Source organism: Nicotiana tabacum, chromosome 2 (assembly GCF_000715075.1).
Source record: "Nicotiana tabacum cultivar K326 chromosome 2, ASM71507v2, whole genome shotgun sequence".
Taxonomy (NCBI): Eukaryota; Viridiplantae; Streptophyta; class Magnoliopsida; order Solanales; family Solanaceae; genus Nicotiana; species Nicotiana tabacum.
This window is the reverse complement of record NC_134081.1, coordinates 77,959,005-78,019,952: the sequence shown is the minus strand read 5'-3', so window position 1 is coordinate 78,019,952 and position 60,948 is coordinate 77,959,005. Positions and strand designations below refer to the sequence as shown.

At 37.4% G+C, this 60,948-nt stretch overlaps 5 protein-coding genes across 10 annotated transcripts; 2 read left to right on the top strand and 3 right to left on the bottom strand.

Annotated features, from left to right (window-relative positions):
* The first annotated feature begins 5,685 nt into the window (after window positions 1–5,685).
* On the top strand, window positions 5,686–10,579 carry LOC107819861 (syntaxin-51). 6 transcript variants are annotated; one of them, XM_075234836.1, is made up of 8 exons: window positions 5,686–5,854; window positions 6,607–6,752; window positions 6,846–7,009; window positions 7,209–7,429; window positions 8,260–8,465; window positions 8,830–8,930; window positions 9,058–9,102; window positions 10,205–10,579. In XM_075234836.1, exons 4-8 carry the CDS (start codon window positions 7,212–7,214, stop codon window positions 10,334–10,336), a joined length of 702 nt encoding a protein of 233 aa, XP_075090937.1. In that variant the 5' UTR covers window positions 5,686–5,854; window positions 6,607–6,752; window positions 6,846–7,009; window positions 7,209–7,211; the 3' UTR covers window positions 10,337–10,579. The 6 variants fall into 6 exon arrangements, with proteins under 6 accessions (XP_075090937.1, XP_016501507.1, XP_016501506.1 ...); XM_016646021.2 differs by lacking the exon at window positions 6,607–6,752 and having other exon boundaries at window positions 5,694–5,854; XM_016646020.2 differs by lacking the exons at window positions 6,607–6,752; window positions 6,846–7,009 and having other exon boundaries at window positions 5,695–5,854.
* Window positions 10,580–17,714: 7,135 nt separating this feature from the next.
* Window positions 17,715–23,273, top strand: LOC107819860 (transcription initiation factor TFIID subunit 6). Its single transcript, XM_075234855.1, has 12 exons — window positions 17,715–17,979; window positions 18,106–18,192; window positions 18,606–18,707; window positions 18,803–18,911; window positions 19,222–19,325; window positions 19,407–19,544; window positions 19,626–19,721; window positions 20,211–20,335; window positions 21,608–21,740; window positions 21,833–21,958; window positions 22,107–22,218; window positions 22,763–23,273. Exons 1-12 carry the CDS (start codon window positions 17,854–17,856, stop codon window positions 23,146–23,148), a joined length of 1,644 nt encoding a protein of 547 aa, XP_075090956.1. The 5' UTR covers window positions 17,715–17,853; the 3' UTR covers window positions 23,149–23,273.
* A 626-nt stretch (window positions 23,274–23,899) lies between these two features.
* LOC107826864 (cell division protein FtsZ homolog 1, chloroplastic-like) lies at window positions 23,900–29,938 on the bottom strand. The gene is given in 6 exon segments (NM_001326173.1): window positions 23,900–24,399; window positions 24,523–24,756; window positions 25,236–25,403; window positions 26,505–26,734; window positions 27,862–27,961; window positions 29,458–29,938. Coding segments are annotated over 6 exon segments (1,260 nt in total). The 5' UTR covers window positions 29,719–29,938; the 3' UTR covers window positions 23,900–24,132.
* Window positions 29,939–38,645: 8,707 nt separating this feature from the next.
* Window positions 38,646–39,969, bottom strand: LOC107826865 (putative long-chain-alcohol O-fatty-acyltransferase 5). Its single transcript, XM_016653895.2, has one exon. The coding sequence runs from the start codon at window positions 39,843–39,845 to the stop codon at window positions 38,790–38,792; it is 1,056 nt and encodes a 351-aa protein (XP_016509381.1). The 5' UTR covers window positions 39,846–39,969; the 3' UTR covers window positions 38,646–38,789.
* A 1,551-nt stretch (window positions 39,970–41,520) lies between these two features.
* LOC107826862 (fimbrin-1) lies at window positions 41,521–49,221 on the bottom strand. The gene is made up of 14 exons (XM_075234848.1): window positions 48,892–49,221; window positions 48,604–48,774; window positions 47,803–48,041; window positions 47,530–47,701; window positions 47,406–47,444; window positions 47,125–47,193; window positions 46,913–47,029; window positions 45,788–45,999; window positions 45,023–45,178; window positions 44,668–44,867; window positions 43,519–43,676; window positions 43,336–43,432; window positions 42,720–42,811; window positions 41,521–42,304 (listed from the first exon to the last, which is right to left on the bottom strand). Exons 1-14 carry the CDS (start codon window positions 48,973–48,975, stop codon window positions 41,777–41,779), a joined length of 2,334 nt encoding a protein of 777 aa, XP_075090949.1. The 5' UTR covers window positions 48,976–49,221; the 3' UTR covers window positions 41,521–41,776.
* Window positions 49,222–60,948: the final 11,727 nt, after the last annotated feature.

The following is a 60,948-nucleotide window of genomic DNA, read 5'->3' as shown; positions in this document are numbered from 1 at the left end:
TATCAATCATATCTTTTTAAATTCATTCTCTCTAATGGCAAGATTTATTGAATGGTAACAACTGATGCAAATGACCAAAAGTCAATATAAACTGTTGGGAAAGTGCATATCTAACTGATTTGGAGGCCATTATTGAAGCCATATATGTATTACATAAAAATTTACAATTTTACCTACTAAGTAACACACTTTAAATGTATGTGTCTGAAGCTTTAAAATTTGACGTATAAGTTGTTAAAGTGCAAACTTCAGACAATCGGGTCTTAAGTTCTTCTGTCGTAGCACGAATTTTAAATAAATTAGTTCGAGGTTACAAATTTCATTATGGGCCTATCACAGTGTAAACTTAAAAAAAATAGAGTCTAAAGTTAGCCCGTCAAAGTACAAGCTTCAGAAAAACGTTCTGAAGTTCATGGTAGTACAAACTTCAGACAAATTAGTTTGAAATTTGAAAATTACAGATAAACTTTAGACAAATTAGTCTAAAGTGATGCAGTAGATACAAACAGAATACATAACTTGAAATTTAAAAAAGAAAGAGGTATTTTCAATATACTATGACTTTTTTTTTCTCCGGGTGGCTTACACTTACTGGCACGATATTAATCTCTTCTCCAATCCGGTGTTACGTTGCTATCTATTCCAAATATATATTACGAATGTTCAAAGAAAGATATTTGCAATACATGATTGTTGAATAATTCTCATTTATATTGGCGTACTAAGAAGAAGAGAATGATGATGATGAGGAGGAGGAGGAGGAGGAGGAGGACGAAGCATATGAAGTTTGCTTAAATTGGATACTAGTTTAAAAAATATACAAAAGCTGATTAAGGCTAAATAGCAAAGTACAAATAGGGCGTGACATGAATTTTTTACCTAAATAATTCTTATTTATATTTGCGCACTATGAAGAAGAAGAAGAAGGAGAAGGAGAAGAAGGAGAAAGAGAAGGAGAAGAAGGAGAAGGAAGAGGAGGAGGAGGAGGAAAAGGAGGAAAAGGAGAAGAATATAAAGTTTGCTTAAATTGGATACTAATTTAAAAAATATACAAAAAGCTGATTAAGGCTAAATAGCAAAGTGCAAGTAGGGTGTGACATGAAATTTTTACCTAACTTTTTTATTACATAAAAGTAATATTCTACTAAAGATAAAGGTATACTAAATTCTCATTTGTTTGCATTTAATGAGGATCTAAATCTTAATAATTTATATCCCAGACATTAACTACATTTATTTTAAAAGTTTAATTTTAATTATTCAGATATGAATCATTAAGTGAATTTATCTTTTAAAATTTATTTTATGAACACGTAATGGTCCTAAATAATTAAGACTTATAATAAAGTCTTAATTTCATTAAGATATTCGTTTTTATCGCTAACCATTGCCGCCATCACCAAGCATAACCAACAATTAGCACCGTCATCGTTGTCAACCAAAATCAACTACTACCACCGACCATCCAAAAATACTATTCTCTTAAGTTGTTTTTTAACCCACATTTTGAAAAGTTCCATTAGGTTCGTAGTAGCAATCGACAACCTTTTCTTCTTTTACTTCACATAGCTTTTCGTCTCCTTGGTAGTTGGAAGTTCTCCAAAAGTATGAAAAGCTTGAGGACTTTATACTATCCATTTCGGTGTGGGTTGGTTGCCATAATCACTACTGCCAATCACCATAGTCAGCCGTCACTAGTATTATCCAACAACAATAACAACAACAAACCTAGCAAAATTTCACAAGTGAAATATGAGAGGGTAGAATGTACGCAGACCTTACCCCTACCTTGTGATGATAGAGACGCTGCCTCCGGTATACCCTCAGCTCAAGAACATAAAAGGGAGCAATAAACAAACATTAACATCAACAAATTAATAGGACAACAGGAGCAAATGATGTAATATGTAATAACAAATATCTAGGAATAAAAAAAATATACGAATAATGCCAATACTGTCGGTAAAAAATGACACACTGAGTAATAACGATGTAATAGGAATAGGAAAATATAAGACTAGTACTAATATTGTTGGTAAGACTAGGAGAAACTCTCAACCACCTATCAACGCACAACTCTAATTCTCGACCTCCAAACCTTCATATCGAGGGTCATGTCATCGATAAGCTAAAATAGTGTCATGTTCTGCCTAATCACCTCTCCACAATACTTCTTAAGCCTCTATCTATCCCTCATCTGACCGCCATAGTCAACCTTTCACACCTCCTAATTGGGGCATCATTATCTCTCTTCTTCACATGCCCGAATCATCTCAGTCTCAATTCTCGCAACTTATCTTCCATGGGAGCCACACCCACCTTGTCCCTAACAACTTCATTCTTAATCTTATATTTTCTGGTATGCCCACACATCCATCTCAACATCCTCAATTCTGCTACTTTCATCTTCTTGACTGGCCAACACTGGGCTTCATACAATATAGTCGGTCTAACTACCACATAGTAGAACTTTCTCTTGAGTCTTGGCAGTATATTCTTATCACACAAAACACTATATGCGAGCCTCCATTTTATTCACCCGCTCCAATATGATAAGTAATATGCTCATCAATATTCCCATTATCTTGTATTACAGACCCAATATATTTAAAACTATCTCTCTTGGCGATAACTTGTATATCAAGCTTCACGTTCACTTATGCTTTATGTGTCCCAACACTGAACTTGCACTCAAAGTATTCTATTTTTGTCCTACTCAACTTGAAACCTTTATCCTCTAGGGTATGTCTCCACACTTCTAGCCTAGTGTTAATCCCATAACGTGTCTCATCAATCAACACTATGTCATTGATAAATAACATACACCATAATACCTCTCATGCGATGTGTTGTGTCAACATATCCATCGCCATAGAAAAGAAAAAAAAAAAACTAAAAGTTGATCCCTGATGCAACCTCATCACCACTAAAAAATAATTTGAGCCTCCTACCACAGTCATCACCCTAATCTTAGCCCAATCGTATGTATCCTTGATCACCCTAATGTACGCTACCAGAATTCTGCTAACCTCTAAATATCTCCATATAACCTCCCTTATGACTTTGTCCTAGGCTTTTCCTAGGTCTATGAATATCACATGCAAGTCATTATTTCACTCCTTATACTATTCTATCAATCTCCTTACAAGATGAATAGCTTTAGTAGTCAATCGCCCGGCATGAATTCGAACTGATTCTCGAAATTAGACACATTCCTCCCCACCCTGCTCTCCACTACCCTCTCCCATACTTTCATATTTTGGCTCAACATCTTGATATCCCTATAGTTATTGTAATTATATACATCACCCTTGTTCTTGTACAATGAAACCATCGAAATCTACCTCAATTCTTCGAGCATTTTCTTTGTACTAAAAATGATATTAAATAGTCTAGTAAGTCACTCTAAATCTGTTCGGCTAGCGTCCTTCCGAAATTTCATCGGAATCTCATCTGGCCCGGTCGCCCTATCCCTACTCATCTTTTGCATCATCTCATCGACCGTAATACACATACAAAACCCATTTTTCGAGCTCTCCAACTCCCCAGGTACAATGTTCCTATCCCCATTCCCGGTCAAGAGTTTATGAAAGTATGTCTGCCACTTGTGCCTAATACACATCTCTTCCACCAATACCTTGTATTCCTCGTCTTTGATGCACCTCACTTGGACTAGGTCCCAATCCTTCCTCTATCTAACCTTGGCTAGCCTAAACAGTTTCTTGATACCACCTCTGCCCCCAAGTTCCTCATACAAACGTTAAAACGATGCAGTCTTGGCCTCCGTGACCGCTAACTTGGCCTCTTTCTTTGCATTCTTATAATACTCCCTATTCCCCTCTCCTCCTCCTAGTCAACGTTCTCAATTAGCTTGACATATGCCAATTTCTTGGCTTTCACTTTTCCTTGCACCTCACCATTCTACCATGAGTCTCCTTTGTGGCCCCCGAAGTAACCTTTCGTGACCCCTAACACATCTCTAGCAACCTTCCCTAATACACTCTATTGTCATGGTAAACATACTACTCGCGTCCAAGCCAACATCTTCTCCCTCAACTACCATTACCACAACAATCATCAATCACCGTCGATAATCACCACTATCATCTACCATTATGTATCATCAACAACCATTATCAATCACCACCACCGTTAGCTATCATTATCATATACCAAAATTATCTTCCGCCACCATAAATTACAACTATCAAATATTATCTATAGCCACTAGTTTCAGCCACCATCACCAACTAGCACCCCAATCGACACCCACAATCACCACCATTATCGATCACTACCAATATTCGCCATGTAAATTTATAAGAATTCTGTTGATATACTATTAGATTCATTAGTGTTTTATTTGAATATTATATTTATTAATTTCTAAATAAAGATAAGTTTTATATATTCAGATGTTGAGAAATCAAACAGTCTTAATTATTTATTATTCATATATTAATACGATATTTTAATATTCGAATGTGTATCCAGATTTAAATATCTTAATCCTAACGCACATCTTAAAGTTCAGATATATATTTAGATTCATACGTCTTAATCTCGATAAAAATAAACGAGACATGAACAGTCCTAAAGGTTGCAATAAACCTACAACATGCACATTACTTTTATTACTATTTCTTTTCCATTAGTGATTAAACTGTAATTGACTTATTTGATAGAAATAGCCGACGAATGAAGTGCGGGTACTATTTTTAGTTTTCTAAAGCTTAAAACTAAACAATATTTCAATAGCATCAAATCGAGCCCAAGTACTAGCAGTGAAATTCAAAAATAGTTAAATTTACAAGTGTTAATTGAAAAATAGCCACGTTTTTAAAAGTAATTGAAATTTAATCATTTTCATGTAAAGATAAATCTGAACGAAAACACTGTTCAAAATCCGGAAAATATTCCAGCATAATATACTGGAGTTCCAATTTTTTACATGTGAACTTCCAGCATAATATACTGGTCCAGCATAATATGTTGAAAGTTCATACACTTATGCTCCAATCTCCAGTATATTATGCTGGAATTTTCCGTGCGCTGGAGTTCCAGCATAATATGTTGGAAGTTCATACACACGTACACCAATCTCCAGTATATTATGCTGGAACTTTTCGTGTTGCAGCACAATAATAGCTATTTTTCAATGACTTTGTAAACGCTGACTATTTTTTAATTATCAGTCCGAAAACTGACTAGCAGGTGCTATTTTTACGATATTAAGTTGTTTATAACAATAAATATTGATTTTGAGATTTTAACACCTCTCCCTGAAATGTTACTCCTATTATAAATTAAAAACTCATCGATATCTTAGTAAATTTTGTATGAATAATAAGAGGTTTGGTCAATATTTAAGTTGAAGTTGAAAATAAGATTATGAAGGTTAAAACTGTACTGGAGCATAAATTTCACTTTCAAAAAATTGCAGAATATAAAAAATTATTAGTGAAAATACGTGTGTTCTTGAAATATAAATTCAATTCAGTAATATTCAAGGAGAAAAAAAAAAAATGAGGAACGACGTTCATTGTCTGTCGGACTATTGTGAATGTCAAAACGACGACATGCTCTAACGGAAAAGTTGAAGTATCAGTTAATCTTTTTTATTTTTTACTCTCATTTAATTAAAGTGTAAATGTTATTTTCACGGAAAAAGATAAAAGTCGTTTCAATGGAAATTCGTAGTGTATTAGTGACTCCTTGTCATTGTCTCAACGTGACAATAAAGAAGACGACGACGGAGCTGGACAAAACTTTGCCGGTAAAGTGTGTGGCGCCTTTCCTTTAAAGTTATTAACTTATTACACCCATCGCCACCACGAATTCAGATCAAAAAGAGGTAATAATAAAACTCTTTTTCAATTGACGTATGTACGATCATCTGAATTGCTTGCTTTTTTTTTTTCCCCCCTTCAAGTAATTAACTCGAATGTACATCCAATCACCCGTAATTCGGTATTGTTTCTGGTGTTCAACTAAAATTATCCAGCATATTGATTTTTCTCTTTTTCGCAAGTGAAGAATTAGGGTTCTGGACGGCGCGAAACTTAGATTTTTGGCTGTTTTTGGCTGCTATTCAGCTAATTTTTTGTAGTTGAGTTTCATACTTAAGATAAAATACGGGTTTTAACTGTTTCATATAATTGTAGCTATGTTTTTCTTTGTAGAATTGCGTCTATATTTGGTTGCAATTGAGCTAAGTTTCTGCAGTTGAGTTTCATAGTTCATATGATATTTGATTACCTTGGAGAAAGGGAAGAAATTTACTGCTTTCTTCAGATTAAGTTGGTTGCTAGTTTAGTAATTCTTTAATTGATTCAAGTACGAAAGTCTTATGACTTAAAATTAGCTATGGTTTAGTATGTATCACACTATACCACTATCCTATAGGCTATAACTGTCTTTACGTCATTATTGAATATTTGTTTATAAAAAAAGAAGTCGTAATTGAAGATTTATTGTTCTTGCCTCTAGTTGTTTGGGAAGGAAACAAAAATGCATTGTAAGCTTCAATATCACATTCCAACTATTTAGTTTTGTTTTTTTTCTTATTCTTTGTGGTGCTTTTGATTCTTTTTCCTTTGCTGCCAGTGGGGGGAGGAGGTACATTTCTTCTTAGTTGGAAAACCAAGAAAGATCTGATTTCATATCAAACTTAAACTTGATGTTCCTCTAGCTTTCATCATCCTTGGACTAAGTTGTTGGATGTAGATGGTGTTGCACGTCCGCATGAGAAAGTTAGGTTCTGAATTTCGTTGAAAATGGTCTCCCTACCCTTTGTTTTCTGTGGTTTCTTTTGATCCATATTTTTTTTGGTGGATAATCCACAGGTGCAGTTCTGCTTAGTTGGAAAACCATGAAACATTTGATCTCACATCAAACTTAAATCTTGATGATCCTCTAGTTTTTCATCAACTTTGGACTAAGTTGTTGGATGTAGATGGTATTGCACATCACATGAGAGAGTGAACTTACGTTCTGAATTTCGTTTAAAGTATGGTCTCCCTACCCTTTGTTTTCTGTCGTTTCTTTTGATCCATGTTTTTATCTTGGTGGATCTTCCACAAAAGCTCCGAGCACATTGAATGACGGAAAAGAAGCTTAAAGTTGTATTGCTCTTGTTACAGGTGTTTTGATTGATTAAGTTGTAGTCACTGTGCAAATTTATGTATTTTTTTCTGATGTCTCGTCAGGTAATGGCTTCTTCTGGAGACTCATGGATCCGGGAGTATAATGAAGCACTGAAAATTGCGGATGATATCACTAACATGATATCTGAAAAGAGCTCATTGCCCGCTTCAGGCCCAGAAGTGCAACGTCATTCATCCGCTATAAGGAGGAAGATCACAATATTAGGAACTAGACTTGATAACTTACAGTCTCTCCTGTCAAAGCTTCCTGGAAAGCAGCCTTTGTGAGTGTTCTTAGTCTGAGTCTTTCATTGCGTGGCTGTGATGGTTATGTATAAAAGTAGAATTACATGTTAAATTGAGTCTTCTATTGCGTGGGTGCAAATCTATTATATAACAGATAGAGTGCTGATGGGAAAAAACCCGCTCAATTAAAAGAAATGGCCGTTTTTGGTAAATTTTGTATCTGTTTCTAGAACTGCTACTGATTATTGAATGTCATCCGTCTTGCTATGTATTTCTAACATGATTGTGAATGTTTCTTTAGTTGAATGTGTTTCTGATCCTATTTTATTTAGAAATGACATTTCAATTTCAATTCCATTTACCGGGACCTTTGACGCCCATGAATCACATATTTTTCGGCCAAAGTTTCCTAGGGTTTTTGTCTGTATTACTCAATCCGAAGTAAATTCAACTTGGATTTGATACTGCAATTTTGGCCTCACGGCCCTTAAGCGCCAACTGATATATTGTAAAAAGTTAAAATTCTTATTTCTTTTTTTCCTTGAAAATCTTATAAAGTTTTTGAACACATTTAATTTGAAATATTGAGAGTTCCATGGAAATGAACTGCTGAAATAAAGGTTTAGGTTGGTATATACAATAAGTTGTATGTGAATTGTCCTTATGGCAATTCAGAATGCTGAAGAGTCTCTTCTGCAATCTGACTTAACAGTGTGGACAGTTGTGTCTTTCAAAAGTCCCTGTAAATTTTGTGCGCATGCTGCACCATCCATCTCTAGATTTGAATAAACTGACGTATTTCTGTTACTATTGTTATGTTGCCTTCTGGTTCTGGATGTATTTGATGAGCATTCTCTACTGTATGTAGGACTGAGAAAGAGATGAATCGTCGCAAGGATATGCTTGCAAATTTAAAATCGAAAGTAACCCAGATGGCCTCCACATTGAACATGTCAAGCTTCGCCAATAGGGACAGCTTGCTTGGACCAGAAATAAAGCCGGTTGATGCTATGAGCAGAGCAACAGGCCTTGATAATTATGGTGTTGTCGGTCTTCAACGGCAAATTATGAAAGGCAAGTTTTTATCTGCTCCTCCATCCTCAATTTGTATGACACTTTGTTCCTTTGCTTGGCTGCTCAAATTTAAACTTTGATGACATTATATGAAAAATTATTTTAAACAATTTTCACAGGTTTCAAGAATTTTGATTTATGTAGCTAATCAAATTATTACTTTGATAGGACGTTTTTGCTGTCTATCTATTATTACTTAGTAGTTTCTTCATCCTTTACTACTTATACATGGTGTTTATTTAAATTGAGACGCAGGGAGTATTGAGTTTTGTTTATTTGGGAGTATTTAGTTTGAAATGTTTCTAATTTTTTGGCTTTTATTTTCTGTTATTTTGCTTATTTGTTGGCTTTACTCTCAAATCAGAGCAAGATGAGGGCCTTGAGAGTTTGGAGGAGACAGTGATGAGCACCAAACATATAGCACTGGCAGTTAATGAAGAACTTGGCTTGCAAACAAGACTTATTGTATGAGCTCTATTTTCCCGGTTTATATTGAGCTACATTTACTCTTTATTTTCTTACGGAAATACAACCTTTCTGCTACTAAAGTGGATACTGTTTCATTGCACTTTCATTGTCTTACCCAATGCAGGATAACCTGGACGAACATGTTGATGTTACAGACTCAAGACTTCAGGTGAGAAGTTGTTACTTGTAGGACCACTTGCTTGAACCTGATTTTGACTCTAGTTCTCGTGAGCATTGGAGTCTGTGTATTCACTTAGAGTCCGCGACATCTTCTAGCTTCCGCAAAAATTGTTCAGAGGCCACTGGCCAGTCAATTTGGATTGACTAATCATATCATGTTTAATTTGAGAAGAAAGTCTAAAACTGTCATGTGTTGAGGTTCAGTATGGGATAAGTTATAATACTTAGAAGTTAAATTGTTACGCACCGAGTGCGTCTTTGTTATTGGGATGGTACCTAAAGACTGGTTGTGTGTTTTCAAAAAAGGTGAGTTGCTAGCACATTAAGGATATAGGTGAAAGGGAAAGCACTTCTGTCCTAATAACACAGGTAATTGACAGCCATGTGTTTGCGTGTCTCCCTTGTGTCATTAATGTTTTTTTCTTTCTTTTTGGGTTGGTTTTTTTTTGGGGGGGGGAGGGGAGGGGGGGGGGGATACTGAATGCGTTGAATCACAAAAAAAGGTTAAGGAGGAGGAGGAACATTCGTGAAATCTTTTGGAGAAGGGACATTGATAAAAAGGCAAACTAACTGTCTTTATTAAACGAAGTGATCTGTCCACAGAGGGGTGGGCCTAACTTGTTGAAAGAACTGGAGTGACAACCTTGTAAAAAATGTTTGATCCAGAGAGGCGAAAGTGCGAAACTAGGTGAAATTCTTACATCTACCTAAGTCGATGCACGTGTAAGTTTGCCCAGACACCACCTTTATCCAAAAAAGAAGGAAAAAGAAAAAATAACCTAAACAAAGCGTCTGCACCAATAGAGCTCTCTATGGAGTATCTACATGAAATCTGAATGCGTTTTTTACCAGACCACACATAGTTTATCGTATTTGGTCATTGGATGAGATATATTAGTTTTCTGCTAATTCCAACACCTATGCTCATTCATCCAGTTAAAAAAAACACCGTGCTCTAATACAGACACTTGCTCTGTTAGTAAGACAGTTCTTGCCCGTCTCCTTTTCTTCAGTTATTTTATTCTTGGTGAGAATTCTTTACTGTCATTTAATTCATTCTTCTTTCCTGATTCTTCAAAATCATTCAACAGCGAGTGCAGAAAAAGCTTGCAATTTTGAACAAACGCACAAAGGGTGGTTGCTCTTGCATGTGCCTGCTTTTATCGGTGCTTGGGATTGTAGTTCTTGTTGTGGCAATATATATGTTGATCAAGTATCTGTAAATGCAAAAGAACCAGTGCCTTGGGAGTGTGTGTATGAGAAGTGTCTGTGAGTACTTGAACATTTCTTTCTGTTTCCTCCTGTGTAATCGATATTTTTGTGATTGTGATCACATCAGTGTGTTGAGACTTGAGACAGCTTTGAACTCGTTTTCCTACTTGATATGCTTTCTTATGTAGAAAAGACATCGAGAGCAGCTTATAAAGTCTATTAATAGTACTAGGTTTGAGTAGTTTTTCTGATAAGCATCAGTACACTGGAGTTCTCCTTGGTTTTGTTTATTTGTTTCTTTAGGTGTGCAATTGTTTTGAAATAAAAAAAGATGAAGGAAAAAGTTCTTTTTACTTTGGAAACTTGCACCTCGGTATGCTTTATTGTGATTTTGGAAGCTATCAATTGTTTTGTTTACCGAACGGAAGCGTCATATTCGTTTTTCGATCTACTCTTAATTTTCTTCATCTTTTTTCCAAATAAGACAAGGGAATATACATTTATCTGCGTGACTCTAATAACTCATCAAGTTATCGTTTTGCAAGAAATTGGATATTGTTATAAAATAAAGACTGTAAAGTAAATAAACTGAAGACAAGTATAGAGGGAGATTGATATTTTATTCAACTTTCAAAGTTATCTTCATAATGAACTGAAATCTCCTCTATTTATAGAAGAGAGGAAGCAGCTGCGAGGTTTTTCAGGAAGCAGTTGTAAGGTTTTTCAGGAAGCAGCTGCAAGGTTTTTCTTTAGCTGCTTGTAAGCTGTCTGCATGAGCTGCTTGCAACCTGCCTGTTTAATAAAAAGTTGTTGCAAATTATTTTATTGAGTTGCTTGCAACTTGCCTGCATCAGCTGCTTGAAGATAAACTTCAACAGAGTACTAAATGGATAATCTTATTTATAGCGGAGTAATGAATGAACTTCCACAATATAATATTTTCATAACACTCCCCCTTGGATGCTCATTAAAAGATAATGTGCCTCGTTAAAACCTTACTAGGAAAAACTCTGTGGGAAAAAATCCTAGTGAAGGAAAAAGAGTGCACATATTTAGTAATACGCATAACTAGTTGTCTCATTAAAAACCTTATAAGGAAAATCCTGTGGGAAAAATCTTAGTAAGGGAAAAAGAGTACAACGCGTATTTCATTCCCCCTGATGAAAACCTTATTCCAAATATTTGAGTCTCCGCATTCCAATCTTGTATACCATCTTCTCAAAAGTTGTAGTTGGCAAAGTGAACAAATCTGCTGGATTGTCACTTAAACGGATTTGTTGCATATCGATGTCACCATTTTTCTGAAGATCGTGTGTGTAGAATAATTTTGGTGAAATGTTCTTCGTTATATCTCCTTTTATAAATCCTCCCTTCAATTGGGTTATGCATGCAACATTGTCTTCGTATAAAATTTTGGGTCTTTTCTCATATTCCAAACCATATTTTTCTCGAATAAAATAAATTATTGATCCCAACCATACATATTCCCTACTTGCTTCATGAATAGCTATTATCTTAGCATGATTTGAAGAAGTAGCAACAATAGATTGCTTTGTGGAGTGCCATGATATGACAGTACCTCCATATGTAAACATGTATCCGGTTTGAGATCGAGCTTTATGTGGATCAGATAAATAATCTACATCTGCATAACCAATATGATCTGCACCACCTTTGTTAGCATTAACAAGATATATAAGTGCACCAATTGCACTGAGATAGAGTATTTCAGGACCAAAGAGTTCTTCATCCTCTTTTGGAGGTCAGAAAGGATCCTTATTCACTTCAAGTGATCGAACACTCATTTGGTGTACTTAATGGGTGCACTTTGTCCATGTAAAAGCGTTTTAAGAACTTTTCTATATAGACAGATTGATGGATAAAGATCTCGTCTGTTAAATATTCAATTTGCAGACTAAGACAAAGTTTTTTCCTTTGGAGCTCTTATCGAGTTCCTATGATATTTATGCCATTAATGTAAACAACAAGTATAACAAACTATGATGTTGTTTTCTTTGTAAAAATGCATGGACAAATGTCATCATTTACATAACCTTCATTCATCAATTCAGTGAGGCAATTATATCACATGCGCCCAGATTGATTTAAACCGTACAAAGATCTTTGTACTCTGATTGAATGCATTTCACGATGCTTTGAACTATATGCTTCAGGCATTTTAAATCCTTCAGGGATCTTCATATAGACTTAATCAAATGAGTCATATAGGCTATGACTTGCATTTAGATGGCATGACATCTTCAAGTGTCTGGACTATAGGTTTGATCCTCACAATCTTTTACAATATTGTGAACTATATTGTATCAAATATATCGTCGACGATCGTTTTGTATCGGTTCGCAAGTGACATACCTTGTTGAGATCTCATCACTTTCTTTATTTTCAGGTACCTGAACTTCTTCTGGAGTTTCATGAAATGTTATGTCGTGGGCTCTTCTAGAGCTCATTTCCTCCTCATTATGATCATTTTGATCATTTGCTCCTATCCTTTTCAAGGATTGTTACCTTTGGAACCGATCGGTTTACTACACTTCATGCGTGTAGTAAACTTTATCCTCCAGGGACTTTAATTTTAATAGGAGCATTTGTAGCTGAAATATGATATTTAATTTTGGATCAGCAAATGCTTCTAGTATTTGACTTGAATTATCTTCTAAGTGAGGATCATATTAATGATAATTCGATTGATATAGCATATTTTTCTGCTGTTTATTCCATCCCCCAAATTTTAGAAAAACCTTAAATTTTAGAAAAACTAACACATATCCCCAATCTTCTCCGGAAAACCTATCTTTGTGCATTGTGGTAGAGAAATTAATCATATACCATACATCAAAAGTTATTAGATAGTAAAAATATTTGGTTTCTGATCCTAAACCAATTGTGAGGGGAGGACTTATTATATTTTGTTGGTCTGACGCATACAAGTGTTGCTGTATGCAATTTAGAAAATCTTAAACCAACACACGAGGCTTTGTTCTCATGAGCAATAGTTTAGCCATTAATAGGAGGTATTCAATGCTAAACTAGCTTGTATATAAACTAGCATCATCAAGATGAACTATCTTGATTTCATAATCTGAAAATTATGCTCTTAATTAAGAAAGATAGTTTCAAATGTCAAACTGCAGGTTGACAACAAACATACATGTAACCATCTTATATATGCATCTATAAGTGGTTCACATGATAGGTGAATGGGCCCATATTCACCTTTTATATATTTCAGAATTCGAGGATTTTAGTCCCAACTTTAGCTGGTATAATCAAGTTATTATGAGAACAAGCAACACAAGAGAATTCTTGAAGAATCTTCTAGTTCTTCAGTATATGCTTATCTGAATTCTCAAATAGCTCATTTAAAATTGACAAATGAAAACTTCCAGTTTATCATGGCATGTGCTATCTCTAAGTAAACTTCTGATTTACTATGGTATAAACTTTTGCATCAGTAAACTTCTTATTTACTGTGGCTACTTTTGTATCAGTAAATTTCTGATTTACTGTGATACATGATGTAGTACAAATTTGAAGAATAAAGCAGGTAACTTCTCACATACATATTTACCCCATATGATTGTGGAAACATGAAGATTTTTAATCTTTCAATCATTTGTAGTCTCAGTATGATAGTCATATGTATTAGTAAACTTCGGGTTTACTACAACATATATTTTGACCATAATCATATAATCTGAATGATATATTTGTATATAATTTCTTCGAGAGCCTTCATTTATTTTCCACAATCTAATATTTATCGGACACTACTGGTGTCTCGTGTCTTCTAGACAAACAGTTAACTCTTCAAGAGCTTTTGTTGTACTACCAAATATTGCTTAGACACTTCTGGTGTCATGAGAATTTCATAATCAAATGAACAATATAAAGCTAATTCTAATTTTATAAATGACGAAAATTAAGAATTTTAATATTTCTATCACTAACTTTGTGACAAATATCTCCTTCAAGGAGAAATATCATTAACATTTGAATACTTTGTATCAATACGGCAACCACATAGTCATTGCATCTTTTAAGGAAAGATACACGAGTTGTTATTTACTTCGGAGAACTCAATAACTAACCATAATATATTAATGTGGTTGTAGTAGAAAGCATTCTACAAGAATACTTTTGCCTTAGAATGATACTTAATAAAATTATCCAAGATGTTTTACGTACAACAGGTACGTGCGGTAATGATCTTTATGCCACAAAAATAATATTTATATCCTCTGTTATTCTAGCTCTTCCGGAGGTGAGTTATGGTATTTCTTCATTCACTCCAGGGAATAAAAATGTGCATCAAAAATAACTTTGAATAGCTCATTATATTATTTACGCACAGAAAGACACAGTTTCATAATTTTTCCTGCATTGAGAGAAAATTTCAATTGTGTTACTTCTTCCGGAGCAAATTACGAAAAATTGAGTATATATTCTCTCAATCATATTACCTCTTCTGGATTTAAATTGTGTTACTTCTTCCGGAGCAAATTACGAAAAATTAAGTATATATTCTCTCAATCATATTACCTCTTCTAGAGGTGAATCGCAATATATTTACATCAATAGCGCGCTCATATTTACGACTTTATTAATATTGTCGTATTCACTTCAGGGAATGAATTAATATTTATAAAAATTTTCATCCTTCGGGAAATCGAACATAATTATCCGAACACGTATTAATCACATCAAATTGTGATGCTTCAACCTCTTTTAAAATATTTACTACCTCAGGAGCAAATCGAGGCGTGCATGTAATATAGAGAATATTTCTCTAGTTTATCTTTAATTGTAACCATAGAAAGTCTAAATTATCACTTCTAGTGGTCATAGGCATACACCACTTCTGGTGGTTAACAAAATTTAGTTACAATGAGATATACGAAACATACCCACTTATGGTGGTTGTATATTTCTTGCAAACTCTGCTGGAGTTTAAGTGGATCTAACAATGTTATACACTTTGTAATCCTTTATTAAGATAATTAGGATGAAAACAAATACCAAAATAGGTACTGTATACGTAACATATAACCAAGCAAGCGATGATAAAGATATTAAAATATAAGCAAAAGGCTCAAATTAAATTACGCAAATTTGGCCACTCCATATGTAAGTGATATCTACATCACTACTGCCAAGAAGAAAAACTCACCACCTCAAGGATATAATCTGCCTTATGATGCTCGGAATGAACAAAATCTGACCACTGACATAAGAGTGTCGCCTTACATCGGAGATGAACACTGAAATAGAAATTAAATTCGATGTAAGTGCTCAAAATGACAGAGTCTCGTGCTGATAACATGTTATAAAATAAAAACTGTAAAGTAAATAAACTGAAGACAAGTATAAAGGGAGATTGATATTTTATTCAACTTTCAAAGTTATTTTCATAATGAATTGAAAACTCTTCTATTTATAGAAGAGAAGAAGCAGCTGCGAGGCTTTTCAGGAAACAACTGCAAGGTTTTTCTTTAGCTACTTGTAACCTGTTTGCATGAGCTGCTTGCAACCTGCCTGTTTAATAAGAAGTTGTTGCAACCTGCCTGCATGAGCTGCTTGTAAGCTGTCTGCATGAGCTGCTTGCAACCTACCTGTTTAATAAGAAGTTGTTGCAAATCATTTCATTGAGTTGCTTGCAACCTGCCTGTATCAGCTGCTTGAAGATAAATTTTAATAGAGTATTAAATGGATAATAGTGGAGTAATGAATGAACATCCACAATATAATATTTTCATAACAGAGATTTTAATTTTTAAGAGGTATATTGTGAAAGTGAATTTTTGAAATATTGGTTGCAAATTGTTGAAACGAGCATATAGTTGTGCAAATCACAAAGAACAACGAGTCTGATCAAGTCATCAGAAAGATTTATATTTTATAAACTAGAAAGTGGAATCTTATGCGCTACTTCTCGCAGCAAAACAAGTTGAAAGTAATTCAATTGCTTTTAGGCACTATGTAAATGTAGTAGCACCGCTTACACTGTCTAAAAATATGAAAATGATTCAAACTTCAAATATTAAAAAAACAAAATAAATTGAAATTGATAATATTAAGGCGGAATACCTAAAAACAAGTCTAAACTTGACACGCATTATTAGTTACAACCCTAAACTATTCGTGGTCTTAATTACCATAAACTTGGCCTTTTGAGAGCAATTACCTCCCTGAGCGCTGATGTGGCGAAGAGTGTGGGTGCACTCTCTTTTAAGCGCGTATGAGTGAAGAAAAATTAAAAAATCAGCTTCCAAGTAGATTATTTTTTTAACTTTTAATTGTCATATAATTATATATAATGATTTATTTGTTACAATTATGTATTTCTTCTTGCTTCATCATAACATATAATGTGCACTTTACTCTAACTTTTATTCTTTTTAATTTTTTCTATAAATATAATGTCTATTTGTTCCAATTGCATATTTCTTTTTTTTGGGGGGGGGCTAAATTTGTAGAAGTTTGGTTGGAAATCCATCATTTTAGTCAAATAGAAAACTTTTAGCAAAAATAATGGAGTACTAGTTGTGTATTTTCTGTTATTTTTTGTAGATATAATGTCTATTTATTTTAATTGTGTGTTTTTATTTTCGAGTCAAATCAGTAAAAAAGATGGCTACATCTCTATTATTTTTTACCAAATAAAAAGGTATAGCCAAAATAATAAACTTGCAATTGTACACTATTTTTATTTCTTCTTTTGATGCAATGACTATTTATTTCAACTGTATATTTTTACTTTTTCCAGTAATATCTGTAAAAAAATTTATTTTAGAGCTCCATAATTTAGATCTATATAAAAAATCATAGCCCAAATAATAAAAATCAAATTATGTATTTTTTTATATCTTTTTAGATGCCTTGACTATTTATTTCAAATGTATAAATCTTTATTTTTAGGAAACAATAACTAAAACTTTATTATTTTTAGCCAAATAAAAAAATTAGCCTAAATGTAGTTCTAGCCAAGTTTTATTATAAATATTATTCGAAAAAGATTATCTAAAAAAATAACACACTTAAAAAAGTATAAAATATATTTTAGTTTTTAAAAAATATCACATGGACATGAAAATTCACGTGGTAGACGAGTGCATGACACTTTCCTAGGATGTGATCGTCGAGGGGGTAACAATGGAATAACCAAGTAGAGGGGATAATTAAGACCCAAAAAATAATAGCATTTCCATATTCTTTTGTATCTACCGTCTTTTCCCACATATATTTTCTTATAAAAAATTCTTATATTTATTATTCTCTGCACAAGGCGCGGGTACGGATACTAATACTAGTAATAAGCGGACGAATAGATAAAACTCAAAGCTAACTGACTTTAACGAAATTAAATTTGCGAATAATAAATTAACTAAATTTTATTGTGAACACACGGTTTGCTCCGGCATATCCCCTGGACCCTACGTCTGAAATTGTCATTGAAACAGCCTAATCGAAGCAAAAAATTACCAGTGAAACAGCCTTATCGAAGCAAAAAATGAGCATAGTGCCGAAAGAGACAATAGAAGTGATAGCACAGAGCATAGGAATAAGCAATTTATCACCGGATGTCTTGCCTGCTCTCGCCGCCGATGCCGAGTACCGTATTCGTGAAATTATGCAGGTGAAGCTTGCATTAATTAATATTCTAGATTTTGCTGTTCCTGATAAGCTTAAGAACATAAATGCTGTGATTCTTTTTAGTGATTATCGCGCACTTTATGTTAATTTGAATTATTCGATAATGTAGGAGGCTATTAAATGTATGCGCCATTCGAAAAGGACTACTTTATCTACTGATGATGTTGATTCTGCACTCACTTTGAGAAATGTGGAGGTACGTACCTCTTCTCTCCTTTACAACTCTATTGCTCATTGCCTGAGGCATATCCAGGTGTGTAAAGTATGTGGAGTATCACCGAACCCACATATTGTTGAGGTGGATCCAAGATTTGAACTTGATGGTTCTGGATTGTAGGACGGCAGCCTCAATTGCTAGTAACTTGGTGCTGAATTTAATATTTTGTACATATTTAGTGGATTTCTGTTTGGGCCAAAGGCCGCACCCCCATGTTAAAGCCTAATGTACATTTCTGAGCCGCGGCCCCTAATGTACGTCCGGTGTTGCTCATTGGCGTGATTTGGATGTAGTTTATCATTGCCCTTGCCTAGTCCTTTTTGGTTTCTTGAAACTGTCTGTTCTCAATCTCATTGATGTTGTTTCCCTTTATGTCGGTGTGCCTTGAGCAGCCAATATATGGTTTTGCTTCAGGAGATCCCTTGCGGTTCAGGAGAGCTGCTGGGCATAAGGATTTGTTCTATATCGAAGAGAAGGATGTAGAATTCAAAGATGTAAGAAATTTTGGATATCTTAGGTCCCTTACCAGCTTTACCCTTTAGATTACTTTAAGTCATACTTATGGTAAGTTTCTCTTATTGTGTTTTAGGTGATCGAAGCACCTCTGCCGAAAGCACCATTAGATACTGCTCTTTTTGCTCACTGGTTAGCTATAGAAGGGGTTCAGCCTGCTATTCCTGAAAACCCTCCACTTGAAGGTTCGTCTTTTACGATAACTTTAGCAGCAATTAGCTTGTGTAGACATGTCAACGCACATAGATGATGGTTTGTCCAATTATTTGTTGATTGCTACCCGTTGTTTTATCAACATGATATTGATTCTCATTCTCTTTGTTGTCCTGGTTTGGAATTTCTTTCTCTTTCCTGTGGCTGTAAAGAAATGGAAGAGGATAGTGATGAAACAGAACCAATTAAAATATGTATCTACAGATTATTACATGTTGGGACTTACTTTTACTTGCCAAAAAATATTTTATACTTGTGACTGATAGATTAATATCATGGCAGCACTTGCTCCGCCCGCTGATAACCGAAAGGCTGAGTATAAGGAGGATGGAGTTCCTGTTGATCTTAAAATACCTGTTAAGCATGTCTTATCCCGTGAGCTTCAGGTACAACTATTCTAATATGGTTGTGTCATGTTTGCTCATCCTACATGATTCTATCTTTGTGCATCTTTGGTTGTTTTGCAGCTTTATTATGACAAGATTACAGAACTTACTGTGAATAAATCTAACTCCCCTCTCTTTAAGGAAGCTCTAGCAAGCTTAGCAACAGACCCTGGGCTCCATCCTTTAGTTCCTTACTTCACTTATTTTGTTGCTGATGAGGTAAGTCGAAGATTCAAGTTCAGCAATGTAATATTTGTAAGTGACAGATAAATGATCTAATGATCTGCTGTTTTATGTCAGGTTGCACGGAATTTGAATAATTTTGATCTCCTTTTTGCTTTGATGAGGCTGGTCTGGAGCCTTCTTCAGAATTCTCATTTACATATTGAACCTTATGTGGGTCTATTGCTGATACCTCAGTACCATTTGCTTCAGTTTATTTATCCTTTTATTTATTCGAGGAATGCACGATAAAATTTTACAGACTCTGTCTTTATGAAGCTGGTTATCCTTGATGACCGTGTTTAATTTTTTTAATGATATTTATTCCTTTATTTATTTTTCTAAGGAGATGCCAAATAAAACAATAAGCAGATGTCCATAAAAAAAGAGATGGAGTTAGCTTTCATGGACAATATTAGATTTTCTTTATTCTGAATACAACAACAATAACAAACCCAGTAGTTTCCCACAAGTGGGGTCTGGGGAGGGTAAGAGATGGAGTCCGCTTTCATGGACAATATTAGATTTTCTTTATTCTGAATAAGTTCTTAAATTACTTTGTTCATTAAATTGGTGTCTTTTACATAATTCTGCAACTTTTACTTTGGGTCTGAATGATGTTCCCATAGTTGCATCTGATGATTTTCTTGTTTATCTTTCCAGCTGCACCAGTCGATGCCATCTGTAATGACATGCCTTGTTGCAAAAAGGTTGGGGAATAAATTCTCTGATAACCATTGGCAACTTAGGGAGTTCACAGCAAAGTTGGTTGCTTTAATATGCAGGCGGTAGGGATCTCTTTATTCAGTCATTCTCTTGGTTTTGTTTCATTAAAGGCTAAAAAGGCATGCATCTCCTATGCTATCTGAGTTTTTGACCAATATTGTCCCTTATCCGGCAGATCTATTTTGGTCCCTCAAATATAACCCCGAGCATATTTAGTCCCTTAAGTATGCTAAAGTGGAGCACCTTTAGCCTCACTGACACAATATGTTAAAAAACTAACGGTGTTACCCAACTCTGATTCATGAAACAAATCTTCTGCTCTGAAGCAAAACATTTCCTCTCCTTTTATTGGATAACACAAATTATCACAGTAATTCCTCATTTTTAGATAATGTCTTCAAAAATTTTGACCTTGAAAATATCCCCTTCTGTGCCAGTTTTCAATGAGAAAATGACATTGTATAGCCGCTGTAAAAATAATAGCCGAAAAATGTGTAAAATTTGTATATATATACATTTAAAAATTTCGGTTGATTTTTCCAAAAAGAAAAGTTAAAATTTGAAAAAAATAGAGCTGTCAGGATCACTTCTAGGCATATTATTGAAGCAAACGAATAACCAGGTTGTATTATCACTTTTAACCCGTGCCAAAAACTATTTACATCTGGTAGCAGAAAAAATATATAAAATTTGTATAATTTTTGTATATTAAATATATATACAAAAAATATACAAATTTTATATATTTTTCGGCTATTATTTTTACAGTGTCATTTTCTCATTGAAAACTGGCACAGAAGGGGATATTTTCAAGGTCAAAATTTTAGAAGACATTATCTAAAAATCAGGAATTAAAGTGATAATTTGTGTTATTCAATAAAAGGAGAGGAAACATTTTGCTTCAGAGCAGAAGATTTGCTTCATGAATCATAGTTGGGTAACACCGTTAGTTTTTGAACACATTGTGCCAGTGAGACTAAAGGTGCTCCACTTTAGCATACTTAAGGAACTAAATATGCTCAGGGCTATATTTGAAATATGCTTGGGGCTATATTTGAAATATACTCAGGGCTATATTTGAGGGACCAAAATAGACCTACCCTCAAAGATAAGGGACAATATTGGCCAAAAACTCTCTGCTATCTACTATTGTTATCGGGTTCCAGGGGAAGGGGGTGGTTGTATATCTGTATAATTGTTGACACATGTAAATCATTTCTTAATCTGCTCGAATGACGGTGCTTAGCAATTGCTGATCTTTTACTCCCATGATATTGGTTAGTCTCCCATATTATCAATTAGGACTGTGTTGCTCACAAGTTAAAGCTGTGCAGCTACGGTCATGTGTATCACAGTCTCCAGCCACGTATTACGAAGACTCTGCTGCATGCTTATCTTGATCCAACTAAGGCACTGCCTCAGCATTATGGAGCAATTCAAGGACTAGCAGCTCTTGGATCGGGCGTGGTATCTCCTTGATATCCCTGTATTTTCTTTTCATCTTTATATTATATTTTAATTTTAAGCTGCAATCTGTGATGTTTATAAATTTTGTGTAGGTTCGCCTACTTGTGCTGCCGAATCTTGAGGCTTATTTGCGATTGCTGGAGCCTGAAATGCAGCTTGAGAAACAAAAAAATGAAATGAAGAGACATGAAGCTTGGCGTGTATATGGAGCCTTGATGGTGACTTGTTTGCAATGCTCTAAGAGTTTTTCGTATCAATTTGTCATCTTAATTCTTTGTAATGTTTTATGTTGCCTAACGTGAATTTTGGTTTTTAGGACTAATGATCTGCTTCACTGATCTCTTCCAACTGTGTTTTTGTTCACAGTCCACTGCAGGTCTTTGCATGTATGAGCATTTCAAGATGCTTCCTGCATCTGTATCTCCATCGAATCGGATATTCCTGAAGAATAAATGTAAAGTTGCAACAACATTGTCAAGTACGTAACCATCTACACTCAATAACTACAACTTTTAATTATTCAGGTTTTTTGAAGTTGTAGTATGAAGTTGTCCGCTAAGCATGTCTTTCTGCTTTGACTGTCCTTAACAATGGTCTTGAGAATGGTATGTTCTGTAAAACAATCTGTGGAGTTATTTTTATCTTGTTTCTGTCTCAGATTGCCATTGTTTTGTGGGATAATGTGGAAATTTTATGCTAAATTTCAGAGCACAAGCATTTTCCTGTCTGAAATACATTTGAATGATTTAGTGTTTTCACGTAGTATATAGATACTCCGTACTAATTAGGAACTCAGTAACCCCTTGTATATCTTAAAGCATTTACTGTGAAGAAATAGAATTTTGTGCAAGTCTGTATCTCCCTATAAGCTTTTGTGTTGTTGGTTCTGCCGTCTGCGTGCTTTCTTGGAAGTCCTCTTCCATGGATGTCTTCTGGCTCCAATTGCTAATCAATGCTAAATGTTATTTTTGTCATCCTTGATTATAGTGCACCTTTTTGAATGCCCCTTTATAATTGTCTAGATAAACGCAAAGCAAGCATGGACAACATGATCTCGCAGCCCCCACCCAAGAAATTAATGACAGATGGTCCCGCATGTGCAATGTTATCAAGTTCTTTGCCAGTAGGCATACAAGGAGCTATTGGTGGAAATGCCACAACCCTGGGTGTTACAGATGCGAGTTTATCATCAGGGCCACAGGGCTTGCAAAATGAGAATGCGAACAATTTGATGAGAGCCAGCAGAAGGGAGATTGCTGGTGGGAAAATCCAAAAAGCACCAGCTGCTCTTGGTCAGGCCTCAAAGAAGGATATGGATGCAGCAAATTTGTTGCCACCTTTATTTGAATATTTTGGTGACAGTATGTTATTCTTTGCACCTTCACCTGAGTTGTCATTCTTTTTGTGATCATCTTGTAGTGGCTGTAATAGGAAGGCGGGTTGCATAAATGCATGGCAACTGTGATTGTTCATGTTTATGAGTAATATACTTATAGTGTTCTAATATATAATGCATCTTCCCTTTTGACCCCATATCTTAAATGTGATTCCCGTAGAAGAGGATCAAGATCAATAGCTTTGGCCGGAATAGTGAAATATGAAATGTGCAAGTATAATGCTTTACATCATGCGTCTCTATTCAAAAAAGTGTGCTTATGTGCTGAACTTACTGATTAGTTTGATACCCCTTGGGAGAAGTGTTTTAGTTGACTTGCCGTTATCATTCTCTCTCTGCTGTAGCCTGTATGGCTAGATTGCAATAACTATTTGGATTGTTGAATTAGGCTTGCATAAAAAATAAAAAAGAAACTCGGATGTTCTAGAATTTTGCCTCAAATGGTCAATACCTTGGGGTTTGTTTGGTTTGAGAATGGGATTAGGCTGTTACTTGACCAAGTTATACTGAGGGAAATACAATTATACAAGATCTGTAATACTTGTTGAGTTGTACCTTGCGTGGTACATATACGGTATAATAAATGTTTTTAGATATTCAGATGATCTCATACCAACAATTTGACATAAACTCCAGCAGGGTGATTTTTGCCAAACTGTGCAGCGAATAATCATAAACTATGAAGGTGTATGCATAATTAAGAGATACTAAGTATGTAAGAACATACTTTTCCAACCAAAGTGACTAATTTACGAGTCTCATGTTCATTAGAGAGGAAATCAACAGGTAACGGCATTTTACAGGCAAAAACGTGCTGTACAGGCAGATCATAAGAGAGCACAGCAGAGTATGAATGTGATGCATTTGATAAGAATCATCACTATGTCTACAGCCAAATGCAAACACCAATCAGCAAAACATGTAAATACAAAGAAAGTAAAAAAGAAAAAAGTAAGAAAAGAGAAAAATGAAGCCGTAACAAACTATATAAAGGAGCTAAAAGAACAGCCTCCGAGTAGGTGTTCGTGATGTTGTCGAAGGTGAGGTTGATGACCTCAGGGTAACAGGTGATGCCATGCTTTCTTGGATTACTGGGCCTTTATCAGCAAGCTTTGCACCTCGTGGGTCAGAGAGAAGAGTCTTCTGAAAAGACTGGGTAAAACCAGTTGCAATTATGGTCACGTGTATTTCGCCATTGTAGCGCTCATCCACAACAGCACCAAATATGATGTTAGCGGAGGGATCAGCCAGACTGGTAACAACCTGTGAGAAATATTGCCAGCATTTCAGCATTACAAATATCATTCTCATTTTCCAAAAAGAGCTGAAGGTTTCTTTAATACACCTGGGGAAGAAAGAAAGAAAGGAAAGAACACTCATCATCACCTGAGACACCCTATTCACTTCCTGCAAAGTTATGTCTTTTCCTCCTGTAATGTTGTATACTACCCCAGTTGCAGATTGAATGGACGATCCAATTAGAGGGGCAAGAGTTGCTTGTTCGGCTGCTTCTTCAGCACGGTTCTTGCTTGATGAAACCCCAACTCCAAGCATAGCAGTTCCAGAATCTTTCATCACTGCCTTTACATCGGCAAAATCCACATTTACAAGCCCAGGTATCTGCAAATAGAAGGACCGCTTCATAATTTATCCAGATTTATAGCACATAATACAATAATGTCTATAACATACTAAGTTGCAAATACGTAGATTACCAGTCCTGTTTTAATCGGGAAAGTTCTTTTCTGAAGCCCTTCATGAGATATTAAAAGAACATAACCTCTGCAATATTATATTTAATACAGAAAAAGTCCATCATAAAAGATTCGTTAAGACAGTGAAGCAACTGGATGGTATGCCACAGTTCATTACTCTTGAACCTTTTTGCATTTGGCGTTCAGTCGCAGAAAATGCTATGTTGATTAGAAAAACAAGTAGGCCTCTTTTTTATGCCAGCGTGTGTTCGCAAGTGTGTTTTTGAGAATTTAGTAAAGTAACTAAAACCAGTATGATGACATTATACATTTGTATAACACAACAAAGAATTTCAGTATAATCATTAAAAGAGAGAGATACTGGATTTCGACAAAGGAACTCACAGTAATTATATCGGAAATTCCTTGGACACCTTGGCGTAATACATCATCAGCAAGAAGAAAAGCATCTTGAAGTGGTGTCTGCTCATCAGCAATATCTAGCAGACGGTCATTGGGAATTACTATAAGGGTATCTACATTTTTCTGAAGTTTTTCAATTGCTTCCAGAGCCTGTCGGTCAATAAGTGAAAATTAGAAACATGAAAGGATATGGATGATAGGAGCATAAAACATAGCCATGGAAACAATCTTTTTTTTAATGACAAGGAACATAGGACATTGGCGCAAAAAAGAAAATCAGCCAGTTAGAAAAGTCAGAATCATGTTCCGATTTAGGCATATGAACACCTTTGCATTAAGAAGCAATTTATTTCCTTTAGATCCATCAAGGGCAAAATGTTTGTAAGCGCTTCCAGTTATTTATATACCCAGGTTAAGCGCATAATGGGATTAAAACGAGGCAAAGAGAAAAGGTTTAGTTTTGTTGGTACAATTACATTAGCTATGGTGTTTGCCAAGAGTCTTATAATTTGTTTAGAAATTGGTATGTTGGTAGAAAGGAAGACAATCTACAACATAATATGATTCTCTACAAACGATACCTAATCTAGAGAAAGTTCCTATGGTCATCCTTCTACGAGTGAGATACTGAAGACTAATCATCCTGAGGCTGTGAGAGCAGAGGTGTATTCGAAGGACCATATTTTGGGAGTCACTTAATAGTGAAGGAAATATTCACATACCACCTAAGCATGACAGCTATCTAATATAAGTTTGAAGCTTTACTATGTTCCCTCTAGATGTCTAGAGTTCATCAATGTTAGCTTAAGTTTGAAGCTTGATACAATATGAGTTTCCTTGCGCATCTCAATATTTCATCCCTAAACTTGCAACTGTACAACTCAATACTATGTTCATTTCCTTTCTTCATCCTTACCTCACTCCCTTTCACATCAAGCATGTTTCACTAATTGATGGAAATTGAAAATGCATCTTCCTATACGATTTGCACCTCTTAGTGGAAATGTCCCGTTTTGGACAGTGATGCGCCAGTTAAACCAGAACCAGAAAAAAAAAAACAGCCTTTCCAATTGCTTATTCTTTATTTTCTAGCAATTTCTTCCGTTGTGAAATGAATATTCCTCCCTTTTTATGCTGGGACATCCTAACATGCTTTAACATTTTCTAGTTGTTGTGAAATGAAAAATCCCCAAAAAGTCTAGGAAAAAGAAGCAAAATTCTATTCTCCAAGGAGCTGAAAATGGCACCTGCCTGCACGGATCTTTTACGTCCTTCAAAGCTGAATGGGTATGTGACAACACCAACAGTCAAATAGCCTGCTTCTTTTGCTATTTGAGCCACAACAGGAGCAGCACCAGATCCTGTACCTCCACCCATTCCTGCTGTTATGAACACCATATCTGAACCTTTTAGAGAATTTGCAATGGCTTCCTTCGACTCCTCCGCTGCCTGTTCCCCTAAAAGAGGATTACCACCAGTACCTGCATTTCAAGAAGCAACTTACGTAACAAATCATTACATCAAATCAAGAAGCATAAAAGTGTTTAACAAGTTAGACTGTTAAACACAAGCCTCAAAATCTATAGCAAAACAACTCGTAGGGATGGTAATTGGATCCGGGCAGGGCAGGGCAAGATTTAAATGGGACGGGGCAGGGCAGTATAGGCCAAGTTTTGGGTTAATAGCTGGGTTGGGTTATTTTTGCTCTGTTTTCCCAATTCCCACTTTAAATATACACATTGTAATGATAACTACATTGTGAAATTTTATCTATTTGTTACAATTGGATAATTTTTTAAATTAGATTATTTTTTCTCCATATTAATGTACTTTCTTCCTTATATAGAAGGCATGAGGAAATAAAGAATCGACTTTCCAGTTGTTATAGAGTGAAAAATGTTGTTCTGTGAATTGTTGTTATATGTAATTAAATTTGTGTTTCCTACTTCATAGGAGTATTAGAAAGAAAAAAAAGGTGAGGATTTTACTATTACCACCCAACTGTCACTTCTGATAGCATTGCGGCTTTGGCTCCATTGAAGTGCATGATTCTAATAGTTCTTACTGCTATTTATGTGCATGCTTATATTTTAGACTAAATAACATTGATATAAAATATATTTTATCAATATACATAAACAACTCTTATTCACATGTCAATTTTAAATATTTCATTAAAAAGGTAAAAAAAATGTTGCAAAAAATTGAACGGAATGTTGCAAAATGAAAAAAAATAGAAAAATATGAAGGATAGTCTAAATGGGGCAGGGCAGGGCGGGTCAAAAGCTTAGCAGGTCAAAGCTTGCCCTCCCCTCCCCTGCCCTGCCCTACTCTACCCCACCCCAATTGTCATCCCTAAAAACAAGAAGCATCCACATCCAGAACAACATGTGATTCCAGATGATGCCATATAGGCAAAATAATACTATGTAATTTCATAAAGTCAGGATAGAGTATAACTGTCTTGATGTTAGCTTCCGCCGAAGTTATTTTAACATGGTTGAGATTGAAAATACAAAAGAGCTAGTACAATGTTTGATTAATGAAAAACTGCCAGAATAGAGAGTGTGAAAGAAAGATTTCTTCATAGAGAGAGAAGAATGCTAACCAAGCCCACGAGTCAGAAGTTCTCCAATTTGAAGCGGGTTTTCAGCAGCAGACTGTAGCAGTGCTTGAGCATCCGTGTTTATAGCATAGAAGTCAACACCCTAGTTTTGGACATGCAACAATGAGATCCATCATGTGAAATGAAGGGATGGGATCATGACATAGGCGTCTCAACTAATTCTCACTAATAGAAAGCAAACTGGAGGATGATAAAGACCAGGTCAAACAAACAAGTAAAGAGATTTCTAGCTTTTCTTCGTGACATGGATTTGTTAACCAAGCCAATGATAACTCATATACAACTTTGTGAATAAGATAGCAATGACAAGACAATAAGGGAGCCAATAAAATGTCCAAATTTTTTCACATGAGGGTTACAGAGAATCCAAGTGTAACTACTTGGTTGCTAAGAGAGAAAAGGAAATCTCAAGTCAAAAGAATGAAGAGGATTGATTTTGAGTTCCTGTGTTCTAAAGTAACCACAAAAACAAAGCGTAGAACATGATCCCAAGTCTTGTTTTCACCACTCTTGGATAATAATCCCAATAGAACATAGAGCTGTTATCATTTCTTCATTTTTTTTATAACCGAGAAATTCCGAGGACCAACGGCTGCGTATGGTTCAAACCTCGGTGCATAATGTGCCCTCCCCTCGACTTCTCCACTTAAATACCAGGCTCTTTTCTGCAGCTATTATCATTTCTTCATTATAAATTGAGATACTCAATTTGATGGAGAAATACATAGAATAGTAGCAAGTTGTGTACAAAAACAAGTTAACGCCTTACTTGAAGGGAGAATGGTTCCAAAAACAAATTAAAGAAGATGGAAATGCAATTTGTTGTATTCTGGAGCATGTAACAGTCATATTCTGAAGGTTGATATCTTAAAATTCTTCTTCATATAAAGTACTCCATCAAAAATAAAAATAAAAACTAAAAAATGACTAGAACTTCAGAATTAGAATTATCAAAATTCATAACTTGTATAACAGTTAAAATAAGACCAAAATGATAAGGAAGAAAATGCTCGCTACTACATTGGTTACTCAGTCCATACAATGATACAACAATGCATAGCAAATATTTTGGTGAAACATAGTCCAAATTTTCTTTTTATTTTCATTCCTGTCCTAAAAAATATTTCTGGGGTCTAATTGCTAGCTAATTTGAAAAGAGTTGCTTAAATTAGGTACATACAAGCAGGGGCGGAGCTAGCCCATCGAGTATGGGTAACCCAGTCACTTTGGTCCAATCCATGTATTTCTCTTAAAAATCTATTGAATATGTATAGATTATTAATTTAGAACCCAGTAACTTAAAAGTATTAGAACCCCGAACCCTTAAGCTTCAAATCCTGGCTCCGACTCTGCATACAAGATGAACAAATAATAACAAAAAAAGCATTCCAAGTCCCTTTTTTATATACTGGAAATAGCACACAAGGACATGAGAAAGGAACAAAATTTGAAATTACATAAAAAGGGGGAGTGCAAGACTCAAAATTTATATAAACGGGTAGCACAGAAGACACAAAAAAGAAACAATATTGAAAAACACAAAAAGGGACAAAAAGAAAAGAAAAAGGGATAAAGAACCTGTAAGCCACTGCCAATCATACGGTTAACGGCATTGTTACCACCGCCACCGACGCCGATAACCTTAATCTTAGCAGAATCAAAAGGAGTAAATGAACTTGAAATGCTGAAGCGTTGAGGTTTACATAAGCTTTTTCGGCGAGCTTTGGTGAAGCAGCATTGTTTAGGAATAAAGGAAGAGTGGTAAAAAGCAAAGGAAGTAGAAGAAGGAGAAGAAGCTGCTATCTCTGCTGGGTTTGAGAGTCCTAACATGGTGGCCATTGCTGTTGCTGCTCCCTCTGTTTGTTTGGTTTATACCAAAAACAAATATCTGGCAAACAAAACAAATTCAAGAGGGTTGGGGGTATTGTTGTTTTTAGGGTTTTTTAGAACAAATAAATATTTTGTTTTACTCCTCTCACTTTCCTCTCTATCTATGGTACCCTTTTTTATTTTTCTCTTTTGTTGTCTAACTCGTAATATTTTACTCGATTGTTGTTGTCTTTGATAAAGGTGGTGAGGGTAACTTGTAGGACTTTTATCAAGTACCCTATATGTTACTATTTGTATCCATGCTGAAATTTGTAAACTCAAATATCCTAATAGTTTTTATTCTTCTCTTTATTAATTAGGTCAAATGCTTTTATGAAAGCTTTTTTGCAATTACTTTAGTACTTAGCTAACTCCTCAACCCTTTTCACTTAAATACTAATTACTAAATTTCTGTCGACATTAATATCATCATATGTTGCGCTCTTATCTATAAAAACAAGCTCTTTAACTCCCTTGAATGACCGTTATATTTGTTGTTGTTATTTTTTTCTTTTTTTCTTTTATGTATATGAGTTTGGTATAGAATCTTCTTCCTAGAATCCATTTGTACATAGTGGCGTGGGTCTCATTTGTTAAGATTCACCATTGAAGAGTGAAAGAAGCTCAAATGAGGAATCGCAGAAGAAGAAGCAGCAGAGAAAAATCCAGTTATAACTAATTTTCTGAATGAATAGTAATAACTCAACCTATTGTACATATATATAGAACTAGCTTCCTCTAACTAACTTCTAACAAATTAACTAATGAATGCATACAGCTGTACACTAACAAATAATCACGCGATCATTTCAACACCCCCCTTCAAGCTAGGTATGGTGAAGATATTTAGAACACTTAGCTTGGACATTAAATGATAATGTTGAGTAGTCCCAGGTCCCTTAGTTAGCAAGTCTGCTTCCTATTTTTCAGTTAGAACATATGTAGGATGTATCGGTCCTTATTGCACCTTCTCCCTTATGAAATGGCACCCGATTTTTATATGTTTGGTTCTCTCATGAAATACATGATTGTTGGCAATCTGCATCACTGCTTTATTTTCTGTATATAACTTAATTGGAGTCGAGATTTCTACTCCCAATTCCCTGAACATTCCTATCAACCAAATTAGTTCAGACACAGTCATGGCCATACTTCTATATTCTGATTCTGCTGAATTTCTTGCCAATGTGGTCTGCTTCTTAGACTTCCAAGATATCAATGATCCACCAAACTTCACTAGGTATCCAGTCACTGACCTTCTTGAATTTGGACAACTTGCCCAGTCTGCATCACAATATGCACTGAGTGTCATGTTGCCAACTGCATTCATAAGGATTCCAAGTCCTGGCTCATTCTTAACATATTTCCCTACTCTATATGCTACTTCCAGGTGAGATCTTTTAGGAGCTTGCATGAATTGACTTAAGGTTTGTACATGTTACACCATATACGTCCAAGTGAACGTATAATGAATATGAGACATGTTAATCATGATTTAAATGAGTTTAAAGTCATAATATGACTATATATAATGTTTGGATAAAACACATAAAGTTGGGGGAAAATCGGATTAAAGTTGCGGAAAGACCGACTAAGAATTTGCCCTATAACAGAACTTTTTGAGAAATAAATTTCGTGTGCTATATGAGGTCTTTTTTGGACATATTATATACCAAATTGAAGGTCTTAGAATGTAATTTCCAACGCTCTTAACCGTTTGTTCACACGACATCCGAATAAAAAGATATAAGTGTCGGAAGATGAGCGAATGAGCGGGTGCCAAGCTAGCACCTTTTGACTTTTCAAAAGATTGATAAATATGTTTTAACTCGTCTCTCTCTCTCTCTCTTCATTTTACTTAGAATCTAACCAGAGGTACCATAAACGGTCCTTGAGCTCTCTAATATTACTTCAAACAAGACTATCATCTCGGACACGAAATCAAGAAGCGATAACATTAAAACGATCCCTACGACGTAAGTATCACTATATCGCCTCTCTTTTTCTTTGTAGTTTGAGTTTTGGAATATATTTAATAGTTAATAAAAATTCCTAATTTCTGTATTTAAGCTTTAAAATATCAAAAAAAGTTGACAAATTTGTTTCCTAATAGTTAGACCTCACGAGATGATGATCGAAAACTGTGAGTTCGAGTTATTTGACTTATAGTGGACTGTTTTGTGGGTTGTTTCGTGTTGCTTTTGGGTTGTCTATTGTTCTGCTGATTTATGGAGTTTGGAAGGATAAAGGGCGTGGAGAAACGCCACATGTGGTAAGGTAGTAGGTTGGTCGCTCGTCATTGTAGTTACACGCTAATTGATAAATTGTTGGTTGGGTGTATTATGGTATATTTGGGAGTTTTGTTGTATTGAAGGTCCCGGATTGTAATTAGGTTGATTTTGAGTTGCTGATTGTATTATGTTTGTATTTCGCCTATAGTAGGCTTGAGGGAGCAATAAAATCAGGGAAAATGCTGCCCGTTTTATTTTAGAATCGAGTTATCATTTGAGATACGTAATATACTACCGCCATCTAAATTGTACACGTATTTCTTTGTTATAGGGTTGGCGCGCTAGTTGTTATAAGTTTGTTGTTGAGTTGCATTGACGACTTGAGGTATGTTAAGGCCATCCCTTCTTTCCTTTTGGCATGATCCAAATGATACAAACGACATAAGCAAAATACGCAACTTTCATAAATGACTCTATTCATAGAAATACTAGGGATGTCTATATTCTCGATTCCCCATGTGAATTATTATTATATCCTCTATTCATGGGTCCCAAAAAAATACGTATTTGATAAAGTTTATCCGAAAAGAATATTAATTTTATGATATTCGAGAAATCTTATTAACGTATTTCTTATGCATTTATATATATACATTGACCCATGACCAGAAGGCGTTATATACGCGTATATTATATGTATATGGGAAAAGGTTAAGGCGTTATATATGCACCACCACCTGATCAGTTGGTATATATTGATGATTTTGCCTACAGTGGCCGAGATGATATGATGAGATGCCCTCAGAGGCTTGATGATGTTATGCACACCTATACCTATACATGATACGACATTTACACGCACGTGCATGACATTATAAATGTTTCAGGATTCACAAAGTTATTTAGACTCACAGGTGGAATTCTTTACCCCATGTTTCATCTATGTCTTTAATGTACTGATTTTCATGCTTTACATACTGAGTACATTATTCGTATTGACGTCCCTTTTTGTCTGGGGATGCTGCGTTTCATGCCCGCAGGTGCAGGTAGACAGGCTGACGATCCCCCTTCTTAGGATCCTTGATCAGCAAGAGTTGGTGTGCTCCATTTGATCCGGAGCTGCTTTGAGTTTTGGTATGATGTGTTTACATATATATATGGGTACGACGGGGCCCAGTCCCGTCCTTTATACAGTTGTACACTCTAATAGAGGTCTGTAGACAGTCATGTATAGTTAGATAGTATGTGGCCTTGTCGGCTAGCCCTACCGTATTCTATATATATATATATATATATATATATATATATATATATATATATATATATATATATATATATATATATATATATATATATGTATTTTGGGCATGTTTTCTCACGTAGGTTGTTCATATGAATTAGTAGTTTATTTCCAGACTTTATGCATGACCTACACTTATTTCATGTTTATATCTTAGACGAATGCTTAGAGGTGTTCGATAGGTAGAACTCGGGCACTCGTCACGGCCCATCGGTTTGGGTCGTGACAGTACACTATAAGAAATGTCAGGCCTAGTCAACTAGTCAAGGTTAAATGTAGGCCTAGAAAACGTTAAGTACAAAGGTTTTCTAACTAATCTCTAGTATCCCCTGATATCTGTCAATATTGGATTATCATCCAAATTACAACGCTCATCATATTCAATAGTTTTCAGCCTTCTATTCTGCTCAATGGGTGTGATAGCGTGTTGGCACCTACCAGTCCCAACTCTGTTATGAGCTCTAGAGCATACTTCCTCTGACATAGAAATATTACCTTTTGAGATATACACACTTTAATGCCTAAGAAACACTTTTAAGGTTCCCAGATCTTTGATTTTAAACACTTTGTGCAGTGTAACCTTGGCATGTTGAATCAGTTTTGTGTCACTTCCTGTGATGAGAAGATCATCAACATACACAAGTATGATAATCTGTCTTCCGTCTTCTCCTTTGGTGAATAAGGAATGGTCATGTTTACTTTGTACAAAAGCATGCTTGCAAAAGAGCTTATGTAAGCTTCAAGTTCCATAGTTTTGAAGCTTGTTTCAACCCATAGAGAGATTTAAGCTGTCTGCAGCCCTTAGTACTCCCCATTGGCTGCTAAAACTAGGTGGCAATTGCATATAAACCTCTTCTTCAAGGTCATCTTGAAGAAAGGCATTATAAACATCCATTTGAAAATGTAGCCACTGATGCATAGCAGCTAATGCAATTACAGCTCAAACCGTGACCATTTTAACAACTGGAGAGAATGTTTTTTGGTAGTCTAGACCTTCTTGTTGGATGTACCCCTTTGCAACAAGTCTGGATTTGAATCTCTCAACCTTGCAAATCGATTTGTACTTGATTTTATATACCCATATGTATCCAATATGCACCTTCCCTTTAGGAATATCAACTACTTCCCAAGTGTTATTCAAAACTAATGCCTCCATGGCTTCATTCCATCTTGGATCCTTCATGGCTTCTGCATATGATGTAGGTTCTATTTCCTATGATACTGCAGCTAGGTAGGACTTGTAGGTAGTTGAAATAGTGCTATAATTTAGATAATTGGATATTGGATATGTGCAGTTGGATGAACGTGCTCCATTAATTGGACATGTAGTCTTTCATCCAAATAGGTGGCATGGAACCCCTAGCAGATCTTCTTGGTTGTTCAGATGGGATCTCCTCAGCAACTTCAACAGCTGGCACCTTAACATTGTGGTTTGGATCAGTTGCTATGAGGTGGCTTTCCTCCTGCATCAACTCCTGATCATCCACTATATCCTGGTGGATAACAGGTTCTCCTTGTTCAGGTGTGTGAGTTTGTTGTTGCTGATTCCAGTGCTGACTTCCTTCTTGTCCATTCTTCAACTCTAAGAATACTGGAGAATTTGTCCCATTCCTTGCAAGTTAAAAAGGAAAAATGTCCTCTTTAAAGGTTACATCCCTACTGACAAAGAACTTTTTGTTTCTCAAAAACGTATAGCTTATATCCTTTCTGAGATATTGAGTATCCCATGTGCACTGCAGTGATGGTCCTGGGAGAGAACTTGTCCACCTTTTCTGTAACTGTGGAAAAACATAAACACCTAACAATTCTTAGGTGAACCAAGCTAGGTGGTTTTTTATGAAAGACTTCATATGAAAAGATTTTCCTGCTAGGATTTAGGAAGGCAGTCTATTGGAATCTCAATGCCCTTGCCACTTCCAAGACATATCTGTGCCTTCTTTCCACCACTCTATTTTGTTGTGAAATGTGTGGGCAACTTCTTTGGTGGAGAATTTTATTATCTATCAAATAATCCCTGCATTCATGGCTAAAAAATTCTGCACCATTATCAGTTCTTAGCATCTTAACATTCTCCCCTAAACTGTGTATTGACCATTTTAAGAAACGATTTCAATACAACAACAATATCACTTTTCAATTTCATTAAGAAGATCCAAATTATTTTGGAATGATCATCCACAAGTGTCAGAAAGTATCTATTTTCATTGTATGTATGAACTCTATATGGACCCCAAATGTCTATATAAATTAAATGAAATGTGTCTCCAGTTCAACTGTTACTCAGAGGAAATGATTTCCTTGCTTGTCTATCTATAGGACATACAGTACAATTATTGAGTTCATAATCCAGAAACTTCTTATTTTTTTAGAAAATCTAACTGCTTCATGACTTTAACTAGTACATGTCCAAGTCTTCTATGCCAAGTGGTGAAGTCTGCTTTCATTCCTTTTACAAGACAACTATTGATCTTTTCTACTAACAGAATGTGATGGGGATTGAAGTAAGATCTGATTCCTAATGGCATTATAGGACTCATTTAAACCCATTAAAAACTGAAAAAAAATTTGCTGCTCCAAGTGTTCGATGAAATCTTTGTTCCCAGCCGTATCAGGAAGTGAAGGTATCATGGAATTATACTCATCCCACAGTAATTTCAGTCTAGAATGATACACTAAGATACTATACGTACCTTAAGAAACGGAAGCTATTTCTCGTTGAAGGTTATAAAACCTAGAGCCATTGACTTTGTCAAAACGATCCTGGATAAACAATTTCATTTACCAATTCTAGTGATACTGTGTTCATAATCCATGTTATAATAATAGCATTTACTCGCTCCATTCTTCCCCCAAATCGGCAATGAATTGTGCCTTGGTACAACTCTCATCGATAAATCCTAGTTTGTGTTTTGCTCGCAATGCAATCACCATCGCCTTGCTCCAAACTGAATAATTCTCATATCCTTTCAGCTAAATCGATATGATGACATTTCCAGGATTATTTGATGGTTGCAGATACAGAGGATGACGAGGATTATCAATCTCTAGATTCGCCAGGGATAATCTACAAGAAACAAAGCCAAATTTGTATTAACTGTTCCAGAATGCGAATTAACTGATTAATACCTAACTTCGATCGATCTACTCGAGCTCTGATACCATGTTAAGATTTACCATTAAAGAGTGAAAGTAGCTCAGATGAGGAATCGAAGAAGAAGAAGAAGAAGTAGAGGAAAATTTAGTTATAACTAATTTTTTGAATGAATAGTAATAATTTAACCTACTGTACATATATATAGAACTAGTTTACTCTAACTAACTTCTAACAAATTAACTAACCAATGCATACCGCTGTACACTAACAAATAATCACGTGATCATTTCAGCATCATTCTTTCTTTTCTATTAACATTTTCTTCTTTAGCAAAACTTGAAGTTATTTCAACAAATTTTCTCTATTTTAGGCATTGGTTTATGTATTATAATCTCATGGTTTTGATTGAATTTTATTTTTTAAATTTAATTTATATATTGTACTAGCAATACTATCAGACTAAAATAATTATTAAAATGTTTAAATGATTTCGAACATTCCAAAATGGAAAGAGTTTCGAAAATAGAAACTACAAGAGTGTTCGAATAGATAGATGGTGAAATTGTTATATATTCAAATTTACTTAGATTACATTTTCTCGTTTTATTGGATCATTTTTTTTGCGTTAAACATTATTTATTTTTTCAAATCAATTGGAGTGACCTTACAAAGATAGAAAAAAAGAAAAAGAAAAAAGAACAAGACTTGAAAACAAACAACAAAAGAAAACTAAAAATAGACAAGAGATGGTGGGTTGAAAAACAAGGGATTGGAGTGAGCTGCTGGCCGCAAGGCTCTTTTAGCAAGGGGAATATCCGAATTCCATATAAAAAAGAAAATATTATTATTATTAAAATTAAACAAGATCCATATATAGCATGGATTACCACACCCGTACGAGGAAGAAATTAAACATTAGCTTGTTTTATAATTGTTAACTGAAAATTAATCATAGTTTAAAAATTTGTTGAAATTTAGCTACTTGTTCATGGCAAAAAAAAATCTAGACAAATATATCCTTAGTTAAAATTCGAAATAAATACAACATAATATGTTAAAGTTTGAATTTTTAACATATAAAATTCCAGTATAATATGCTGGACTTCCAATATAATATGTTGGAGTTTTATACGCAGGAACTTCATAATCTAACATATATTTTTTGAGTATTTTTGTTCAGATTTTATCTCCTCATTAAATAGTTTATTTTTGAAAAATTACCAATTATGTCAGCCCATAAGCTAGTACAAAAATTAGTCAATTTATAAAATATTATCAGTATTAGACAATTAGCTACTTGTAGCAAAAAAAAAATAAATTTTTGCTTTCTTTTGAGTGTGTGTTGTTGGAATAGATGGATACATCTTACAGAGTTTAAATCTCAGTTTTGGGATGATTTGGTAGAGTTTTGAGGTAGTTTGAATTGAGAATTTGAAGTAGAAGATGAACATGAAAAAGATGATATGTGTATCACACTATGTATCATTTGTGTATCACATATGTATTATATTTGTATCAAGTGTGTATCACATGTATATCCATGTTTACATGTATGTGAGATATATGTATCGCATAAGAATTTTTTGAACTTTAATTTAACTATGAATTTTGATACCAAATCTATCTAAATCACTTTCAAGCTTTCTCAAAATTTGTATATTGTCTAATTTATATGTTTTCAATAGATTTCAAACATACCCATTGAAAAAGGTCTCAGCTACTTCAAATCAGCTAAGCCAAACGGGCTCTTAGAATATTATATATATATTTTCGTTGTGTTTCATTACCTTTGTGCTATCTAATCCATGAAATTTTCTTTCCGTCTTGCATCTAATATTGCTGACCACTAGGGGTGTTCACAGTTCGGTTTGGTCGGTTTTTGATTAAAACCATCCTTATTTTTTAGTTTTTCAACTTTTGTATGTGCTTGGCTAGTTTTGGTAAATTTATGATTAATGGCGAGAGTTTGGTAAGTTAGAACTTATTTGGAACATTTCCGTAAGATTTCCTGTATTTTTCAATTACTTTACAAATACCGGCTATTTTTAATTACCACTCCAAAAAACTGGCCAACACACGCAATTTTGACTATAGCTTCAGTCTATAAATGGGCCTAATTATAGGCCCAATCAAGAATTACTGGACTTGGGCTGCAATGGACAGACCCAATAAAGGTTTTTCTTTCGGTTGATTTACCAAATAGCCACTTTTGTGGCATTGTATTTTTGCTTGAGCCATATGATATTCAAGCATCACTAAAACAAACTAGAAGAGGTGCAACATAAGTTTCTCATAAAAGATATATATTCAAATGATGTAACAAAAGAAAATTCATTAAACTATAAAGTTTGTTCGAAGGACTAGAAACCAAAATAGATGCATTATAAAATTTTCATTGCAAATAAAGTAAATCAATTTATCTAAAATGACCCACAAAATTCGGCAATTGAAGCATTTTCGTTTTGATGAAATCATAGCAAGTCCCAACTTCTTCAAGTACCCTTTCATCTGCACCATTCCTAATTATCGGTGGGAAGAAAAGCCCAAAAGCAGTGGCCACCACAAACCCAACCGTTAACGGCCCGGAAACGAACCACGGCAACCGCCACGTGTCCTTCACAGCTCTCTTCACACCAATTTCCACCATTACACACAGCCCGTGAAGCACAAAGAACAACGTCATTTCCCACGAGGGGCTCACACCGTTAACGTAATAAAATATCAGTTCATGCATCAAACCGGAAACGACAAACGTTGCAAGCACGGCAACCCGTAGGGCCCAGTTTTTACCGATCACCTCCGACAATGCTGACCTCACGGGGTTGTATACGGTGAGACGCAGCGTATTTGTTACCGTGAGGTTCCATCTCTTCCCCCAAAAATCTTGAAGGGAAGTTGACAAATAAGGTTCATTTGAAGGTGGCTCTAGCTCTAGCCCAACCAAGATTTTAGCAATAGAGCTAGATAATGCAACAAGAATATCGATCATAAGAAACACCATAAAACAATAGCAAATCAAGACTAAATTTGGATGGATTTGACTTTTGTGGTGAAAAGTCAACTCCAAGAATATTGCAAGGAGGACAAATTCTGCAGCTAAATTTAAAGGGATTTTCTTGGTGGGGTTTGGCTCATTGGATTTAAGATTATGTTGTTTGGATCTGAGGGGAAGGGCAGCCATAGAAATGAAAATGGGAAGAGATAATTTTTTTGTTGCATTTTTTGTGGAGAGAGAAAGAGGGCCTTGATTAAAGGCAAAGAGGAGGAGCTTGAAATTGGCAAGCCAAGTTATGAAGAAAGTGGTGAGTGCTATAAGAAATGCAGATGAAAAGTAAAGTGGAAGAATGGTGAAGAGGTAAAAAATGGGTAGAAGAGAAATGAGCCTTGGAATACCTTTTGGAATTTTGGCAGATAGGAAATAGCAGTAATAAAGAGAGATAATTACCGAGAGACAAACATGAGTTGATGACATCTCTTGGTTGTTCTTAGATTTCCCTTCTCCTTTGCTTTTTTGATCTATGACACTTGCAAAAGGACCGTGTGTGATGCCTTCTTTTGTCTTTTCTTGACTTTAAAATTGATCTATTTAGCTTACCGCGAGCCAAACTTTGGGAAATAGTACTACTGTATCTTATTTTGGCGACATCTTGTACAATAAATCTTTCCTAGAAACATAAGTTTAAAAAAATTGGCGACATCTTGTACCAAAATGAATACTCCCTTAATATTAATTTATATTAACCTATCTGACCAAATATAAAGTTTAAAAACAAAGAAGGATCTTTAAAACTTGTGATGTTTAATATGCTAATATTTGTGTGATTATAAGACTTCTAAAACTTGTAATCTTTATATATTATAATATTTGCATGTAGTTATAAAAGCTTATCATTAAGAGTAAAAAAAATATTCTAAGTCAAATTATTCTCAAATATAGAAAGTATCACAGGGTCAAATTGGGCCAATTTTTCGCGCCTAATTGACACCGCGCGGCAGCAACCTGACACTCAAGTTACTCAGCCTTTTCCAACACTTAACCAACTTTTCAACAAGTTCGGCCTTAAGCAAAATTCGGTAGCAACATAAAGAGAACACAATCAAGTATGGAAAAATTCCAACCTTTGTATTAATATGAAAATATACAAAGGACCTCTCACTTTGCTATGAACACAAGTCGTTCATAGCCCACTTCGACCATCCAAGATCACAAGTCGATCTTGTCACACTAAAACCTGCCCAAATGCCTAGCCTTAACCCACTTCTGAAACACTCAGAAACCCTCACGTTTCTTTCTTGTTTCCCACTTTACTATGAACACAATTCGTTCACAGTCCACTTCGTCTAGCAAAGATCACAAGTCGATCTTGCACACTAAGACCTGCCCAATGCCCAGCCTTAGCCCCTGTTTGAAACACTTAGAAACCCTCACGTTTCTCTCTTGTTTCCCACTTGGAAGTCTCACAACAGAACTTCCTTTCGAAGACACTCTTCTTCTTTTGAAGACCCTCTTCTACTTCTTCTCTTCCTGAATTCCACACGAAATTCCCACCTATTTATAAGTATAGGTGTTGTCAGTGGCAGATCTGAAGGGACAATATTATAAAGGGGCAATCTATTCTAGTGCTTGTTCCACTTCAAGCACTAAATCAGCACTTTGATCACTTAATGGGGCATTATTCACAAAATGGTTTTCATCAGCATGCATTGTGGAGCACTTGGCCCTGTTTTGTGGAGCACTCACCTCTTTGGTGGAGTACTGGTCCCACCTTCCACTGAAACCTGTCTTGTACACAGCTTTGCTAAATCTGTCCTAACTTGTAGTTTGACATATAAATCTAGCACGACACTTGCACCCAAGCTGGGCCATAACTCTTGCGAACTGACCAAACCTCAAAATTGAAAAAGTCCTCAACATTCAAAAAATACACTTTTAATGTGCGTTTACATCAAATTATTAAATCATTAAATGCACAATGATTATATAAAACACGAATAACTCTTCCACCCCCAAATCCTGCTACCTCAAAAAACAGTCTATCCAAACTTCAGGATACTAGCGGTATACATCGCGTCTGCGTATTCATGAGCATGAATCATTGGGAATATTTTCACAATCTAAGCCATACATCAAATGGACCAAACGCTACTTACATTCAAAAGGAAATATCTATATAAAACTAACAGGAAACAAAATTGGAAAAAGTACAGTTGTTCTCCAAAGGTGTGTACTATCTTCCTGAGCTGATAACATTGTGTACTTAAATCTATATTCGTATCTAATCACATTTCGCACTTTACTATCATTCATCTAAAAACACATTCTCTTTGTTTATTTTCGTTGGTCATGCTTTCTCCCCTTGCTTATTCTCTGTCCCTTGAGCTTGTAAAAAAGACAACTTCCAACTATTGTTCATTATCTGGTTTTGTACCCTCATTTTCAACTTCATGTGAGAGGCCACTCTGTTGCTCTGTATCCTCAAGTTGCGGGGATGAGGGCATATCTGATGGTATCTCCGCATTTTCAGCATCCGCGCAAACATCTGTTGGTATCTCTGCATTTTCAGCATCCCTGTGCACATCTGATGGTATCTCTGCATTTTCAGCCTGCTCTGGGGATGCTAACACATCAGACGATGCGTCATCATCTGCCAACTTTGACACTTCAGCAATTAGTTGGCTTTCTTCATCTCCATTAACAGACGGTGCTGGAGATGCATCCACCACAGGAGAGGATGCTCCACTAATTGACGGTGCAGGGGATGCATCAGGCGAAGCAGCAATCAAGGGGGACATTGAACCATTTGTAGATCGTACTGGTGATGCATCAGTTATAGTACTCGCAGGAGATGCAGACTCCGCCTCTTCCGCTGTCTGCTGAAGGCTCCAGTACATTATGCTCGCAGTGAGAGTAAGGATCATCTTTTGGTTAACCTGTCCACCACGTGACCCCAAGAAGGATAGTGTTACAATCAGATCTCATGATGACATCTTTGTCCAGGAAAGATCATAGGAAAAGCTATAGTGTGCATACTTCTCACTGTATTGTTAAAAGGATATAGAATTGAGTTGTTTTGTTACAAACATGTTTTGAATTCCCAGAATGGTTTTATTTTTTCAACCCTGTAAAGATTGTACTGCATTTGTCTGGTCTTTGTTAAGACCCTTATACCCCACTCCACCCCCCACCCCCAGCCCAAGAGAGAAGTTAGCAAGATATTCCAGGGTATGGTTCTTTAGCAGTAGCAAAGAAGTTTGCCTACTTTAATTGATTCCCATGGACACAAACGACTAGCTGCAATTCGCCATGATAGAAAGTACATAACAAGCAACATTATAGCATTCTCACCTCCATGATATCCTCAGGCAACAGAAAGATAGAGCACCCAAGTTTCCGTGCAACGCTAATGATATAAGTAGCATTCAGTTTCTTTGCCTCATCTGTTAGGGAGCAACAATAGAAAGTTCAGTTCAGAGCACAGCACCCACTAGATGAGAAGTACAGATTAAATTTCTAAAAGAAGTAGATCGAATAAAGAGCCAAGATGTGTGAGACCCTCTTGTGCTACAACTCCTTTTGAAAGTTGCTGTATTCTTTCCGGTGTTGTTAGAAAGAAGACCACAAGCATTAAAAGCCAAGGAAGGGGTAGTTGTTCAGCTAGAAAGCCAAATTCCAATCCTTATTTAACACTAAGGAAGCATGTGGAGCTAGTTGCTCCGCTAGAAAGTCAATTCTTCAATCCTTATTTGACACTAAGGAAGTGTATGAAGCTAGTTGCTCATGCTAGAAAGTCGAATTCATTATTGCAAATGCAAGTCCTCAGTCCTAACATGGAAGTGGAAGTGAAGCCTGTGGCAGATAACTACACAAAGAATGTATTGAAAGACGACCTCCCTCCATGCCCATTTCCCAAAAGCCAAGAAGAGAAAAAGAAAGATAAATATTGCAAGAATCCATTCCATACCACTTTCACCCTTGGTAACAAGATTCCAATTAACAACCCTTGGCTCCACAGCACTGAGAAGCTCGAGAAAGAATAATCCACTTGAAAGATTCTTATCCTAAACAAAATCCACGAATTGTAAGTCAGAATCAGATAGTCAAGGTTGAAATTACGCCAATTGAACAGGAACTGGTGATACTACACCTTAAAACTCTCCATTTTAGATGTTCTTCCAGTGCTTTTCACTTTTTTGTTTGCCCAAACTAGAATATCAGCGTCAGTAATCTCCTTCCCTCGGAAACGCGATCTCAAGTTCTTCAAAAGCTGAAGCATATTAAACCTCATCAACTGCCACAGGAAAGCTGGAAAAGGACGTATAAGTGGAAACATAAGTCATGTGCTAAGAGGCACTAGTTACAAGGCTTGTACATGTCGTAATAGCAGATAATTCATAGAACCAAAACTAAGATATTTAGTTGCATGAGCAACATAATCACATTGAAACACACACACAAGATGAGAAAGTTCGCACAGCGGAGCTCACATAATATGTAGACTGCTAAACCAAGAATTATGGTGATTCAGTATTTGCAACCACTATTTAAAAGCTTTAAGAGTAATACAACTAAACTTCTTCATCCATTAAGATTAAAATGCTTTTTCTTTGACAGTCCAGTTATACAGACTACTCATTTACAGGGTCTTAGAAGATTTCTGCACTTTTAGCACCATAATAATAACTGATCACTTCCAACTATATATGACCAAAGATATGTAACAAATAGTTGAAATCTAACATCCTTAGTTTGCCAGCATATTAAAATTAAATCATTATACAAACCGTATAGAGAAAAATCAATTACAGTAGGATGATGAGCTAAACGTTACCTGATGCTATACTTTATGATAACAATAAAGTAATAATACAAACAAATTAATCTTTTCTATCTTTTGACAGGAGTTATTAGATAATATCCTCAACCACAATCCCACATCAGCAAGAAATCTACACAATCATGCAAAAGCCATTTCATGAAAGGATTGGTGATTCCAGGTCCATAGAGTTTTATCAACTACCTTGAAAAGGAACCAATGCATTCTTCAGACAACATAGTAACTAGGGTAGGGATGGGAAACTTTTGGTGTTGGATGCAGTCAAGAATGATAACAGGAAGATAACCAAATAATGTATTCCAGCTTTCCAGCTACGCACAAATAATTATGATAATACAAGTACAGACGAGACAGAATCTTGGAAGCTCAAGAAGATTAAAAAGCAATTAGGTTCCCAGAGAGCCATGAAGAGAAATAAGCCTCACTATGAAACATATAAATTTTGTTTTGCAACATTACCAAGTATAAGCTTCTTATTCCCTTGGACAAAGTCATTTCCACCCACATTTACAAGGGAAAGTTTCAACTGCTTCCCAATCCTGACAACTTGGTTGCAGTTTTCAACTTTCCGAAATGGCATTTTAATTGGAGGTTTTGTTGCATGCTTCCAATTAACAGATCCTGGAGAAACCTTGTCCAATACCTCCAAAAGTACCCATCTGCGAAAATGGATGGAAAAGTTGATGCGTCAAAGATAATAGCAGCTGAAGCAAAGCTATTTTCTACCTACAAATTCCAATTACTACTTTTTTACTAGCACATGTCCTTTTTTGGTGTCTGGGGTGAGCCATGTTTATGCAGACCTATCACTTACCCATTTCTGACATCTTCAAACAAATTATTGACGTAAGAGTTTATCCCGAGACTATTAATCCATAGTCGAAAGCATCTCTCTTCCCTGGAAATTAACTCGTCATCTGTCATCATCTCTGCAAAGGAGACCTTCTTGCTGTCAGTAGACAATCCACTCCTGAAAAAGAACAGCATTGCTCATAAAGGGCCTTCCTCTTCAATTAAAAACAACTAGCTACCCTCTCATCTAGCAACTAAGAGACAAAATCCAAACACTACATTCAAAGCAACTAAAACGCAAAGATTAGCCTCATTCAAATATAGAATAGCAACAAGAGGCTTCAAAACATCATTCAAAGGTTAAATGCAGATGGCAACTTTTGTAGGTACATGCTTCTAGCTAATCAAGCTAAATGGAGCATCAAATAGGAATAACTTCCAAATAGATATTTCAAGCAACAAAAAGGAGAGGAAAATGAAGTCATACATGCACAAAATATACATGATTAGCTCATATAGCGGTTAAATTGTTCCTTGCGACTAATGTGATCTAAATCCTCTTGTGGTTCTATGATTTGTCCCCCCAAGTATCACAGTGAGCGCAACTACAGAAGGAGCCACAAAAGACAAAAAGTGTAGCCACGTTAAGTTCCTACCTCTGGTGGAATATCTGTATAAGAAAAAGCAAGACCTAATTGGCTGAGCCGTCAACTATGTGCTTTATATCATGCTGAGCACAACAACAGCCATAAAAGATAAAAAGAGTGTAGCCACGTTAGCTTCCTACCTCTGATGGAATATCTGTGCAACAAAAGCAAGATTTAAATTGGAAGAGCCTTCAACGATGTCCTTCGGATCTAGATATCTTTTGCAATCCATTTTCTCTGCATGCTCAAGAACTAAGTTAGCTCTCTCAGTGGGATCCTTGACATCCAAAGTCGCTGGGCTGCAATGCTCTGGTGCAAGTACATTAAGAAGGTAAGCATAGGCTTCCCCGTCCTGCAGAGAAAGCGTAAATATGTAATTGCCAAGAGGCCATATGCAGCTATGAATGTAGATCTTTGAATTAAAACGGGTCAAGACTAGTCAAGGTGTAGCTTAGATATTACACTACACTGTTTTGCCATATTATACCATGAACTAGACTGGAATGTGCATTTGCATCTTCATTTCTACAATTAACTTTATAAGAAACTTAATACAAACTTTCAGAATCCAGCTAGGATTTCATAATTTTAAACACAAAATCGAAGTCTTGACTGCAATGACATGCCTCCTACCAGACCTCAAATGAACTTTTGGGATCTGTCCTCTCCAATATTAAGGATAGAGCAGCAAATATGATTATCATTTAAATAAGTTCCACATTACTTCTGATAAGTCGAAGTTATATATTCCACATATATTTCTTCCTCCCAAATTAGATAATCCATTTGACTAGCAAGGAAATTGAGAAAAGGAGTTTAAATGGTAACCATATTATAGCTTACTACATATATTTGAACTAATATTAGAAGTGAGTGTGGAGATAGGGTAATTTGTTGCAAAGATCCGACATCAAAGGCAAATCGGAATCACTTCGAATTTTTTCAGATGCAGAACTGTCATTTGAAGAATTAAAAGTTGATCAAACCAATTAGATGAAATGAGTACTAAACCTTTATGTTATTTCTAAATTTTGGAGAAGGAAAAATCCACTACTTACAGGGTTCAGGTAATCTGAGAACATATAAATGGGAAATTAGGTCAGTCAAAATTCAAAGGAGGGAGTATTACAATTTGGCATGCACCTTGTGATGTGGAATTAATTGAAGTATCATCTTACTCTGTAGAAACAAGAATACCTTTACAGAAAACTTCTTTACTTGTTGATATTGGGAGGAGAGGGGGGAAAAAGATAGTACATGCATACCTTCAGGTCAGAAGAAAAATTTGCTACTGTTTTCTTGTAACCAGCTTTCTTTAGATGAAAATTCATCCATTTTAGTAAGAGCTTTTCTGGTGCTAACCCCATGAGCTCCTCAACATCCTGAACAAGTTAAGAATAAAGGGATATTTGTTTGTATAGTTCGTAAACATGGGAAATAAAAGTACAGTCACGTTGGACAAGAGGAATTAAATTACATTGCTGTCCTCCACCAGTTCGACGAGCTGAGGGGTCTTCCGGAGGTTGAGATCTGCCAATAATTGGATCTAAGATGCCACAATTGTCAAAAACCGGGAGAGAAGAGAGAGAGAGAGAGAGAGACAGAGACAGAGAAAGAGAAAGAGTTAGTAAAATCAACCCAAAGATATGAAGATGAAGAGCAATGCTATTAAACCAAACATAATCTGCCATAACTATCATGCCCTTTTTCCCCAAAGGCTAGGCAGAGAACACAAAGGAACAGAAATCAGGAACTAACCTTGATAATTTGAGAAATCAGCCCAAGTACTAGATGAGGCTGCAAAGATGTAGAAAAATAATTGAACACACAACTCAGAGGTATATTGAGGTAATGCAAGTGAAGAGGGCAAGATTCAACTCACTCGTCCTTCAACCAGGTCTTGAGTGCCAATATTAACAACAGTGCAGCCAATAGCCTTTGCAGAATTGAGGCAAAGGGTGTGATTCTCATTTCTCTCCCACGGGTTGATTACTCGTTTCATGTTAATAGCTCGCTCGTCTATTGTGCCAGGTACAGCGACATTGATCAGCTTACTAAAGAACCACAGAAAGAAAACTATAATGAGCCAACAGAAACTCTTATCATAAATTTGCACATACTTCGGAGTATCACAAAGCAGGTTAAGTTTAAATACCATAAAAGAACTCCATCCTTTGCCAGATCAAACAAAGCATTCGAAGCTGGATCGATTGGAAGAAATTGCTTTAAGAATGGATCGTCTCTTAGATAGCTGTTTATATGAGCTACATATGATGCTTTCTCTGATTCACTGATCGTGTGAAGAAGTGTAGTTGTGGAGGCCTTCAGGAAGGAAGACGAATTTTTAGAACTGCCTAATTTAGAGGCAGCTCGAGCTTGTAGATTCAAGTATGTCTGTTCATTACAAGCAACAATTCAAAATGTCACTAAACCAAAAATCCAGAATAATGAGGTCAAAGTACTGTAAATTCCACTTACTAGGTAATCAGCTAGAACCCCCGATAACTAATTTACCTATGGATTTAAGTTATATACACTGATCAGTGTAGTAATTATTTTGCTCTACCAGTGAATTTTAACGTGTGATAGCAAGTTAATTACAAAAAAATACTAGATCAAGTAATTTAAATATAATTACCAAATAAGTGACCTAATTGTGTAAATAGTCCGTCAGTCTACACAATTTAAATTTGCTATGGATTTAAGTTATATACACTGATAATATAGTTAGTTTTTTTTTTACAATATTAGTGAATTTTAACTTGTGATAGTTGGTTAGTTACCATTTTTACTAGATAACCAAATAATGCCTATCAAGTAATTTATGTGTAATTACATAACAAGTGACCTGAAACTCAGTAAATAATAGGTCATTTCTATTCCATCAATGGCACAAGAGTAAACAAACCAAATGTCACTAATGGAAATAAATATAAAAATTTAATTAGATACTCACGTTAAGGAAGCTTTCAAAATCAATCTCATCATTCAAGTCGGAAACTGATTCAGCCAAGATATTCCGGATCTCTTCCTCATTAAACATCTCATTGAAAGCCTTTAATTTCGCCATCAAAGGCGGCAAGTCTCCAATTGTTACTTTTCCATTCTGATTCTTAACTGAAATGAACTAACGAGCCCCAAAAAACAAATAAAACAGTAAAAATCATTAACTCTTAACAACAGATTAATCAACATGGACAATCGGAAAACAACACATTAAGGAGATGGAAGAGTCGAGTCTTACTTTGGATTTAAGGCTGCGAAGTTCGACTTGAGTGAATTGACTTTGAAGCCATTGATCAGAAACAAAAACACCAACGAAAGACATCACCAATTACTATTACTAGTAATAAAATAGCTGTAGCAACTTGTTTTCTTGTATTTTCAAGCTTTGACTGTTTTTGTCAATAATAGAAAGGAGTCTGTAACAAAGAGAGAGATGTGGTGTTTGCTTGGATATGGAGCAAAAACAGAGAGGAAGAGAGAGAGAGAGAGAGAGGAGAAGTTTTGGGCAGAGGACACGCAAAGACTATGAGGCGGAGAAGGGCAGTTAAGGAAGGGAGGCTACTGTGATGGAGGCCCACTTTGATAAGGTGGGTACCATATAAATGTTATGAGCTTGTTCTTTTGAACAACTCATCCTTCTATTTTACACCTCAGCATTTACTACGTCATTTTTTGTTTTATGCCTACCTCTCTACATGCCCGACTGTATTTATCTAGGAGATTTTTGCACTTTTCTTTTTTCTTCTTGGTTTACGACGTTAATTAAAGCATTTCTTTTAACTCTTTAAAGGCAGGGAGATCTACCATATTGGATTTGTTGTTGTCGTTGTAATGAAGGGTGGGTGTTAGATTTCGAGAAAAAATTTCTTTTGTATCAAATTAATAAAATTATTGAGACGCTTGTGTCAAATTGAAGTCACAATTTAAATTTATAATTATATGCAAGTCATTTGTGTCATATTCATTATTTTGATATCAATTTATGCTAGAAATAAGTATTTCTAATCTAAAGCACATAGAGAAAGGGATTGAGGCTCTATGTCACAACTCGCACTTTGGAGTTATGATTTCGGCCAAGAAGTGATGAGAAAAGGCTCTTCTGATTGTCTGACGTAGGTCTGTCTACTCAGGCAATTTGGGCTTTTTAATTTTAAGCATATATAAGGGGTATAGGTGATGAAAGCTCCGACCTGCCTCCCCCATACGTGCTGCCACCAAGCCGTATAGAACGAGCTACCTTGGGGGCAACCTCAAGGGCCTGCCTAGATGACTCAAAGGAGTGTCAAAGGTATCCATACGAGTTTGGGAACTCTATGGACGGCTATCACGACCCAAAACTAACCCCTGTCGTAATGGCGCCTATCAAGGAACTAGGCAAGCCGACTCATTTCCAAAATAAACCGATATTTTTATTTTAAAGAAAATTTCAAGGTTATTTAACATAAACCTTCATTTAAAGAGTTCAAATCAAAGAAAAACAGAAGTGCGAAAAAGAAAAGCCCGACATCGGGGTGTCACTAGTCATGAGCATATACTACAATCTGTCTAACAATATCAAGGCTAACTCATTCTGAAAAATAGCTAAATACAACTAGAGGAAGATAAGAGGGAGAAGAGCAAGGGCTGCGATCGCCAAACAGTTACCTTGCTATCTCCAAGAAAATCTGCAACCAGAACACTCAATAATCGCTACCGTGTCCAGCTACACCTGAATCTGCACACAAGGTGCAGGGAGTAACGTGAGTACGCCAACTCAGTAAGTAACAACAATAAATAAAGACTGAGCAGTAGTGACGAGCAATAAAACATATAACGTTCATGTCAAGAAATCTCAGTAAAATACCACATGCTCTTAAAAATCAGGATTTGAATCAAACATCTCGTTTAAACCCAGTTCCAGCAAAAAAAAATTATTTAAAGACATTTTTCCAACAGTTTTTCAAACAAAGGCTTAATGCAAAGGTGAGCAAAAATGATGAAATCATAAACAGCCCCTCGGGGAAAACTCACAGTCACTCGTGCCACTCGGGCATACCTCACAATCACTCTTGCCACTCGGGCATACCTCACAATCACTCTTACCTCCCATTCACTTAGCACTCAGCACTCGACACTCACACTCAGTAGGTACCTGCGCTCACTGAAGGTGTGTACAGACTCCGGAGGGGCTCCTTCAGCCCAAACGCTATAATCTGCACGGACAACTCACGTGCCATAATAATAAAGTATGCTGCAGGCGGGTAGCCCCGATCCACACTCATCCTCACAAATCAGGCCCTTGGCCTCACTCAGTCATAAAGTATGCTGCAGGCGGGCAGCCCCGATCCACACTCATCCTCACAAATCAAGCCACTCGGGCATTTTAGTAAAACAGGGCATTCGGCCCAAAACATTTATGTGCATCAAAATAGAGTCATAAAACTGAGTTATGCGGTAAACAAGTATAAACATGATTGAGTATTGATTTTCAATCGAAAATAGTGAGAGGATGATAAGAAACAACCCCTAAGGGTCCAAACATGGCATTCAACCCAATTTACAGAAAATCTTTCTAAAACATATAAGTATCAATGGTTTCAACAAAGTATGCAACTTTACAGTTGCTACGGGACGGACCAAGTCACAAATCCTCAACAGTGCATGCCCACACACCCGTCACCTAGCATGTGTGTCACTTCAAAATAGTAGAATGATACTAAATCCGGGATTTTATACCCTCAGGACTAGATTTACAATCGTTACTTACCTCAAACCGCGAAATTCTTATTCTGCAATATCCTTTCCTCGTGAATTGGTCTCCAAACACCTCGAATTTGGTCATAAATAATTCGTTTCAGTCAATAAAATTTATTGGAATTAATTCCACAAGATAATAATGATTTTCCATAAAAATCTAAAAATTAGCTCAAAAATTACCCGTGGGGACCACGTCTCGGAATTCGACAAAAGTTACAAAATTAGCCATTCATTTATGAGTCTAACCATGCCAATTTTACCAAAATCCGACCCCAACTCGACCCTCAAATCTTCAATTTAAACCAAGAGGATTTTCAAAATTTCCAACTCAATTCACTAATTAAATGATAAAAACAACCATGAATTCAGGTAATTTAACCAATATTGAGTTAAGAACACTTACCCCATTGTTTCCTCTGAAAATCACCCAAAATCGCCTCACTTCCGAGCTCCAAATCGCCAAAACCTTCGTCCCATTTTCAGAACTTAAACTCACTGCCCAAACTTTTCTTCTTCGCGAATGCGGTCAGTGCCTCACGTTCACGAAGCACAAAATAGCTCCCGTCCAAATTCCTCCTTCGCGAACGCGACATCACCCTCGTGTTCGCGAAGCACAAAAATGCCTCTGCCTCAATGCCTTCTACGCAAATGCGTTCAACCCATCGTGAACGCGATGCTTCGTTCCCTCTCACTACGCGAACGCGACACCCCCCTACGCGAACGCGTAGACCAATTGCCTGGGGTCTTTGGCTGCTTCCTCTCTTCTTCGTGAATGCGTAACACCTCTCGCGTTCGCGATGCACACCCAGTCCACCCTTCGCGTTCACCCTTCGCGAACGCGAAGAGCAAATATGCCAGCCTCTCAGTTCCTCCTCACGAACGCGAGGCTCCACTCGCGAACACGATGAAGGAAACCAGATGGTGCATCAGAAAAATTCCAGCAGAGTTCCAAGTCCAAAATCTAACCCGTTAACCATCCGAAACTTACCCAAGCCCCTAGGAACCTCAACCAAATATACCAACAAGTCCTAAAACATCATACGGACTTAGTCAAACCCTCAAATCACCTCAAACAATACTAAAACCATGAATTACACCCCAATTCAAGCCTAATGAACTTGAAAGTTCTAATTTCTACAAATAACTCCGGAACCTATCAAATCACGTCCGATTGACCTCAAATTTTGCACACAAGTCCTAAATGACATAAAAGAGGTATTCCCATTTTCAGAATCGGATTCCGACCCCGATATCCCCTGGTCAAACTTCTCAAAAATAAAACTTTCGGCATTTCAAGCCTAATTCCTATACGAACTTTCAAATAATATTCCGAACACGCTCCTAAGCCCAAAATCACCATACGGAGCTATTGGAATCATCAAAATTCAAATCCGAGATCGTTTACATATAGGTCAATATCCGGTTGACTTTTCCAACTTAAGTATCTACTTAAGAGACTAAGTGTCTCAATTCACTCTGAAACCACTCCGGTCCCGAACCAACTAACCCGATATCACATAATATAGCTGAATAATACAAAAAGAAGTAGAAATGGAGAAAACAGGGTTATAACTCTCGAAACGACCGACCGGGTCGTTACATCCTCCCCCTCTTAAATATCCGTTCGTCCTCGAACGAGTCTAGAAACATACCTGGAGTCTCGAATAGGCGTGGATATCTGCTCCGCATCTCCCGCTCGGTCTCCCAGGTGGCCTCCTCCACAGGCTGGCCTCTCCACTGCACCCTCACTGAAGCTATATCCTTTGACCTCAACCTTCGAACCTGCCGATCCAAAATAGCCACCGGCTCCACATCATAAGTCATACCACCCTCCAACTTAACCGTGCTGAAATCCAAAACATGAGACGGATCTCCAATATACTTCTAGAGCATGGAAACATGAAACACTGGATGCACACTCGACAAGCTGGGTGGCAAGGCAAGCTTATAAGCCACCTCTCTTATTCTCTGAAGCACCTCAAAAGGCCCAATGAACCGGGGGCTCAACTTACCCCTCTTCCCAAACCTCATAACACCCTTCACAGGTGATACCTTCAGCAAAACCTTCTCCCCAACCATAAAAGACACATCACGGACCTTCCTATCTGCGTAGCTCTTCTGCCTAGACTGCGTCGTGCGAAGCCGCTCCTGAATCAATTTCACATTATCTAATGCATCCTGGACCAAGTATGTACCTAAGAGCCTAGCCTCACCCGGCTCAAACCATCCAACCGGAGATCTACACCTTCTCCCATACAAAGCCTCGTACGGAGCCATCTGAATGCTCGACTGATAACTGTTGTTATATGCAAACTCCGCGAGTGGCAGAAACTAGTCCCATGAACTCCCAAAGTCAATGATACAAGCACGCAACATGTCCTCCAATATCTGAATAGTGCGCTCGGACTGCCCATCAGTCTGAGGGTGAAAAGTTGTGCTTAGCTCAACCTGAGTACCCAACTCTCGCTGCACGGCCCTCCAAAACTGCGATGTGAAATGAGTACCCCTATTTGAAATGATGGAAACTAGGACACCATGCATGCGAACCATCTCTCGGATGTAAATTTCATCCAACCGCTCTGAAGAGTAAGTAGTACCAAATGGAATGAAGTGCGCGGACTTGGTCAGCCAATCCACAATAAGCCAAATAGCGTCGAACTTCCTCGAAGTCCGTAGGAGCCCAACTACAAAGTCCATCGTGATCCGCTCCCACTTCCACTCTGGGATCTCTAACCTCTGAAGCAAGCCACCCGGTCTCTGATGCTCATACTTAACCTGCTGACAATTTAGACACCGAGCCACAAACCCAACTATATCCTTCTTCGTCCGCCTCCACCAATAGTGCTGCCTCAAATCCTGGTACATCATTGCGGCACCCGGATGGATGGAATACCGCGAGCTGTGGGCCTCCTCAAGAATCAACTCTCGAAGCCCATCTACATTAGGCACACATATCCGGCCCTACATTCTCAGCACGCCATCATCACCAATAGTCACATCCCTAGTATCACCTCTCTGAACCCTGTCCTAAAGAACGAGCAAGTGGGGGTCATCATACTGACACTCTCTGATACGGTCATAAAGAGAAGACCTGGAGACCACACATGCCAATACCCGACTAGGCTCCGAAATATCCAATCTGATAAGCTGGCCTGCTAAGGTCTGAACATCTAATGCCAAAGGTCTCTCTGCTGCTGGAAGATATGCTAAACTCCCCAAGCTCTCTGCCCGGTGACTCAAAGCATCGGCCACCACATTGGCCTTCCCCGGATGGTATAAAATAGTGATATCATAGTTCTTAAGAAGCTCCAACCATCTCCGCTGACGCAAATTATGATCCTTCTGCTTTAACAGATACTGCAGACTCCGGTGATCAGTATATATCTCACAATGAACCCCATACAAATAATGACGCCAAATCTTCAAGGCGTGAACAATGGCTGCTAACTAAAGATCATGGATATGATAGTTCTTCTCATGGGTCTTCAATTGGCGCGAGGCATAGGCAATCACCCTTCCCTCATGCATCAAAACATAACCAATGCCTATCCTCGAGGCATCACAATACACGGTGTAAGAACCTGAAGCTGATGGCAAAACTAACACTGGAGCTGTGGTCAAAGCAGTCTTGAGCTTCTGAAAGCTTTCCTCACACTCATCCGACCACCTGAATGGAGCACCCTTTTTGGTCAATTTGGTCAAGGGCGATACAATAGATGAAAATCCCTCCACAAAGCGATGGTAGTAACCGCCAAACCAAGAAAGCTCCTAATCTCCGTGGCTGAGGATGGTCTGGGCCAACTCTGCACCGCCTCTATCTTCTTCGGATCCACCTGAATACCCTCACTGGACACCACGTGCCCCAAGAATGCTACTAAACTAAGCCAAAACTCACATTTGGAGAACTTTGCATAAAGCTTCTCCTTCCTCAATCTCTGCAATACAACCCTCAAATGCTGAGCGTGCTCTTCCTGGCTATGAGAGTACACCAGGATGTCGTCAATGAATATAACGATGAATGAGTCCAAATAGGGCTGGAATACACTGTTCATCAAATGCATGAACGCTGCTGGGGCATTGGTCAGCCCAAAAGACATCACCAAGAACTCATAATGGCCATATCGGGTCCTGAAAGCTGTCTTGAGAATATCTGAATCTCGAATCTTCAACTGGTGATAACTGGACCTCAAATCAATCTTGGAGAACATCCTCGCTCCCTGAAGCTGGTCGAATAAATCATCAATACGAGGCAAAGGATATTTGTTCTTAACTGTGACCTTGTTCAACTGCCTGTAATCAATACACATTCTCATGGAACCATCCTTCTTTTTCACAAATAGAACCGGTGCTCCCCAAGGTGACACACTAGGCCGAATAAACCCCTTATCAAGGAGTTCCTGAAGATGTTCTTTCAATTCCTTCAACTCCGCCGGTGCCATATGATACGGTGGAATAGAAATGGGCTGAGTGCCCAGCACCAGATCAATACCAAAGTCAATATCCCTATCAGGCGGCATGCCCGACACGTCTGCAGGAAACACATCCGAAAAATCACGTACCACCGGAACAGAATCAATGACAGGAGTCTCTGCACTAACATCCCTCACAAAATCCAAATAAGATAGGCAACCCTTCTCAACCATGCGCTGGGCCTTCAAATATGAAATTACCCTACTTGGTACATAATCTATAGAACCGCTCCACTCAACCCTCGGAATTCCCGGCATAGCCAACGTCACCGTCTTAGCGTGACAATCTAGAACAACATGACATGGAGATAACCAATCCATACCCAATATCATATCAAAGTCAACCATACTGAGCAACAATAGATCTACTCGGGTCTCCAGACCCCCAATAGTCACCGCACATGATCGATATACGCGGTCTACAATAATAGTATCACCCACAGTAGTAGATACATATACAGATGAAACTAAGGACTCACGGGGCGTATCCAGAAAATGGACGAAATACGAGGAAACATATGAATACGTGGAACTAGGGTAAAATAATACTGAGGCATCTCTGTGGCAAACCAAGACAATACCTGTAATCACAACATTTGAAGCAATAGCATCTGGTATGGCAGGGAGAGCATAAAAATAGGCCTGACCACCCCCTGATCTGCCTCCCCTTCTAGGGCGACCCCTAGCTGACTGACCTCCACCCCGAGCTGACTGGGCGGATGGTGAGGTAACTGGTGCTGTAGTCGGAGGCTGACTCCTCTGCTGAGATAGACGTCCATGATGATGAGGATACTGCCTCCACATGTGCCCCAGCTCCCCACACTCAAAATAACTCCCTGGTGCTGGCGGCGGAAACTGAAGGGAGCCCCTAGCACCGGGATGACTGGTAGAAGAACCTGGCATGGAAGATCCCTGAACAGGTGGAGCACGAGACGAACTCTGAACTGGAAGGGCACTAAGTGATGAGTGGCCCTAATGAGAACTATGAGAACCATGGCCAGATGATGCACCCCGATGAAATGGCCGAGCTGACTGAGCCTGTCTGAAATGACGACCTCTACCGTGCTGGAACTAACCCCCAAAAGGAGCACCGCTGAATCCACCTCAACCACGAGGCCTCTTGGCCTCCCGCTCAACCCTCTCTTGACCGCGAACCATCTCAATCTGCCGAGCAATGTCGACAACCTCATCAAAGGTAGCACCCGAAACCCGCTCCCTAGTTATGAGCAACTATAGCTGATAAGTGAGGCCATCAATAAACCTCATGATCCTCTCTCTGTCCGTGGGAACCAAACAGATAGCATGACGGGCCAACTCGGAGAACCGCATCTCATACTGCGTCACAGACATATCACCCTGGCGAAGCCACTCAAACTGTCTACGCAGCTCCTCTCTGCGGAATCGAGGCACGAACTTCTCCAAAAAGACCACGGAGAACTGCTGCCAACTAAGGGGTGTTGCGCCATCAGGCCTACGCCTCTCGTAAGTCTCCCACCATCTGAGTGCAGCCCCAGAAAACTGAAAGGTAGTGAATGAGACCCCACAAGTCTCCAAAATACTAGCAGTATGGAGTATCCTCTGACACCTGTCCAAAAAGTCCTGAGCATCCTCTCTCTCTGTGCCACTGAAAGGTGGTGGCTGAAGTCTCCCAAACCTCTCCAACCTACGCTGATCATCCTCAGGCATAGCAGGAACTACATAATCCTGAGCAATAGCAACCGGCTGGGCTAGTGGTAGCTCTGGTGTCTGAAGTCCCTGAATAACCTGCTCGGGTGTGCGAGCGACGGGAGTCGGAGTGCCTACCCTGGCCTGAGAAGTGGCTGCGGCCGTCGAAATAGAGACCGCCTAAGCAAGGCCAGTACACGTTGTCAGAATCTGAGCTAGGGCCTCCTGAAGGCCTGGAATCACAATAGGCACAGGTGGTGCCTGAGCTGGTGCATCAACAACTGGAACTTGGTCCTGATCTAGGACAACCGGTGGATCTGTAGGTACTGCCCCAACTATTGTATGGGCTGTACCTCTGCCCCTACCACAGCCTCTACCGCGGCCCTGGCTGGTGGTACTGGTGGCTGGCCCTCATGACCGGTAGTACGAGTCCTCACCATCTGTGAGAGAATGAAACAACAAATGTTTAGTTACTAGAATCAACTGATTCGCACGACAAGAATTCAAGAATATGGAGTTTCCTAATGGTTCTGCAGCCTCCCGAAGATAAGTACAGACGTCTCCGTACCGATCCGCAAGACTCTACTAAACCCGCTCATGACTCCTGAGACCTATGTAACCTAGACTCTAATACCAATCTGTCACGACCCAAAACTAACCCCTATCGTGATGGCGCGTATCGTGGAACTAGGCAAGCCGACTCATTTCCAAAACAAACCAATATTTTTATTTTAAAGAAAATTTCAAGGTTATTTAACATAAACCTTCATTTAAAGAGTTCAAATCAAAGAAAAACAGAAGTGCGGAAAAGAAAAGCCCGACATCGAGGTGTCACTAGTCATGAGCATATACTATAATCTGTCTAACAATATCAAGGCTAACTCAGCCCGAAAAATAGCTAAATACAACTAGAGGAAGATAAGAGGGAGAAGAGCAGGGGCTGCGATCGCCAAACAACTACCTTGCTATCTCCAAGAAAATCTGCAACTAGAACACTCAATAACCGCTACCGTGTCCAGCTACACCTGAATCTGCACACAAGGTGTAGGGAGTAACGTGAGTACGCCAACTCCATAAGTAACAATAATAAATAAAGACTGAGCAGTAATGACGAGCAATAAAGCATATAACGTTCATGTCAGGAAATCTCAGTAAAATACCACATGCTCTTAAAAATCAGGATTTGAATCAAACATCTCGTTTAAATCCAGTTCCAGTAAAAAAAAAATCATTTAAAGACATTTTTCCAACAGTTTTTCAAACAAAGGCTCAATGCAAAGGTGAGCAAAAATGATGAAATCATAAACAGCCCCTCGGGCAAACCTCACAGTCACTCGTGCCACTCGGGCATACCTCACAATCACTCTTGCCACTCGGGTATACCTCAAAATGATTCTTGCCACTCGGGCATACCTCACAATCACTCTTGCCTCCCAGTCACTCAGAACTCGACACTCGGCACTCGTACTCAGTATGTACCTGCGCTCACTGAAGGTGTGTACAGACTCCGGAGGGGGTCCTTCAGCCCAAGCGCTATAATCTGCATGGACAACTGACGTGCCATAATAATAAAGTATGCTGCAGACGGGCAGCCCCGATCCACACTCATCCTCACAAATCAGGCCCTTGGCCTCACTCAGTCATAAAGTATGCTGCAGGCGGGCAGCCCCGATCCACACTCATCCTCACAAATCAAGCCACTCGGGCATTTCAGTAAAACAAGGCATTCGGCCCAAAACATTTATGTGCATCAAAATAAAGTCATAAAACTGAGTTATGCGGTAAACAAGTATAAACATGATTGAGTATAGATTTTCAATCGAAAACAGTGAGAGGATGATAAGAAACAACCCTTAAGGGTCCAAACATGGCATTCGGCCCAATTTACAGAAAATCTTTCTAAAACATATAAGTATCAATGGTTTCAACAAATTATGCAACTTTACAGTTGCTACGGGACGGACCAATTCACAAATCCTCAACAGTGCACGCCCACACACCCGTCACCTAGCATGTGCGTCACTTCAAAATAGTAGAATGATACGAAATCCGGGGTTTCATACCTTCAGGACTAGATTTACAATCGTTACTTACCTCAAACCGCGAAATTCTTATTCTGCAATGTCCTTTCCTCGTGAATTGGTCTCCAAATGCCTCGAATATGGTCACAAATAATTTGTTTCAGTCAATAAAATTCATTGGAATTAATTCCACAAGATAATAATGATTTTCCATAAAAATTCGAAAATTAGCTCAAAAATTACCCGTGGGGCCCATGTCTCAGAACTCGACAAAAGTTACAAAATCCGGAAGCCCATTCAACCACGAGTCTAACCATACTAATTTTACGAAAATCCGACCCCAACTCGACCCTCAAATCTTCATTTAAACCAAGAGGGTTTTCAAACTTTTCCAACTCAATTCACCAATTAAATGATAAAAACAACAATGAATTCGGGTAATTTAACCAATATTGAGTTAAGAACACTTCCTCTGAAAATCACCCAAAATCGCCTCACTTCTGAGCTCCAAATCGCCAAAAACTAAAGTCCCATTTTCAGAACTTAAACTCACTGCCCAAACTTTTCTTCTTCGCGAACGCGGTCAGTGCCTCGCGTTCGCGAAGCACAAAATAGCTCCCGTCCAAATTCATCCTTCGCGAACGCGACATCACCCTCGCGTTCGCCAAACACAAAAATGCCTCTGCCTCAATTCCTTCTATGTGAATGCGTTCAACCCATCGCGAACGCGATGCTTCGTTCCCTCTCACTACGCGAACGCGACACCCCCTACGCGAACGCGTAGACCAATTGCCTGGGGTCTTCGGCTGCTTCCTCTCTTCTTCGAGAACGCGTAACACTTCTCGCGTTCGCGATGCACAACCAGTCCACCCTTCGCGAACGCGTGCTTCTCTTCACGAACGCGAAGAGCAAATATGCCAGCCTCTCAATTCCTCCTCGCGAATGTGAGGCTCCACTCGCGAACGCGATGAAGGAAACCAGATGGTGCATCAGAAAAATTCCAGTAGAGTTCCAAGTCCAAAATCCAACTCGTTAACCATCTGAAACTCACCCGAGCCCTTCGGGACCTCAACCAAATATACCACCAATTCCTAAAATATCATACGGACTTAGTCGAACCCTCAAATCACCTCAAACAATACTAAAACCATGAATTATACCCCAATTCAAGCCTAATGAACTTGAAATTTCTAATTTCTACAAATAACTCCGAAACCTATCAAATCACGTCCGATTGACCTCAAATTTTGCACACAAGTCCTAAATGACATAACAGAGGTATTCTAATTTTTAGAATCGGATTCCGACCCCGATATCAAAAAGTCAACCCCCCGGTCAAACTTCTCAAAAATAAAACTTTCGGCATTTCAAGCTTAATTCCTCTACGGACTTCCAAATAATATT

Coding starts and splice junctions, on each gene's coding strand:
- LOC107819861 (XM_016646019.1), top strand. CDS start 7,182: ATGTATTTTTTTCTGATGTCTCGTCAGGTAATGGCTTCTTCTGGAGAC. Junction 7,430..8,259: donor CTTCCTGGAAAGCAGCCTTT/GTGAGTGTTCTT, acceptor TACTGTATGTAG/GACTGAGAAAGAGATGAATC. Junction 8,931..9,057: donor GCTTGCAAACAAGACTTATT/GTATGAGCTCTA, acceptor TACCCAATGCAG/GATAACCTGGACGAACATGT.
- LOC107826862 (XM_075234848.1), bottom strand. CDS start 48,975: ATGTCTTTCGTTGGTGTTTTTGTTTCTGATCAATGGCTTCAAAGTCAA. Junction 47,702..47,802: donor AAGGATGGAGTTCTTTTATG/GTATTTAAACTT, acceptor GTGGTTCTTTAG/TAAGCTGATCAATGTCGCTG. Junction 47,030..47,124: donor AACTGGTGGAGGACAGCAAT/GTAATTTAATTC, acceptor TAACTTGTTCAG/GATGTTGAGGAGCTCATGGG.
- LOC107819860 (XM_075234855.1), top strand. CDS start 17,854: ATGAGCATAGTGCCGAAAGAGACAATAGAAGTGATAGCACAGAGCATA. Junction 17,980..18,105: donor GTATTCGTGAAATTATGCAG/GTGAAGCTTGCA, acceptor TCGATAATGTAG/GAGGCTATTAAATGTATGCG. Junction 19,326..19,406: donor TCTTATCCCGTGAGCTTCAG/GTACAACTATTC, acceptor GTTGTTTTGCAG/CTTTATTATGACAAGATTAC.
- LOC107826865 (XM_016653895.2), bottom strand. CDS start 39,845: ATGTCATCAACTCATGTTTGTCTCTCGGTAATTATCTCTCTTTATTAC.